This window comes from Trichosurus vulpecula, chromosome 7 (genome assembly GCF_011100635.1).
Source record: "Trichosurus vulpecula isolate mTriVul1 chromosome 7, mTriVul1.pri, whole genome shotgun sequence".
Taxonomy (NCBI): domain Eukaryota; kingdom Metazoa; phylum Chordata; class Mammalia; order Diprotodontia; family Phalangeridae; genus Trichosurus; species Trichosurus vulpecula.
The window spans coordinates 56,768,689-56,840,777 of NC_050579.1; positions in this window are offsets into that span (position 1 = coordinate 56,768,689).

Sequence of the window (72,089 nt, forward strand, 5' to 3'; positions counted from 1 at the left end):
TTTTATCCCCACTGTGTTTACCTAGCTGGAAAAAAAAAAGAATATTCACAGCAGATGAAGCCACCAGACCCCATGTCCCAAGGACACTCCTCAGAATGTCTTTCCTTGCATGCCACCATTTTCCACTACACACACACGAACACGCACACAGCAAAAGTTTTCTAGACTTTACAAGGAAGCTGCTTAGTAATTCCCCACTGGGGCAAAGGTGAGGTGTGTCCAGGAAGCTACCTAGCCTTGGTTTTGGGGCTGGGAGCAGGAGTAGACATGGGGAAGACCGGAGGAAGAGAGAAAGAGATTGAGGAAAGGGAGGGGAGAGAAGGATCAGTAGGAGGGAGGGAAGGAGAAGGGGAAGAGGAGGAAGGGTAGGTAGGAGGGAGTAGAGAAGAGAAAGTAGGTGACTGGAGGAAGAGGGGAGGAGGAGGAGGGATAGGCTGAAGGTAGGAGAGCAGTGAATGGAGGAGGAGAGGAAGGAGGAAGGGTAGGTAGGAGAGAGAGGAGGAAGAGAAGGGAAAGGAGGAGGCAGTAGAGAAGGAGGGATGAGGGGGTAGAGGAGGAGGACAGAAGAGAGGAGAAGGGTGTAGAAAAGGAGAGATAGGTAGGAGGGAGATGAGGAATGAGTGAAGGAGGAGGGGGAGAAGAGGAGAGAGACACAAGAAGGGCATAAAGAAAGAAGGATAAGTAGGAGGGAGGTGATGAAGAAGTTGAGGAGAAGGGAGAAGAGAGGGAGGAGGAGTAGGAGAGCATAAAGAAGGAGGGATAGGTAGGAAGGAGAAGGGAGAAGAGGAGAGAGAGGGGGAGGAGGGCATAAAGAGGGATAGGTAGGAGGGAGATGAGGGAGGAGAGGGAGGAGGGAGATGAGGAAAGAGTGAGGAGGAGGAGGGGTTGGGAAGGAGAGAGATTGGTAGGAAGGAGAGGAGGAGGGGTGGAGGGGGACAGAAATGGGTCACTGCTTGGGGCTGGCCAGGGCAACTGCTGCGCTTGAACTTTTATTCCAGCAACAAATCTTTCCTCTCGTCCCCAATGACCCAGATGAACTGACCTTCCTACAGTAATAAAGTGCCTGTGTGTATGGGGGGAGGGGGGTGGGTGGAAAATAAGGCTGACTCCACAGCCTTGGGGGGGAGAGTTCTATGGGGAAAGAAGAGAGATCCCCACGTGCCCTTGAGGAGGCAGAGAAGGGGGCGGGTGGGAAGAGGAGGAGAGATGAAAAGCAAGGCAGAGACTTGGCCAAAGCTCCTCGCTGTCCACCTGCCAACATTTCCCATCCTCCGCTAACTCTTCACATTGCTTCCGCGGTTTCACACATTCTTCCTTCAGATAGGGGGTTCTTAGTCTTTCTGGTATGGAGGACCCCCTTAGCAATCAGCAGACCCCTCAGAATCATGTTTTTAAGTGCATAAAGTAAAATACACAGGATTACAAAGGAAAACAATTACAGTGAAATAAAAGTTATCAAAAAATTTTAAAAACAATTTTTTGAAAGATGAAAAGTAAAAGGTTCCCTTTTACTTTTTAGGAGGGAGTTTACAGGGCAGTGGGAATCCGTCCCAGGCTGAGGGGGATTGTCTGGGTCTCTGAATTACCCCTGGCAGCCATTGCTTCCTCCTTCCCCCGAAAACAAAATCTAAAATCCTGCTGCTGAGAGGCAGTGACTTAGTGAATTCTGGGCCTCATCTCCCTTCAAATCCTCTACCCCACCCTGGCCCCTGAGACTTTTCTTCCGTTTTCTTTGGCCAGGTCAGGGGATCAGAATTCTTATTTTTAAGCTGTCAGCAGAGGGCGATCTGGAGCTAAAAAAAAATGACAGGGTCACTTCACCCCTGGGCTGCCTTACTAATGACTTTCAGCTCCAACAACAGAAGCCTGGGTGCTTCACAAAGGAACATTGTCATACAGATTTTCCCCTCCCCATTCCTCAAAGAAAGATCCACCGCTGGTGCCCTCCCTTTCCCCCCCCTCCTCACGTCTACATTCCCGTCATTATCCCCTTCCCTTCCCCCACCACCTCCAGGAAACACCAGGAAATGAATAAGACAAGTCTTCCCAGATGGAGAAAATTGCGTTCTCTGTGGGGTCACATTGCCGGAACTGGAGAGTTCTGATTGGAGACCGCGTGGCTCAGTGGATAGAGCGCTGGTCTGTCAAGTCAATATCTGGGTTGGATAATGCTTGCTTACTGTCTGTATGACCACGGGCAAGTAACTTAATGTTTTGAACCCTCAGCTTCTTCATTTGCAAAATGAGGATAATACCCATGTTCGTTACTTGAAGGTGTTGTTTTGAGGTGCTGTGATATAGTACAAAGTATCCCCAAAAAGTATTGGGACCATTTGAAGTTCTAATAGCTCGGAAGGGCACTGAGACTTTGGGGACAGGCTGTGTATTTAAGTGCTTGATACGTGTCAGTTCTTCATACTAAATGCTCATGTAAAGGTTAGTGCGAGATCGGGGTGGTGGGGAGGTGGGCAACCTCCTCAAAGCACACTCCAGCTTGGTGCAGTGAGGGAGCAGAATTCAAATCCTGTTTCAGACACTTACTCCCAGAGTGACCCTGGGCAAGTGACAATGAAGCTCTCCAGCTCTCACTTTCCTCATCTGGAGAACCCTGGGGTGGGGGTGGGGGTGGACCAGATGATTTCTCAAGCCACTTCTAGTTCCAAATCTGGAGTCCTATAATGCTGGCTTCTCCCTGGAGAAACAATAACCAATTAGCGATGCCAAAAGAGTGGGTTAAAAGACAAAATTGAATAGTAATTTTTTAAAAATACCAAAAGTGTGAGTTAAACTAAGTTGAGTTGTAACAAAAAAATACCCAAAAAGTGTGGGTTAAAAAATAAAATTGAATAATAAAGAAAAATACTAAGTGTGAGTTAAAAAAGTGAATTGAGTTGTTACAAAAATGCAAAAAAGTGGATTAAAAATAGAATTGAACAGTACATAAAATGACTAAAAGTGTGAGTTAAAAACTAAATTGAATTGTACAATTTCTTTTGTAAATTGTAAATCTTAAATTGAATTGTACAAATTCCTTTGTAATTTGCAAAAATACAAAAAAGTGTGGGTTAAAAAATAGAATAGTAAATCAAAGTCTGGGTTGATTTACAGGTGGGTGGGTCATAGGCAAAAGTGTGTAAGAGGGTAAAGGGGGTCATCCTTATGTCTTCATCCTGCACCGAAGTGGTTTTTAAACAGAGAAGGATGGAACTGGAAGAGCAGAGATGGGCTTCGAGAGGATAGGCAGCCCTGCAGGGGGCAATTGTGAGTACTTCAACCAGGGCTGAGAGTATAAACTAGACTTTTGTTGAGAGGACTCGTCTTGGATAATAAGGCTGGTTCCTGATTGACTGTTTCTTTCATCCCATCTGGCTGGGCAACCCATAGTAGGACCCCGTTCCTTAAGCTCTGGAGAGAAGGTGGAGACCATGCATGCATAAGAATGAGCTTTTTCTTCCTGGCCCCAGCTGGGAGCCCCAGACTGTCCCCAGGAACTTTAGATGTGATTATCTAGAGACACACATAATAGAAACTTCCCTGGGTTGCTAGCTTCTTCAATCTCCTCTCAGTACCACCCAGGCCACTGTTGGAGAGAGGAATGCTGGGCTGGCTGAGAGAGACTCCAGTTCCCCCTTGGCAGTTTCAGAAAAGCCATTCTCTCTCTGTTTGAGGGGGCTTTCTGATTGTTTCTATTTATGCTCCCTAGGAAAGTTTGGACTCGGTTTAACCTTAATCAAGGGAAGCCTGTGGTTCACTTCTTACCCTCCCTCTTTGCACGAGTTAAAATCAGTGCAGCCATTGCATTAGCTGTACGCTTTATTGTAAGGATATGCATGCAGAGCGCAAAAGAATAAATAAATGGAAACCAAATGACTTAGCGCTTTCTTTTTGCAGAGAATGATCTCTGAAAAGCAGACAGGAGGCCCTCGTCACTTCACACTTTTCTGCATTAGAGTTTTATCTTCCCAAAGAAACCATGAGCTCTTTGAGGGAAGCGAACTATCAAGTCTGGGGCTTTCTAGTGCTCCTCCACAGCACCAAGCCCCTTGCTTAGATCCAGGCAGGGATTCCACAAATACTTATGGACCTAAATGCCCATTTAATAGAAGGAAAAGTGGAACATAGAGGTTAAATCACTTTCCGAGGGTCACATTCAATTCAATTAACCACATTAATTCAATTAATCCCTACCACGTGCAAGACATTGTGCCAGGCCCCGGAATACAAAGATCAGAACAAAGTAATCTTCCCTGCCCAGAAGCTTGGATGGGTGGGTGGGTGAGCTGGGGCCTGGGGTGGTACAAGGTAACCAAGGAGTGAGCATTATCAAGTGTGGAGATTGGGAAAAGACAGGTGCCACCACTGAGGTGGTATGGAGGTGGAGTGGTCTGCTTGGAAGCAGAACTGAGTGTGAATCCTGCCTCAAATGCTCACTAGCTATATGACTTTGGGCAAGCTGTTTAAACTCCTTCAGCTTCAGTTTAGTTGTCTGTAAAATAGGAATAACAATCGCACCTGCCTCCCAGGAGTGTTGTGAGGATTAAGTGAGATTTTATAATTGCATGTGTGCATATATATACATGTAAACGTATGTGTGTATGTATTTGTGTGGGTATACATGTGTATACTTTACATTATGTCTGTATCCTCATTTGATTATCACAACAACCCTGGAAGGCAGATGCTATGAGTACATGTACACACATATAACACACACATATATAATGTTACATGTTTAATATATACACATATAATACAAACTCTAATAAGTAATAATAGCACCTGCCTCTTAGGGTGCCTTTCTCATTGCAATGCTCTTATTACATATATGCATGTAGACATATATGTAATGATCATACTGTATATATACACAATATATACATATGCATACCCACAAACATATGTAAATATACATAGTATATTTAAATATATTTGAAATACACATGTACATAGGTGTACATATGTTGCTTTGCAAACCTTAATGTGTTGTATACATGTTGGGCATTATTCACTTTATTATTAAGGCTCCCAGTAGGAGATTACACCCACACTGAGCCTTGAAAGAAAACAAGGATCACCAAAGGCCTGGGGATAGCCGTTACCAATGCACTGTGGCAGACGACGGAGCCTTCAGGTCCATGGTAGCTCATGGCACAGCTAAGGACAGAACTCAGATCTCGTGGCACCCAGACTGCCCCTCTCTGTCCTCTATTCCTGCATTCAGTGGTTAGAGAGGAGGGAAGAATGCTTTGCTACTTCTTTCCAAGAGGGCCTGAAATCATCTCAACTTCTTTATCTCTTCCATTTACGCACTATTGGGACTTGAACAGAGGCATTGACAAAAAAGTTAAAGTCCAAACTCAGTCTAGCTTTCAACCTACTTCTCCAGCCTTATCTCACTCCCCTTCATTTGCCCTAACCCTGTAACTGAGGTCTTGATTATAGCAAGAGAAGTAGCCTTGTGTAGTAGAAAGATTTGAATTAAGGAAAGACCTTGGTGCCAAATGAATCCATATTTCCATTCCTTGGCATCCATTTCTTTTTTTGAGGCCCAGCTTAAGTACTGCCTCCTCCATGGCCCTGTCACTTAACTGCCTGAACCATAGAACCTGAGACTTGGAAGAGACCTTGGTGGGGGCCAGCTAGACCACACAATCATAGGCAACAGAGTCCCCACCGTGACATATCCTACAAGTGTCCATCCAGCTCCACTGGAAGATTTCCAAGAAGGGGGATGGATCACCTTTCAAGGCGACCCATTCCATTTCTGGACAGCTTTATAGCAAGTTTTTCCTGACAACAGGCTTAAGTTTGCCTCTTTGTGACTTCTACCCATCATTCCTCAGTTTCCTCATCTACGAAAGGGGGAAGATAACATCCTTCGTGCCCACTTTGTAAGGTTGTTGTAAAGGTCAAGTGAGATCGTGTATTTAAAGAGTTCTATAAACCTTAAAGCAATGGCTTCCAACCTGGGGCAAGGGTTCTTAACCCAGATTGACTTCAGGGAGTCCCTGAACTTTTAATATCTTAACAACTATATTTCAATACAATTTCCTTTGTAATCCTAAGTTTTTATTTTATTCATTTAAGATATTATTCTAAGAAGGGATACAAAGGGGTTCCATGACCAAAAAAGGAGTTAAGAGCCCCTACCCTTGGAGGTATGAGAAGCTTCTCAAGAGATAGAGAAAAATTTTGGTAAATAATTATATTATCCTACTGAAATTTATTTTTCTCCTTATTTTTATGTGCATACATGTGGTAAACTCTAAAATTTATTTCTTTTCATATTCAATATTGGTTATAGAAAGGTATACTAAGGGTCAAAGGGAAATGGGGCCTTAAAAATGTTGGGAATGCCTGCTTTATGATACTACCTAAGTATCAGCTGTTATTTCCCTTTCCAAAACTTTCAGTGACTCCCTAAGATAAGACCAGATGAAAGAAGATAGGATAAAATTCAAATTCCCTAGCTTGGAATTCAAAAGGGAATTCTCATCAAGCAGCCTCAGGTTTTTTTTATTTTGCCACGAAATACAAGGGAAGCTTCTCAGCTAAAAAGATGAGGGAGAAGGAACAACAGACAGGAAGAGAAGGAATGAAATCATTTGCAGCAATGAATCAATTAGGGAGGTATAACAGGATTGCCTTGCCACAGCAGGGACCCAGTTGAGATTACACAACATATATCTCTGATCGATCCCGACATCACAACTTCATTTGGCAGTATGGGAGATGGAGCAAAGGCAGGAGATGGTGGGAGTGAGCCAAGGCTGAGGCTTGGCAAGCAGGATCAGTGACAGGATAAGGGTGCAAAGGATTCAAGAAAAGACAGTACAGAGGTCAAAGGGTCAAGATGGGGAAGGGAGGAGTGTGTAGAGGTCATAGCTTTGGAAAAAACTAAGGGGTTGTGAGGGATGGGAGTTCATTGTGAGAACCAAGAACAGAGTTTGGGATTACAAGGCAGAGGGAGAAGTGGAATGAACTCTTAAGTTCATGAGAGTTTATGAACTCTGAAATTCCATTATCTGATCACGTCAATAGATTGTGATCAGATAATGGAATTTCAGAGTTCATAAAAGAAGAAATAGTGCACTTGTGGGGGATGGCAAGATCAGGACATAACCATCTTTGTATATAGCTGAGGTAGGGTAGAAAAGTAGGTCATGGGAAATCCTTGTATTGCATTCTATTATGTGTATGGAAATGCTCCCTTTATCTGGTATTTGTGAAGTTCAGAATTTTTTAAAAATGTGTGTCCTATGGACTAAATCTTGGACTTTCCTGGAATATTATTGTTTAATTATAGAAAAGCAAATTAGGAGCCTTGTAAGATTCATTCAGGTTTGAAGTCTAAATCTTTCCCCATCATTCTAGGATAAGTAAAGTGCCAGGCCACTGTGCTAAGTGCTAGGAATACAAAGACAGACAAAAAAAAAGCAATCTGCTCTCATGGAGCTCACAGTCTAATTCGAGGAGAGATGGGAGGAGAAAACAGGGAAACAACTATGTATAAGCAAGATGTGTGTGTGTGTGTGTGTGTGTGTGTGTGTTTGTGTGAGTTTTTTAGGTGGTTGTTTGTTTTTAGTACTTTCTCTGTGCTGATTGATTTTCAACCTGTGGCCCTGCGTACCCACCTGCTACAGGATGATAAATGGAAAAAAAACAAACAGATAAAGGGAATTGATGGCTCTTCACACTTTATCTTCCATCAGTCCTGAAGGGGCTTCCACATTCCTGACATACCTATGTGGCTTCAGGGGAGTGTGGGTACCTTTTGTAGGTCATCAAAGGACTGGGGAGAAATTTGTGCCAAAAACATGTACAAGAATTGACCTTATGAAGGGTGGTTTGACCGAGTGGAAGGAACAGGAATGAGCCTACCCAAGAAGACACGTGGGGAAGAGAAAAGCAAGAGCCTCCAGTTTCACTGTTTACCATCTCTTCTAACTAGGAGTAAATTGGACTACTGGGTTGGAGAAGGACATGATCCGATCAAGGAAACAGATAAGGACAGGAAAGAAGGCCAAATATTCTCTTTTCTCAAAGTTTTCCTAGAAAATGGTTAGTTCCTTATAAACATCATATTAAAAAAATGCTCTGAATCACTAATAATAAGAAAAATGCAGATTAAAATTACTCTGAGGCTCCCACTCACACACTTTGGATTGGCCAGGATAACAAAAAAGGAAAATGACATGTGTTGGATGAATTTATGGGAAAACAAACATCTGCGAATTTGTACAGTCATTCTGTAGAGTAACTTGGAACTATCCCAAAAGGGCTATAAGATCATGCATACCTTTTGACCTGGCAATACCATTACCAGGTCTATATCACAAAAGATATAAAAAAACAAAAAGGAAAAGGACCTGTATGTATGAAAATATTTATAGTAGCTCTTTTCTGGTGGCAAAAAATTGGAAATTGAGGGGATGCCCATTGATTGGGGAATGGCTGAACAAATTGTGGTACGTGATTATGATGGAATACTATTGGGCTATAACAAATGACGACCAGAATTCTCTCTGAAAAACCTGGGAATATTTACATGAGCTGATACAAAGTGAAATGTATTGTGTACAAAGTAGCAGCAATATTGTAAGATGATCAGCTGTGAATGACTTAGCTACTCGAGCAATACACTGATCCAAAACAACTCTGAAGGAGTTAGGATGAAAGATGCTATCCATCCCCAGAAAAAGAATTGATAGTGTCTGAATCCTTTTTACCTTTTAGAAGTGTTCTTTCATTTTCCTCCTACCATTCTTAAAAATCATGATTTCTTAGGTGAGTTCATCTCTGATGACTTCTTTAAAATAAGATTTAAAGTAAGATAAGGTAAGTCCTTTTTTCTCTTGCTCTCTTCCTATTTATGACAGTCTTTTTGTGATTCTGTCTCACTGTCTCTCAGCCTCCTCAATAGCTACGTTCTAATCTTGAGAAGGTCTTTGGAAATTTTTTGTATCCTTATTTCCTACATCAAATAAGAGTCAGCCCAAGCTAAATTTGTCCATCTGCCTAAAGTTAAAGAATTTAGAAAATCTAAATTTTCTGTGCATAAGCATTTTTTCTCTTTCTGAAGATGAGTTCCTGAAATTTTTTTTACCATTCTCAGTACTTCTGAGGAAGAAGTACAGGTGATGATAAACAGTCCCTGACCTACGTATTTAAGCTTCGGTATTTGTCCTTCCGGTGAATAGCCTGAATTAATTTATTTAAGTATTGACTGATTTGACCTTCTTGCTGTCTGAGGGATTCTCAAAGGTCTTCTCCAGCACCACAATTCTGCAGCACTGAACTTTCCTAATAGTCCAACTCTCACAGCCATACATTGCTATTGCAAAAAGCATAGCTTTGTGGGCCTTTGTGGGCAAAGGTCCACTCTGCTTGTTAGTATCCTGTACAGATTTGCCATAGCTTTCCTTCCAAGAAGCAAGCATCTTTTAATTTCATGGCTGCAGTCACCATCTGCATTGATCTTTGAGCTCAAAAATACAAAATCTGACACTGCTTCCATTTCCTCACCCTCTCCTTGCCAGGCAGTGATGAGACCAGTTGCCATGATTTTAGGTGGGTTTTTTTGTGTGTGTGTTAAGCTTCAAGACAGCTTTTACACTGTCTTCTTTCACCCTCATCAAGAGGCTTCTTCATTCTTCACTTTCGATCATTTGAGGGTGGGGAGAATACTAACAAAGGGGATTGGGAAAGGCTTCCTGTAGGAGATGACACATTGAGCTTATAATAGCAAGTCAAGGGGCAGAGGTGAGGAGGAAGTACATTTCAGGAATAGAGGAATAACTGCTGGAAAGGCAAGTGGTCAAGGCAAATACTAGGGTGGGACAATTTGGTTGGACCATAGAGGATGTGTTGGTGAGAGGGGAGGGGAAAGCCTAGAAAGGTAGGCTGGAGCCAGATTTTGAACAGCTTTAAATGCCAAATGAAGGAGTCAGTAATCTGGGCTGAATTGTGATGACAAGCAAACCTGGTTCTTAAAATCATAGAAGTAAGAGACTGAAAATTGAAAGGAACCTCAGAGGTCATCTGGTTGAACCTTCCTAATTTTATAAATCAGGAAACTAAGACCTAGAGGAGTAAAGCGATTTGCCCAAGATCATACCTGCATGAGTAGGTGCTCACATAAGCAGGGAACTGTGGCATTGTTTTTCCTTTTACCTTCCTGGATGCGCCATTGCTTTATAGTTTCGTTCATATGTTTACCATTAATGAGAAAAGCTAACGAGCCACTCGGTTTTTAGCTAGATACTAGATGGTGCCTAATTTTCTTCTTGTTATCTTTGGAATATATTTAATGAAAGAAAATTGTCTCCTGCAGGCCTGCCTTATCTCTTGAATTGTTAGAAATATTTGTTGTTTTTTATTTTTTCTTTCTCAATGGGATAGAAGGAATGCAGAAAGGAGAGAAAATAAGCTTGTTAATTGAAAAAAATTAATTAAAAAAGAAAGCAATTTGAGGAAGTTGTACAAATGTATTTTATACATTCAAAATGGAGGGGTTATTGGACATAGAATGAGAATCTGTATTTATTAAATATGCACATTCATAGCATATTGGGATTATTTTTCTATCTTATCTAGCAGGCAGACTCTTTCATATTTGGTTTTCCACTTTAAGTGTCAGGAAACCCTCTTTTCTTCCTGCTCCCTTCCCCCAGCTCTTGTCCTCCAATCCCAGGATGGGGTAGGGCTATTCAGATAGACTGGCAGCTCTCAAATTGAGGAAGGAAAGACAAAACGTGCAACATCTGGCTTCTTTGGAGCAAAACAAAACAAAAAGCCTTCGAACCCAGGAAATCAGAAGGGAGCGTGAAAGCTACAACCCCCTCCCTGAAATATTCAATAGGACATCTTCGATTCTTGGATTGTACCTCTGCTTCTAGGCTTTAGATCTATCCCTGTGATGAAAAGAGTTCACTAAAACACTAGGAAGTAAGAAATTCAGTCAGTCAACTGGCCACCTTCCCTACAATATTTCTTTACTAAAACAAATTGGGAGGATTATTAGCAAATCCATGAACTGTTCTTGTTTATAGTATTTCTATGCTGGTTGTCTAAAGTGAGCTCTCATTTTGTCAGTGCCCTATTGCTCAGAAATAGAAACATAAAAGTTTAGAGCAAGAAAAAAAAATTTAGAGCAAAAAGGAGCTTGACCGATCTTTTAATCCAATCCTTTGTATCTTTACAAATGGAAAAATCAAGGCCCAGAGAAGTAAATGAGTTGCCCACACATAAATGTGTGAATAACTTAAGCCTTTTATTTCCTATCAGGCTACCATCTTTAATCAATTTTTTAGGGAGTGAGTCAGAACCATAAGAAAATTTGGACATAATCTAAACTCCTGAACTTTACAGTAATGAAAGCTTTTATTACGCACATACTTTGTGCCAAGCACTTCCCTAAACCCTAGGGATATAAATATAAGCAAACAAGACAGTCCCTGACCTCTTGAGAAACTCCCATTCTAGAAGGGGAAGACAATCTATTTAGAAGAGTGGTAGCCAAGGAGAAATGTTTTGGTCATGTTTATTAGATTGGTTTTTCCCAGCCTGTGTTGGAGGAACGAGTCTACTAAGTATGATTATAAGGCCATTTGCTTCCTTTCTCTGGGCTTTCAGTTTCTTCCTTGGCAAAACAGAAGGCATAGAGTAGTCCTCTAGTCCTGACAATTGGATCCCCTGTAGGCCTCTTGGAAAACAATGGTAGATGAGAGGGAAGCAGTAAGAGAACTAGAAAGGGTCCCAACTGCCCTACTCCAAGCCCCCTATTCTGGGCATCTCCTTAGCCTAATAGCCCCCATAGGGTCAGCCAATCATACATGCAGAGCTGGAAGGGCTCAGAGGGCATCTAGCCCAACTGCTAAGAGATTTTTATCTTCAATCTCTTTTAAGTCAAATGTCTTAGTCATAGAATCTTCAATTCTTTGGACTGGCCCACCTTTATGGTTTGGTTGTCAGTTCCTGCCTTTCTCTACCTTCTTTCCAACTCCTCAGATGACTTTCTGTCCTGGATCAGTATTCTTGCACCAGCAGCAAACTGGCTTCTCCTCCATATATGCCTCTAGGAATCTAAAGCACCAGCTTTGGGGATATTGAGACTTGAGGAAATGAAAAAGACCAGAGACCTCATACTTCTTAAGGGCAGTGACTGGTTTTTCATCTGTGTATCCCTACACTACTCAGCACTGGCAGGACTTTACCTAGAGATACATAATTGAATTGAATGACCTTAAAACTATACCCAGGATATTCCAGCCAAGAAATTTAATTGAATGAATTCAGGTCAAAGTCCTATTGATGCCTGAGAAAATGAGAATTGTTGCTCTATTTCAGATCTGCTTTAAAAGCAAAGCTTGAAGTCCCAGCTTTTGCTCTTTCATTTCACTTTAACGAAAAGAAAGTTCTTCCTAAGGATTTCCCCCCCTCACCCAACTCCAGTCATTTTTCTCCCCAGCTTTACAGCCTAATACAGTGGCCATGAGGGTGCCAGCTGACCATCTTGCATCACTCTTCTTAGGAAGAAAGTACTCAGCTATAGGAGTTGATCATTAATGAAATTAATCATGAGTACAGTGTTAAGGCAGCAACATAAAGGGGTGTGGTAGTCCCTTAAACTACCCCTGCCCAAACCCTTATAAATGCATATTCTTCTACGCTTTAAGGTCATCTCATTTTCCTGTATCTTTGACTTTTGAATTATAGATTTTCGAAGGTAAAAATCAGATCTGTTCAATTACTGGCACTGCCCCCCCAACACACACACACACACACACACACACACACACACACACACACACACCAGTGTAAAGGAAAGAAGAAAGGGACTCTAAGCATAGCAAAGATAGATTTACCCACATCCTCCAATGAATTGCCAGGCATTTATTAAGTGCATACCACCAGTATTACAAAGTGCAAGGTAAACTGGGAGAAAAATTCATAATAGAATAGTCTCTGCCCTCAAGAAGCTTACCTTCTATGGGGGAGACCACAAACACATAGACGCATATACAAAATATGTTCAACATACATATAAGGTAATTGAGGATGGGAGAAGAAGACAATGGGGGTGGGAGAGAGATCAGACTATATAAAACGTAATGCTTGAGACAACTACTGAACAAAACGAGAGAAAAAGACATGCGTTCTGGCCATGGGGGCCAGTCAACGGGAAGGCATGGAAAGGTGTTAAGGCCAATTTGGCTGGTCTAGTCTGTAGAGTTTGGGAAGGGGAACACATGGTATAATGAGGCTGGAAAGGTAACTTCAATACCTCATCAGGTTTTGAAGAGCTTGGAATGCCCAAGGAGTTTCTATCTGATCCTAGGGATTACAGGAAATCCTTGGAGTTTATTGAGGGGGTGGCATCCACTCACCTTGAGACCTACACTTAAGGAAAATCACCGTCACTTCAGGCCAGCAAAGGCAGTCTGGGAGAAGAGGGAGGAAGCAAAACCTCTCCCCACTCCAATCCATCCATACAGTTGGCCAAGTGATATTCCTAAAGCATAGATAGATCTGACCAGGTCACTCCCCTGCTTAAGAATTTTCAGTAACTCAGTCCTGTCTTTAAGATAAAATACAAGCTCATCTGTTTAGCATTTAAAGGCCTTCACAGTTTGGCTTCAACTTATCTTTCCTGGCTGATCTCACATGAATTCCTATCAGGGACTCTACACTCCATCAGACTAGAATGCTGAATATTCCTAGTACAAGATGTCCCATTCCCCACCTCCATATTTTTGCATAAGCAGTACCCTATATGTGAAACCTTCCTTATCACCTCCACCTCTTGGATTCCAGATCTTTTTAGGACTCAGCCCAAGCTTCATGTCCTACTCAAGGACTTTCTCAGTTCCTCAGGTTCTCAATCCCTCAGTTCCCCACCTCTGAATTGCTTTGTATTTACTTCAGATATATTTATGCATACATCATCGTCTGTGTACGTGCTCACTCCTCCCCTCTAAGAGAATGGAAGTTCTGTAAAGTCAGACTGCTTCAGTTTTTCTTTGTATCCATAGCATCTAGCATAGTAGTGCTTAATAAATGCTTATCTGAATGGAAGAAAAATCAGGACCATCACAATATAGCAATAAACATTAATTAATCACCTACTAGGGGCAGCTAGGTGGAGCAGTGGATAGAGCGCCAGGTCTGAAGTCAGGAAGATTTATCTTCCTGAGTTCAAATCTGGCCTCAGACGCTTTTACTAGCTGTGTGATCCTGGGCAAGTCACCTTACCCTGTTTCCCTCAGTTTCCTCATCTGTAAAATGAGCTGGAGAAGGAAATGGCAAACCACTCTGGTATCTTTGCCAAGAGAATCCCAAGTGGGGTCATGAAGAGTCAGACACAACTGAACAAAACCTATATGCTATGCATTATGCTAAATGCTGAAGGATACAAAAAGAGGCAAAAGACAGGTCTGGTGGGAATTGAGAGCCAAAGAACCTGAGTTTGAATCCTGGCTCTCCACCTGGTAGACTGTGACTTTGGGGTAGTACCTTAACCTCTGTAAGTCTCAGTTTCTACATCTGTAAAACAAGGACAGGCTGATTAGATGACCTCTAAAGCCCTTTCTAGTCCTAAGATAAAGAATGAGTCATCTCTCCCAAAAGAAACACAAAAAAGAGTCTTAATGAAATGATTACATACCTTGTCAGTTTTTCCACAAAAAAAATGATGTTCATGAAAACATTATTAGGGACAGTGAGAGGTGCAGGGGCAATTTAGAATTATCTCCGAAGAGCTGATTGTTAAAATTTTCGTTGTCATCATTTATACCACAGAAATCAGCAAAAGCTACAAATCGAGACTTGATTTCTTGGTTTGTTGATTGTCTAGGTTAAGAAAGTGATGGATAGAATCTCACAAATTAAATTGAAAAGTATGCCTGCGTACATTTTTCTTCCCTCAGAGAGCTGGTTGTTAAACATTTCATAGCACATCACTTTGTGACTGAACCTATTCTTGGCATGGAGATGAGAAGTTGAAGGGATCAAAGACATGAAGATGTCAAGAGTGCGATGAGAAATGAGGTTCAGAGAATAGTCTAGTTTGTCAGTAATTAGGAGCACTATGACAAAGAGAGTGATGTAAGCTGGCCAGGCTCTTCTCCCCACTTCCTTCCTGCTCCCTCCTCACAGTGGAGACATATCTGTAGAAATAGCCAAAGTGATTGGTCAACACTCAAGGTTTAAACAGAATAAATTATACCAATTCCAGAGCGCATCCTGATTTTCTTTCAACTCTTGCATTAATTTTGTGTATGTTAGAGGCAGTAGGTAGCCTAGTGAATAGAGTGCTAGGCCTGGAGTCATGCAAATTCATCTTCCTGAGTTTAAATCTGGCCTCAGACACTTAATGGCTGTGTGACCCTGGGCAAGTCACTTCACTCTGCTTCAGTTTCCTCATCTGTAAAAGGAGCTGGAGAAGGAAATGGCAAACCACTCCAGCGTCTCTGCCAAGAAAACTCCAAATGGGGTCACAAAGAGTCAGACAGAACTGAAACAACTGAACAACAACCAAAAAAGAGGCCATTTGGCATAATAGCCGGAGCTGGCTTCATAGTCAGTAAAATCTGGGTTCAAATTCTGTCTCTGGCACCAATGGACTGTGACCCTGGGCAGGTTACTTAGTCTCTTAGTGTCCTCCCTAGGTCTCTAAGTCAATTCCAGAAAAGGCGGGGATCTGAATTGTGAGGAGATGTTTCTCACCTAGATCTCTGTGCCCCTTCCCCCTAAGAACCCAGAGTTCTCAGCACTCTCACCAATGTCCCCATCTTCCCCTCCACCCCCCCCCCCAAAAAAAAAACCCTCTCCAGGAAAGTTTGGAAACACAGTGACATTAAAATCCCTTGGCAGTCCCAGTTCCAAAGAAATTTGCATTTTGGTAGGAATCAAAAGATAAAGCAAAAGGAGTGAAGCTCTAATTTAGACAGGATTTCTGGCATCAGACTCCAGGTCATAGCGATAATTTGGTGGGGGTAGGGAAACCTTCACATTTCTCTGAGATGGCACATGTCAAGGATTGGTCCCTATAGCTATTCCTTTTAATGGCTTCAAATTCCTCTTTTAGGATGTTATGCAGGAGCTCGGTTATCAGCCATGACATCTGTGCATTCCTTTTCCTTCATCTCACATCCCCACCCCCAAGGGATTTGATGTATCATCATCATCATCATCAAATTGACTGGATGTTTGGCATCATGTAGAAAACAGTCTGAGTGTGACAAAAACAGGATTTGGAGAAGTGGGAGGAGAAAGAGAGTGGAGAAAGAGAGGAAATGAGGGAATGACTTGTAAATATTTTTGCATTTGATCAGTGGGCTGTCATTGAATGTCACCTAGGGGGCATTCTGGGAAAGTTTATAATTTAATAAAATGAAAAGAAGGGTAATAAAAATGCACATCTATATAGCACTTTAAAGGTTTACAAAACAAATTTGCAAATTCCGGGACAATATTCAGGTAATACAAATGCGGAAGAGGGGAAACAGAGGCAAAGGCAACCAGTTGGGGCAGCTGGTAGATGTTATTTCTTCTCGGGAGCCCGTTGCTTGTTTATTTCATTTATCCTTCTAAAAACAGTCCTGAAAGAGGAGGAGTGTTTCTTCCCATTTTTTAAATAAGAAACTGAGGTTTAATAGAAGACCCCAGAGTTTCTGGTCCCCAAACTTCTTCATAGTTCACTGGTGTTGCCCATCTGTTTGTTCTCCTCTCTCTTTGATGGCTATGGAGACATGTTGGAATGGATTCTGAGGACCTCTCCTCTGAATAGCAGCGACACCAGGTCCCTAGGTTTGTGCTGGAGTCATCAATCTCTTTGAGCCTTCTCACAAAAGGGAACTAGAAGGTGACAAAGGGGCAGCCCGGGAAGCTTTGTTCCCAAAGAGGCTTACTGTAAAGTGAAATTACCCCAAAGGTTTTTGTCCTGTTCCTCCTCCTCTTCTTCCATTTTCTCAAGGACTAGGGATAGTTTGTCTCCTTTTTCTCTGCTGGTTCCCATCATGTCAGCTGTTTTGCATGAAAGGACTGCACTGAGGGGAGGGTAGGCCTATTTCTGATGTAACATCCTGACCTGGTCTGTATACCCAGGACATCATCCTTTAAATGAAAAGGGGGTGAAGGGAGTGTATATGTGTCTGTTGGAGGGAGGTGCTGACAGGGAAAGGCAGGGAGAGACAGAAAGAGAAAGGAAAACATACTCCCAACCAGTCATTTATTACTATAGCACTAGGGGAACCCTAAATGACAAAGAATTAAAAAAAAAAGTAAAGAATGCTGGTAACTTGCCAGGTTTTCTGTTCTTGGCTGTCTAAAGCAGGAAAACTGGAACAAGAATCAGTTAGTCAACAATATTTATGGAACATAAGCTAATCATCAGGCTTACATTAGACCAGGTAGAATCAAATTTCAAGTTGCTGTTCTGTTTGGTGATACCCACCCTCCCCTTCCCACCCCACCTCCCAAAGCTGCCTTGCATTTTAATAAAATTAACTTCACATTTGCAGAGGGCTTTAAAGTTACAAAAAGCTGAATAGATTTGCCCCCTTAATAGGATGTTTTCCTTAATGTTAGTACTTTCCATCTGTTGATGATCTCCAATTTGTCTCTCATATGTATGTATGTATGCACATATGTATGTATATATATGTGAGTGTATGTCTCTATCTCATTTGTTTATAGTTGTTTGTTGTTTCCCCCAATTTGTTGTTTATCGAGCAGGGACAGTCTTTTGTCTTTCTTTGTATCCCCAGAACTTAGCACCTTGCCTGACACACAGTAGGTGTTTAACGTTTATTAACTGACTGACAAAAGTTCTCACAAATACATCTCGTCTCATTTGTTTTAGGTACACCTGTCTATGTACCTATTGGCGCCCTCCTTAGAATGCCCTTCTTGAGGGCAAGAGATTGTTTGTGTACCTAGCCTGGGCCATAGTAGGTGTTTAATAAATACTTAGTTGCTTTATTGATCTAGTTCGGGGGTAGAGAACCTGAGGCCTCGAGGCCACATGTGACCTTCTAGATCCTTGGATTCAGTCTTTTGACTGAGTCCAAGTTTTATAGAACAAATCCTTTTATTAAGGGGATTTGTTCTGTGAAGTTTGGATTCAGTCAAAGGGCCACATTTGAGGACCTAGAGGACCTCGAGGCCGAAGGTTCCCCACCCCTGGTCTAGATTATTGTTACAACAACTCTGGGAAGTACTGCTAATGTTACTTTTTCCATTTAACAGAAGAAGGAATTGTGGCTCCCAAGGCCAAGATGTGATTTAACTCAAGATGGACATGGATGCTTCAAATCCCACATTCATCCCACTGAATCACAGATCTCTCCTACTATATATTTTTAACTAAGGGAGCTCTTCTGTTTATTCTTTAGGCTTTCCTTTCCGTATTCTCTTCCACATCTTTCTCTTCAGCTAGAAAAAAAAAGGGAGCCAGAATGAAGTACCAATGTCTAAATGGTCTGTGCCGCATAAACTAAGGGCCAGGGAGACCAAAGGCTCTACCAAAAGTTGCATAGTCATGTATTAGCCAAACTGGAACTGATATTCAAGTCTTTCTTGATTTTCCTTTGGCGTTCTTTCTGCTGCATGTATCTGTGTTTTTTGTTTTGTGTGCTAAGCTTATTTTTGTTTTTAAATTTTTTTTTGGAGGGGGAAAGGCAGGGCAATGGGGGTTAGGTGACTTGCCCAAAGTCACACAGCTAGTAAGTGTGTCAAGTGTCTGAGGTCGGATTTGAACTCAGGTCCTCCTGTCTCCAGGCTCAGTGCTCTATGCCACCTAGCTGCCCCCGTTAAGCTTTTTTTAAAAGTGATTTTAGCAAGTGGTTTTAAAGTGATTCGAAGTGATTTTAAAAAGACTTGCTGTTCTAAGGACTAAGGGTTTCTCTTTTCCTTTCTCTAAAACAATTTTTTTACTCTGAAATTAGATATCAAAAAAGGGGTTTTTCCATACATCAGAACACAGAAAAGGAGATTCTACTGAAATTGTAAATCTCCATTTCACACTGCTTGCTTGGGGAAAAAAAAACATAAATAAATTCTACACATTACTTTTAAAACTCTCTTGCTTGTCTGTTTCCTTTGGACCTTCCGTTCTCTTCAGTTCTGTTCTGTGCATCTAAAAAAATGTCAAAATGCCCCCTTTTTTTGCATCAATATTGTTAAATCCCTTCCCCACCCCACCCCGATTAACCTAAAATAAGAAAGGAAACTCTTATAACAAATAAACATAATCAAGCAAAATGAATGAATAAACACCATGTACCAAAATGCATGTCTCTAGACCTTGTGTCCATCACCTGTCAGGAAGTTTTTCCCCTTATTTTTAGGGAGGATAATTGAGAATTCTTTCTCAGACAACTATACGTGACTGGAGTGCAGAAAACCCCTGGTAAAAAAACTTCTCCTTTAAGGGATCTCTCTGCATTTAAGGAGGTTCGTAATAGCCAGCATTTTTTTCATAACAGAATTATCTGTGAGAAGGTCTCAAAGAATGTTTCAAAGCCTAGATAGAGCATCTCACAGCCTGAGGGAGTGCTTTTCCTCCAGTAGCTTTCAAAAACCCACAAGGGGGGTTGTTTCAAGGCCAGAGTCCTCACAGTCTGCCCAGCAGCACACCAGCTGGCTCCCTGCTGGTCCCAGTTGGCACCAGGAAAAGTTTGGTAATTCCCATCAAGAGGAGGCACAGTTCTTAGCAGGGAGTTGGATGCTGGTTGGGGCAGGGGAAGTCTCCATGTTATTTTATGTCTTTGGGATGTCAAACAGTAAGTGGCTTAAATTAGTCCAACCAATTATATGTCATCTTGTAAATCTTTAACTTATCAGGGGCTTCAGAGTCCACCTAGTCCAACCAATAACTAACCAAGCACCCCTCTTCTACAAAATCTCCAGCAAGGGGGCATCCTGCTTTCACTTGTAGGCTTCCCAAGGGGTAGCTAGGTGGTGCAGTGAGTGGAGCACTGGCCCTGGAGTCTTGAGGACCTGAGTTCAAATCCAGCCTCAGACACTTGGCATACTTTACTAGCTGTGTGACCTTGGGCAAGTCACCTAATCCCAATTGCCCTGCCCTCCTCAAATTAAAAAAAGACTTCCCATGAATTGGAGTGCTCAGCAAACCTTAAAGCAGAGCTACCACAAAACTTTATCATTATCATTTTTACTTTCCTCTGAGTCAGCCCACTCCAGACCTAGACAGAAGGGTTTTTTTGTTTGTTTGTTTTTTGTTGTGGTGGTTTTTCCCTACATCAGGTCAAAACCAACCTGTAGTGGCTTCTTCACAGGGATGTTGCAAGGTTCAGTTGAATCAATATATGTAAATCACTTGGTGAGCTTCAAAGCTATGGAGAGAGGAAGTCATATATTTTGGCATAAATTGCTTTCAATGGCCCTTGAGTTGCATCTCATGTGTCCTTCAGACTAATCCTGCCCGTAGGGCCTGCTCTGGGGCTAAAAGGGGCTTGGAGCAGTTGTTTAAGCCTTGCTTTCTCTGCTGTTCAGCTTCACTTGCTTCACTTCTTGGCATCTGAGGTTCATTTATTTTGAGGTTTCCAACTCTGAGATAGGTAGGTAGGTAGGTAGGTAGGTTGATAGATAGATAGATAGATACATCGATAGGTAGATGGATGGACGGGTGGATGGGTGGACAGATGGATGGATGGATGGATGGATGGATGGATGGATGAATGGATGACAGAAAGAGTTATCAAGATAGAGGGCTAGACAGACAGAGGGATAAATGGATAGACAGATGTATGGGTTTATGTATGTATATATATATATATTCATCATATATGTTGTTTGTTGTTCAGTTGTGTCTGACTCTTCATGACTTCATTTGGGGTTTTCTTGGCAGAGATGCTGGAGTGGTTTGTCATTTCCTTCTCCAGCTCATTTAACAGATGAGGAAACTGAGGCAGACAGGGTCAAGTGATTTGCCCAGGGTCACACAGCTAAGTGTCTGAGGCCAGATTTGAGCTCAGGTCTTTCCGACTCCAGGCCCAGAGAGCTATCAACTGCACCTCCTAGCTGCCCACATACATAATATTAATTAAGTTGGGACTTTTTTTTACTGTTTTCCCTTTTGGAGCACTGAAGTAATCAAGTATCTTTGTTTCTTTGATTAAATCGGGAGTCTTTGATGACTTGTTTAAGAAACAAGAAAGCCTAGTTCACATAGGTTTGAGTCAAATGCCTGTGATGCCTGAAGAAGCATGATTGTGACACTCTTTGACCCTGAACAGGGTATATAAACTCAAAGGTTAGCATTTTGTTTGGGGGCTCTCACCCACTGGAAGAGTGTTGTGTGATTTGACCAGACAAGACTCTGGGTGGCTGCTGGAGCCCCCTGGCTTTGGAAAAACCCAAATGTTGGTGCTTCTCTGGTAACTATGTATTGCTATAGATAGACTGGTTTGTGTTATTTGCTCTGTTTATATAATTTATGCTTGTAATTTCTGTTTGTATTTGCTCTGAAGTTCAGGGTGTTGGCTTTTCCTCCTGAACTAAGTGAATGATATATGTATGTTTGATTAAAGTAAGGTTGTAACCCCTTAAAGTTGCTTTCCTTAGAAAAGCAGATCAAAGAACCTGTTTTGGCAGCCCTTCTGTGTGCTGGTGTTGCGGGTCTTACACAGCCACAGTAGCAGCAAGCCACATTGTTGTTACAACATATCACATACAAACAACATATGTTTGTGTATATATAACATATAAGCACATATATTCACATATATACTGATTTTATATATACTAACATATATAGTGTGTACATACACACAGCATATAAATATATATATATATTTGTGTTTATATGCATATAATATATACAGAGTATATGTATACTTATGCCATACATCTATATAGGATAGGGACAGCTAGCTAGCTAGATAGCTGTAGTTATAGATAGGATAGGGTATATATATATATACTTACATTATACATCTATATAGGATAGGGATAGGAGCTGGGCTTCTTGTGATTTCATTGGTCCAGGAAACCCTGGATGAGTACCTAAAGGGCCACAGGTGTCCCCAAGGCTGCAGCTTCCATATCCCTGCACTAGGCTTAATGTCAGGAGATCTTGGTTCCAAACAGGTTCTGCCGCATCACAGATGGGCGAGCTTGGGTAAGAACAATTACTGACATTCATATAGTAAAAAGTTTCCAAAGTGCTTCATGTAAGTTATTTCTGGTAAAGACGCCAATCTAGATGTGACATCAGGAAAATACTTCTTAACAATAGAGCTGTCCAGGATCAGACGTGGCTGCCTCCACAGGCCTTGGGTTTCCCCTCGTTGGAGGTTTCCTAGCAGCGGCTGGATGCCTGTTTGCTGGTTATGCTATAGTTCGGGACCATTTAGTTCAACCCATACACGAAAGGTAAGTCACTGAAATCCCTTCCAATCCTCAACTCCTGCGATTGTGAAAGCCCTGAGAGATAAGGTCCTGGGCTCCTATTATTCTCATTTCATAAAATAATAATAGAAATAACAGCTAATACTTACATCACACCTACTGGGTGCCAGGCACTATGCTGAGGACTTCACAAACACAACAACACTGGGAGGTAGGTGCTATTGGGATCCCATTCTACAGCTGAGGAAACTGAGGCAAACAGGATTAAGTGACTCGCCCAGGGTCACACAGCTACTGAGTATCTGAGGCCAGATTTGTACTCAAGTCTTCAAGGCCTTCACTCTATCCCGTGCTGCTTCTATATATGAGGCAACAGGATTAGACTGATGACTTCTGAGGTGCAAACAACATTGAAAATTTAACAACCTGCCCTGCCAAGCCTGGAGCTGGCCACGGTCCAGCAAGATGTTTGCTTACCTGTGAAGAGGAGGAAAAAAAAACTGAGTAGAGTAAAACAAACTAACAAACAAATATGGGGAACCCCTGATGAGATCCAGAATAGGAAATTCCTAGGTGAAATGAATCCAAATGCTGGCAGTTGAAAGGAGCAAATCCAGGAAGCCAAGATGACCAGAGAAACAAAAAGCTAATTGCCCATTGTGGGTCCCCACAGTAACTAGCCCGGCAGGTCCTACCATCAGGAGAAGGTGACAGCTTGCACAAGACGTGCCCTGAGAGCTGTGGAAAATAGCTCGTCCCAAATTAGCTGCCTCTCGATCGATCTGCTTTAGTATGACCCCCACCCTTCCTACCTGACCCAAAGAAAGTTCCCACCAACAAACTCACATAGCTGGGGTCAATCCGGATGGAGCTATTATCTCCAGGTCACCCTTTGAAGTTACTGCAATCAAACTCTGCCATTTTGCAGGGGGCCAAGCCTACTGTAATCAGCATAATTGTTTTCAGTTTGTTATTTTCTCTTCTCCACTCCCCTCCCTCCCTTTTTAATCCTTCTTCCCTCCACCCTCCCCACCCCCATCCAATTCAAGGTTCTTACCTGGAAAACCCTAAGGGACACTATTTGGAGCTAATCTGATTTCAGGATTTAAATTTCTCACGTGTGAGATGTCTGAAAAGTAGTTGGAGAGGTGAGATTGGAGGTCAGCAGAAAGATTGGTATAGGAAAGGCAGATTTGAATATTATCATCATAAAGATGGTAACTAAATCCATGGGTGCTAATGAGATCACCAAGTGAAGTGTACAGAAGGAGAAGAATAGCCAGGACAGAACCTTGAGGGACACCTATGATGAGAGGGTGTGATCTAGAGGAGGATCCAGCAAAGGAGACAGAGGAGGAGCAGTCTGATAGGTGGGAGGACAACCAGGAGAGCAGTGTCCAGAAAACCCAGAGAGAAAAGAGTATTAAGGAGAAGTGAATGATCAGCAGTGGCAAAATGATGCAGAGAGGTCAAGGAGGAGGAATGAGAAAAGGCCATTTGGATTTGACAAGTAAGAGATCACTGGTAATTTTGGAGAGAGTATTTTCCACGGAATGATGAGGTAGGAAGCCAAATTACAAGCGATTAAGAAGAGAGTGAGAGGAAAGTGGTTTTGTACCTAGATACAGCAAATGTTTACTGAATTGAATTAAATCCATAAGATTAACAGGAATCAAATCTTTAAATGACATGGAGAAATAGGCACTTGAGTTTGCAGCATTAAGGAGGAGACACTGTCAATCCCTCAAGGGTACCTTAAAACCCAAAGGGAGATGCAGACAGCCTCACTCTGGAAGATAAATCCAGGATATATTTTATATTTTATACACATATGCATATGTATACAACATACATACATGCACACATTTATATATGTGTATACATACATATATGTATATGTACTTACATATATATATAATGCCATTGCTTTGTTGCCTTGGTCAGCAAGCAAATGATTTGTTTGCCAAGTAGAGAGATGGCCACCAAAGGCAAAACAGGTAGCATATAAAACTACGCTCATTTGTAAAATTTCAAGGAGGCTGATGGATGATTATGAGCCAAGAGACTCTCAGCTTCAGAGGCTGCACTGAGTGCACAATCATCTGCAAATAGAAAATCACACACCAACATTCCCTCCACTTTGTAGCCTTTTCAAGTTGAAGAATTTACTATCAGTGGGGTAGCTGACCTTGATGCCGTGTTCATCCTCATTGAAAGCATTTGACAACACGGCTGAAAACATCACGCTAAAAAGCATGGGGGCGAGCACGCAGCCCTGTTTCACTCCATTGGTGACTGGGAAGGCCATCATGAAACTGATGTACAATGCGGATGAATTTCTCTGGGCAACCAAATTTTGACATAATTTTCCATAAGGCTTCACAACTAACGGTATCAAAGGCCGTGGTCAGATCTACAAACGTTGTGTAGAGACCTCTGTTCTGCTCCTGGCATTTCTCCTGGAGTTGTCAGGCAAAAAGCCAAGAGAATCAAGAGAGGGTAAAGCCAGGTTAAAGGAAAATTGTCAAAACATTAAAGGAAAGGACTTTCAAGGGGGAAAATGGAAAGAGGACTAGAAATAGAAGAAAAATGAAAAGGAAACCATCTCAATTAACTGTTTCTCCATCATAGATAATAGAAACATCAGACTTGAACCTGAACATCTCATTCCCATTCACCAAGTATAGGACATATAGCAGCTGTATGTTGATTTGATTTGTGGAGTCTTAGGTGTTTTTTTGGGATTTCTTTATCGTTTCATCTTTAATCACTGAGGTTGGTGCATGAATTATTTTCATATTGGTCTTTTTGTAAATACTTATCACTAGTATTAGAATAAGTGATGACCAATGTAGCATGAAAGACTATTTTTGTAGCTTCTAACATAAGATCAGCTTCACTCCATCTCCTCACTTTGCCTTTCCCAGCGCCTTTGAGCCGTTCTTCAATTTTGCTTTAACTTCTCTTCTTCCTCATTTACAGCAAGAAATGTCAAGATTGAGATGATTCACTTCCTCTAGTGATGTGTCCACATTGGTCATTGGGCAGTGATCTCATATTTGGAGTAACAATGGCCAAGTTCAAGTTTGTGGGTGGTCTAAAACTGTGATTCTTAGCGCTTTCTCTACCCCCTTTCCCATCATTCCACTTCCAGCACTGAAGAAGCGTAAAGGGGTCTCATGGCACTTAGCACCATTTTTCATTTTTGTTTGTTTCATATCCAGAAATTTTTTAAAAATACCAGTTGGCAAGTGGATTGATGATGTGCCTCTTAGTAATTAGCCAGGTTTGTCATCAGAAAATGGACTTTACTGAGGCCATACTCAAAGCTCTTCCATGTGGTAGAACCTCCCTTAGCTTGCTTTTCTCTAGTATAGCCTTTGAGAATCCAGAGTCACTTCCACACCACGATGATGGATCCTAATGCTTCTTAGTGAAAATGAAACCTAAAAAGGGTGGGGGCAGGGAGGGGAAGGGGCAAGAAGGAGGGAAAAAATTTGGAACTCAAAATTTTTAAAAACAAATATTAAAAATTTTTAACAAAAATGTTACACATAATTGGGCAAAATAAATAAACAAATGTGTGTATGTATATGTATATGTGTATATATCTATTGAAAGAAAGAGGGGGAGAGAGACAGAGAGAGAGAGAAAGAGAGAGAGAGACAGAGAGAGAGAGAGAGAGAGAAATCTATTGCACTCAGGACTGATGCACAGATAGTCTTTCCATCCAAGTACTACCCAGATCTTACCCTGCTTAGCTTCTGAGGTCAGGCATGGTCAGTATGGTATCATTACAGACAATAAGTAAAGGGGGGGAAAATCCCACCTTATCATACAATTGGTGGAATGTTTGCTTAATCAGTACTGTTTAAGGAGACCTACTCCAAATGGCAGTGTTCTTAGGAAAACCTCAGCACAGGAGAAGGTTGAGTATCCCTTTCATCACTTTCCAATATACTTGGTTTTTTTCCTTGTCCATACACTAACTCATCTGATCTTCCACAACAATCCTGTAAGAGAGTTGCTATTATTATTCCCACTTAAGAGATGCAGAAACTGAGACTGAGAGCCGTTAAGTGACTCTGAGTCTAGCACTTTTTGTAGTGAGCCGCCTGGCTGCCTTTCACCACCCAGCTTTGGAGAATAAACCCCAAATAAGGAAAATCTGAAAAGACAGTGTATCACTTTTTCAGTTGTTATTTCTTAAGGTGTTATAGTCGATAGAACACTGGACCTTGAGTCAGGAAGACCTGAGTTCAAGTGCATCATCAGACACTTATTAACTGTGTGACCCTGGGCAAGTCATTTAACCTATCTGCCTCGGTTGTCTCATAGGTAAGACGGGGATAAAAACAGCACCGACCTATCGGGGTTTTTGTGAGTATCAAATGAGATCATATTTATAAAGCACTTTACAAGCCTTAAAGTCTTCTATAAATTCCAGCTATTCAGGAGCTCTTCCTGAGGGAAAATTCTGACCTGGTGAAAAATCAGTATGGTTACTTAGAAACCAAAAAAATAAATAAATAAATAATAAAGGAAAAATGTATACAATAATATTATTGAAAGAAAGATAAAAGTGTGCTGATGAGAAAGGGGATTGCAGGCCAGTACAAGCTACACCCAAGTTCTTTTGAGGTTTGAATGGTTATTCTCTTATTCTTCCTGCTGTAGATACATCTGGAGCTTAGATTGCAGGATGTTTAAAAAGATTAAAGAGGGAGAAGGAATAGGTTCTGAGAAGATAAGAGCACCCTAGAATGTATATTTATGGATGTTCAAAGTATCAGTTCCTGTACATTTTTACAATTATTTTTATTTAACTTTTTTTTTCCTTAAAAAGAAATAAACAAGATTTATATTTCAATATGGCTGGAGATGTGGGAAGACTATTAAGTTTGGAGTCAGGTGACTCTGGATTCCAATCAACACTGGGCTGCTTATTCCATTACCTGGATGATCGTGGGCAGTTCACTTTGCCCACTGGCCTCAGTTTCCTCACCTTTAAAAGAAGAAGGTTGGATATCCCTCCCTAACATCTCTAAACCCCAGGCTCATTATGATCCTTAAAAAAGGTGCCTTTGCTCAAATGCAACCTCCTTGAGGAAGCCCACCCTGATCTCCACTCCCAGTTCTTGCAATCAGTTTTCTCATCCTAATTCATCACTTTTTTGGGTACCTGTCTTACACTTACCATGCACACTTTTGTATTGTTGTTACTAGTGTATTTGTCATATCCCACTGAGAGTCTATATATTGCATGAAGACAATAATGGAGGTCATCTCTCCCCACACCTAGCACACTGCTCTACAAGTAGGAGGCTCTGAATGAATGAAAGTGTAATGATAACAACTGCTGATGGTCCAAGCTGCCGAAGTGTTGTACCATCTTCTTTAAGCTTCCCTTTTGCGTTGGACCCGCACTCGAGGTGATCAGATTCAAATATGGGGTAGCCTGGTCCTCTAAAGCAAGAGGCCAGCCTGCTTTGTCCCATTGTCTTTGGCTCTTTATCCCTCCCCATCTTGGAGCTCTGAAATAAATTATTTAAAGCTTAGGTTTTGGGTTATGTCCAGTGTATACTCAGTGTATACTCAGGATCACGTATTGGACAGCTATTTATTTAATCTCCACGAAAGAAATGCTTAACACACATAAAACCCACAAAGATACACTGACAAAGAAAACATAACAAGCAGCTGCAGTCATAAAACTGTTCTATCCCAAAAGGTCAATACTTAAAACATCAGGACATCATGCAGTTTGTGGGACTGCTGCATAGGCATTTTACCTTCTCCTCTAGGTCTACACTGTCCAGAGAATTGCCTCCAGGTCCTTGTCTTATGGCAAGCCAAGGCAGGGGTTTAGGCTGATCTCCCTGTCAGTGGCCATCATCTCTAATGCAGAAACTCCTCCTGCTACCAGTTAGCTCCCACAGAGAGACTTAAGAAATCTGGACCTTTCAAACTCCCAACGCTGCCCCTCCAAGCCTAGCTAGGTCCAGGATTGCTGTTCAGTCATCCATATTCAGAAAAGAGCTAAAACATGTGAAACAGACCCAGGGTCTGACTCAACTAAGCCTGTACGTGAAAATCAAATGCAATACTGTGCTGCTTCCTCCCTTACCTGAATAACCATGGGCAACTCACATAGCTGTAGCCGGTACCTGCTTGGAGTTCACCATTGCTGCCAGATGGGGAGAAAGGGCACTAGCCCTGCTCCAGGCCCTCCAGGAGGAGGCTCAAAGACTCCCACTACGTTTGGCACACAGAAGAGAATCAAGGCAGAAGGTTAAAACACTGAGTTAGCAGCTCTTTCCGTACAAGGGCTTATAAGGGGGACTGCTTTGTCATCCTAAAGCAAGATGTTTCCATGAGAGTGGCCAAGGAACACGATCAGCGTTCTGTGAGGTGTACCCCGATTCAAATCCTCTCCACCCCACCCCACCCCCCAAATAAATGAAAAAGCATGTATTAAGTGCTTGCTAGATGTAGCACATAGTAGGTGCTATATAAATGTTTATTCCCTTTCCTTTCCTACTGATAGTATATATTTTATTACTGTGTCCAAAACAGTAAGTGAAGGTAGGCATAAAGGATACCATCACATGAGCATAAAAATGGTAAGATAGCCTAGCTGGGTGGCTGGGTGGCTCAGTGGGATGTGAAAGTGAATCATGTCTGCAGTCTGAACCAGCTACTTTGCCTATAGCAGCCTAAATAGGCTCATTTGTAGTCAGTCAGTAATCAAGATGACTAGGCCTCAGGGTAAGTGCTGCCCTTTGTCCTTCATTTTGGAAAAGGACCAATGATATAACACAGGATGGTGACTTGGGCATGAACTGGATTTACATGAGGTGGAGTTACACGAAATCATCAGCCTCACTCTCTCTTCCAGAGTCATCAGAGTCTAGTGGCAAGGCAAAAGTCAGGATGAGTGGTCATGGCCCGGGATACAGCGGATGACCTTGGGGTAACTGACGTCTGACCAAGCTCTAAGCTGTCCATAGCGCTTGCTTCAGCCATTTTCATGGCCAGTGGAACAAATTGTTCTCATCCATCCATTCCACTGGGGGAAGTCTTCCCATGCTTGCCGTGGACACCTCCCTAATTCACCCACGGGGTTGAAGCCTGTCGGTTATCCTCAACCTGGTTTAGCCTGTCTGCTGAGATGGTTTCCCAGAGCGTGGCCCCTGTGAATGCTACAGCTTCCTGGAGTCCCAGGTGAGGGTTGGGTGACAGGTGGACACCAAGGGTGGATGAGCAGCCCTGAAAAGGGCTTTCATGGGAGGTGCTAGTCCTCCCTGAATACAAGCTGTAAGTAGTTTACAATTCTGAGAATGATTTAGTGATACTTTTTGACCATGTGTCAGTTGTGAAATAGCTCTTGATCTTCTGCATTTGTGTTAATTCCCTGATTATCTTGGCTATCGCACTCCCGTTTATCGGTGTTTAAACACGGTGCGTGACTTGCTCCTCTTCTTTTTGCCTGGAATGCCCTGATCCTTCTACCTCTGAAGTTATTCTTCAAGGTCAAGTTCAAATCCACCTCCTAATGGGGCCTTCCTTGATTCAAATATCCAAATGTCCAATATCCTCCAAACTCTCCTATCATTTATGAACCAGGTGTCATTTTATAGATGAGAAAACTGAGACCTGAAGAAATGAAATGGTCTGCTCCAGATTATCCAGCTAGTAAGTGGTGTGGCTGGGACTTGAACTCAGGCCTATTGACTCTTGACTCTAAGTACACAGCTCTCCATCTGCTACATGCCATCCCACACTAGTTCAGACTTGATCTGTACCTGGTGCTACAAACATTTCATCAAAATGAAGTCATTCTATTTCCTTTCATGTGACAGTGGATAGAGCACCAGGCCGGAGGTCAGGAAGACCTGAGTTCAAATCTGGCCTCAGACATGTATTAGCTGTGTGACCCTGGGCACATCACTTAACCTTTGTTTGCCTCAGTTTCCTCATATGTAAAAGAGAGATAAAAGCTTATAGGGTTGTTGTGATGATAAAAATGAGATAATATTTGTAAAGTACTTTACAAACCTTAGAATGCTACATAAATATTAGCTGTTATTATTATCACATATTTAACATAATAAAATGTTATTACAGCATAACATTCTAGTATAATCTCAGTATAACTATAAAATACTATACAAATACTGGCTATTATTATTATAAGGTTGCATAATAGCAACAAAAACCATGATCATTACTCACATTCATATGCTTCTTTAAAATTTCTCACTAACAACTCTGTGAGGTGCGTTTGTTTTGGGGGGAGATTGGAGCTCCTGATAAGTAATACCCTGTACCAATGCAAGCTTATATCTTCTCTACAGAGAACTTGCCAGGAGGTTACTTTCCGAAGGTCTCACAGCCAATATCTATCAGAAAGAGCATATGAACTCAGGTCTTCCCGAATCAGACGCCACTTCTTTATCCATGATGCCATGCTATCTCTCATGTAAAGCAGGCAGTGCAGCTTGAAACAAAAAATTAAGAAAACAAGGCACAATGGAATGAAGTGACTCTTCCAGGGCCACACAAGTATGAGTGATGGAGCCAGGATTCATTGTGCTCTCTCATTCAACATTTCACAGAACGTATTTTGTTGCCATTTTTGTGCTGATGTGATGGGATTCTCTTGGCCAGTTGTAAAGAGACGTGGCCAAAACAGCTACCGGGTATTTCAGGAGCCATGGGTAAGACTCAAGATGGGGCTGGAGGGTTAACCATGTGCTTCTGCACTCTCCCTTTGAGACTGGACAGAGGCCCTGTCGACTCTGTCTTCTGTGGCCTTGGGAACCATAGTAACTCCTAAAACTAGGGGAACAAATGAGAGACAGCTACAGCACACAAAAGCCTTATTGATTTAGGAGTTGCTAGCTGAAGGTTTCCAAGCTGGTGAACCTTAAGAAGTCCCCTGATTTTATTGTTGTGTTTCAGTCGCATCTGACTCTTTGTGACCCATTTGGGGTTTTCTTGGCAAAGACAGAGGAGTGGGTTGCCATTTCCTTCTCCAGCCTGTTTTACAGATGAGGAAACTGAGGAAAATGGGATTAAGTGATTTGTGCAGGGTCACACAGCTAGTAAGCATCTGAGGCCAGATTTGAATTTAGGAGGAGGACTCTTCCTGACTCCAGGCATGGCGCGCTATCCATTGTGCAGCCAAATTAATCTACTATTTACTTATGAAAGTAGAGGCAAGCCTCTGGTTATGAGCCTGGGCAAGTTAATAACTTCTCAGCCTTCTAAGTAACTCTCTAAAACTGATCAAGGTGCTGACCTGCATTGATAGAGAGAGTTTTCTAACCTGGGAGTTCTAGATCCCAAGGTAATCACAGGTAGAGTCCCTAGTCTTCATCCCCTTAAAGATGAAAACACAGCCTCACCCCCAACTCCGGCATTCAGACATAGCCCACCGAAGAAGGAAAAAAAGCCTCACCATTCCATGTAAGATCAACTCAAAGAAGTGATGAGGGGTTGTTTTTTGTTTTTTGTTTTTTTCAGGATTAGAGGGAGGAAGGTGGGAGAGGGAAAAGAAAAATGTCAGTGAAAAAAATTAAAAATTAAATTTAAATAAAAAATTTAAATAAAATAAAGTATAAATTTAAATAAATTTAAAATAAAATTTAAAATTTAAATTAATTTAAATATTTCTCCCTTTTTAAAAAAAAAACGCTCAGAAAAATAATAATGTTCTGTCCTTAGTACAGAAAAATGGCTAGGAAAACAAAACAAAACAAGACACTTCCAGACCCAACAAGCTATGGTTAGATTAAGATCCCTGGTCTGGTTGAGATGGGAGTAAGTGTAATTAGATTAGAAAGATCTTATGATTGGCTCCAAGAAGGAGTCAGGCAGGACAGTATGGATGATGGAGTGCCGGTCTTGAAGTTGGAAGACCTGGGTTCAAATACTGACCGTAAATCTGACCCCAAGTAAGTGGCTTCACCTCTCTGGGCCTCAGAGGGGGTTGGACTTGGTGCCCTTTAAGGACTCTTTCAGCTTAAAATCTATGATCCCAAGACGTGTCGGAAATAAGTGTGAAACATGAACCTACAGAAGTCCCAATGTGGTGTGGAAACAGCGGTGATGAAACTGCAGGCTTCTAGGGAAATTGTGGGCTCAGAAAAGAAGAAATTGCTCCTGTGAGGGATGACTGACAAGTCTTCATTTCAGACCAGCCCCCAGGGGCATCATTCAGAGGGGGATGAATCCAGAGGAGAAAAGGAACCAACACTTTGATGGTTCTGAAGAACATAGTTTTGACCTGGGAGTAAGAGGTGGTCTTAGACCCCAAACTAAAAGAATGCTGTTTTCCCGGACACCAATGGGATATGAAAGAAAGAGCTCTGGTCTTGAGCTGGAGGGTAGAAATAAGTGAAAAAGAAAGGAATCAGGGGTGTGCTAGAACCAGTTCCCTTTATTCTGGAAAGCCAATTGTGAAATTTTCAGAATGAGCACTTATCCTCTAGACATCAGCAAACACCACAAATCAGGGCTTGATTTATTGTTTTGGTGATTGTATGGACTTAAGAAAGTGATGAGGTAGATTGTATTTGAAAGTGTGTCCTGCCTATTTTTTAGAGAGCTGGTTGTTAAACATTTACCAGCACACTCCTGACTATCTGGTTCTCTCTAACCCTTACACCCAAGATGCCTTCGGACTGTGTAAGGGGGTAGTTGATGAGGGACTCCCTTGATCAGTTTTCTGCAATTTGATCAGATAGATTATCTAATCACAGAATCAGAGTGAGAAAGGACCTGAAGGCTGCCTTGTCCCACCTCTCCTCCCATTTTATAGATGATAAAACTGTGGCCAAAGAGAGATATGTGTTTTATCCAAGGGCACACAGAGTATAAGTGTCAGAACAAAGATCTCAACCTAGACCCTACTTCAAATCCTTCTCTTTCCACCGTACCATTCTGTCTTTAATTAACAAGGCCCCCCCACCACCACCACTTTATAATCTTATCAGGCTGAAATGAGACAATATATGTAAAGAACTCCACAAACTTTAAAGCACTAGATAGATGTTAGCTAGTATTTGACCTGGGACTCCTCTTATCCATTTCCATATTACAATTGTAATAAAACAGTCTGTGATCAGTAGAATGATAAGGTAGAGAATGTTTCATGTTTATTTCTATCCCCAGCTGCTACTGAAAACCTAGATAATATGCTATCCCATCATGCCCGCTGTTTATTGATTATTGGGGGGAAAGCTTCTTATTTTTATTTTTTTTTACATCAAGATCATTCTATATTCTTTGAAAGATGCAACAACAGAAATAACCCTCTGTTCAATGATCCTCTAATAATAAGCATCAAGGGGGTCAGAAAGCAATGAGGTTCATTGTGATTGGATAAGAAGCTGGGCCAGTTCCAGGTCAATGAGGGATAAAAAATGAAGTTGTCCCTAAAACAATTCCAAAAGACTCATGATGGAAAAAAGCGATCTACATCCAGAGAAAGAACTATGGAGTCTGAATGCAGAGGGAAACAGACTACTTTCTTTTCTTTTCTTTTCTTTTCTTTTTCTTTCTCATGGTTTCTCCCATTTATTATAAGTCTCCTATACAACATGACTAACATGAAAATATGTTTAATAGGAATGTATATGTAGAGCCTATATCAGATTGTAGGCTGTCTTGGGAAGGGAGGGGGGAAGGAGGTGGAGAAAATTTAAAACTTATGGAAGTAAATTTTGAAAACTAAAAAGAAATAAATTAACTAATTTTTTAAAAAGTGAGGTCCTCCTGTTTGTGGATGATATTGTGCTCACTGCAACAAGCCCGAAGACCTTGTAGAACCTCATGGAAAATATCTGTAATTCCTTAAATGAGTCTGGCATTTCCATCCAAAAGGAAAAACCAAATGTGCAAAGGATCTCTATTGTCCAGATTTCAAAATGCATATGAATGGATACCATAAAGAGCTTATCTAACAATCTATGTGATGGGGACAGAAAGTACAGAAGAACAATGATCTGGGTCCAAAGTCAAAAAGGGAGGAGGAAAGTGGGTTGTTTTTAGGAAACTTCAAAGTCCTTTTACTCACCCTGACCTTCCCATGACAGGAAAGGACAATTTTAAAAAATGCAAACATCGTCTTACTAGCTTTGCTACATAACATCACGATGTGGGGTCACTGCCTTCAGAGAACTAAAGATGAGTATCATACAGAAGGCAGTGGAGAGGGACATGGTATATGTGAACAGGCTGCAACATATATCAGTGGAGAGGGACATGATATGTGTGAACAGGCTGCAATGTAGAACTGAGAAAGAGCAGGATTGTAAAGGAATTGCATGACAGAAAGAGAAGATGGGCCAGCACATGACAATCATAAGGGCCAGCAGGTGGGCAGCCAGCCAGGATGCTCCATTGGTACCCTCACACTATTGGGAGAAAGTGAAGAAGGGCTTTAGCATGTTTGGGAGACCTCCTAAGGTAAACTTCTGGAAGAACTTTTGCATAGGATGACTAGTCATAGGTAGCTTATGATCTGCATTGTAGGAAGGAACTCTGAGGTCGGAGATCTGTTGGAATATTGAGTTTTAAGTATTCCCAGCTGTCAACAGAATGCCTTATATAGAGAAGGCCCTTAACAAATGTTTGGATTAACTTGAAATATGTTTGTGAATTTAGCTGAACTGAATTATGGCTGATTAAGTGAATTGTCCTGGTGAAGGGAGAGGGAAGAAGGGAATATCACACAAGAAGGAAAAGAATGGTGGTACAGTAGAAAGAGTATTGACTTGTAAATTAGAGATCTGGGTTCAAGTCAATCAACCGACAATCATGTACTAGATGCCTACTGTATGCCGTGTACCATTCTAGACACTGGGGATGGAATGACATAGGAGAAACAATCCCTACCCTCATTTTGTCAGGGATCTTTAGCTTTGCTACTTACTACTTGTGTGAGTTAAACAAATCACTTCTTTTTTCTGAGCCGTAATTTCCTCATCTGCATAATGAGGAGGTTGAAATAGCTAATAATTGCTGGCATTTACATGTAATATTGTAAGCTTTACAATGTACTTTATGTAACTCATCTCCTCCATTTGCTAAGCTCTTTAGAGTTCCAGATTCTACCACCATCCTATTCCAAGGTACAATTGAAGGAAGGGAACTCCCTGATGACCAGTGGAATGGAGGTAGCAGGTGTTCCTCAAATGTGATTCAAATTGACTGGAGAGCCTCTGTTCAAAAGTGGCTCTGAGCCTAATTTTGTCCCAAGGACTGTAGCCTATCATCACTTAGCGTGGACTGTAAGTTATTTACATAAATTGTTCACCTTCTGCAACAATAATAGATCCGTATGGCTCCATCCATGTCCTTATCTGGTGTCCCTTGTAATATGTGGCAAATATTTGAAGGACCCCTGGGATAGTGGAAAGAGCACTGGCTCTAGAGTTAGAGGAACTGGATGCAAATCCTTCCTCTGATGCTTACCACCAGTGGGACCCTGGGTGAGTCACTTAATCTCACTAAACCTCAGACTTCTCAACTCTGAAATGAGGAACATGGTTTCAATGGCCTCTAATGTCCCTTCCAGTTCTGGATCTATGTTCCTATGTGAGGTTGGGAGTGGGGTCTATGGCCGTAGAAGAGATGGAAACTTGTATTTACAGGAACCAAATCTCCTTGACCTTTGTCTCATTATCACCATACTCTAACCAATTTCACTAGTCTCAGACAAACCTAATCTGGTTTTATTTAGCAAACAATGAATGAAAAAGCATTGATTATGTACCATGTACCAAACACTTTGCTAAAGTTGGAGATACAAGCAAAAAAGATAGTGCCTGTCCACAAGGAGCTTACATTTTAACAGGGAGAAACAGAAAATAGGGGAATGGTGGTGAAGGAAAAGCATTTTGGTTTGGAAAGTTACAGGGACGGTGAGCAGAGCCATAAAAGGAGTAGATTTATATGTTCTTTCCAAGAGTAATGACAGTATGTTCCAGAAATGGACATGGAATGTGTGTGGGGTGGTGATGGACAGAGGTATGCGGAGGGGAGCGGTATCTACATTTGGCAGCAGCAAGGTAGCTGGCAAGAGCAAGGAAGGGAGGCAAAATGAAACACGGTTGGAATTGGCCTAGATATATTAGACCACATTAGTAACTGACCAATCAGCAGGGTGTGATAGGAGATAATATATAATTCTACTACATAACATGTGACATGACACAACAGGACATAATACGATACAATATGATGAAATGACATAATATTATGTAATTTAATTAATGTATAACAGGACATAATATTTGGCCATATTAAAATGATATAGGATATGGTATGTGTGATATAGGATAAAAATCTCCTGATTGAATATCACCCATCCATGTAAAATGATACCAGCAAATGATGAATTCTCAAGCTTCCAATTACCAATGAAGCAATCAACAAATGTTAAGAACCTATTACGCGGCAAGGCTCTACTCTAGGCACTGGGGATACAAGTACAAAGAATGAGTCAAAGCCTAATCACCCAGAGTTTATATTCTAATGCGGGAGACAAGTATATTAACAAACATATACAACATAAATATAAAGTGAACAGCTAAAGGGTCACTAGCAGTGGGGGGATTGGGAAAAGTTTAACGCAGAAGATGGTACTTGAACTTAAAGGAAGAGATAGACTATGCTCAACTAATATACATATAACCCTCCCATTGTTGTTCATAATATAAACAATAACACTGTTCTGTTTTCTATGGCAAGTCATAAAATCGTAGATTTAGAGCCAGAAGGAACCTTAGAAGATCAGTTAGATCAACCCCCACATTTCACAGAATTTAAAACTGAGGCCCAGGGAGGTAAAAGTGATTTACTGAATGTGACATGGGTAAGAGACAGGGGAGGGCTAGGATTCAAATCCACAAGGCACTCTGATTCAAGTTCTCTGTAGTCAAGTGTTTGGGGGAATACGTGAATAAACCCTTCGGTGTATATATTACCCATTTCCCTGCAGATAGTTATTCATCTTGGCCTTAGCAGCACAAAAATATCAGATTTGTTCAATGGAAAGAGTTCTGGATTTGGAGTCGGAGGAACAAGGCTTAAATCTTGGGTCTGCCACTTACTCTTATTCTTATCTCTAAGACAGCATATTTAGAGGCAAGGTTTAAATCAGGGAAAATATTTTCAGACCTAGTACTTTTTCTTTTCAGACGGTAGGGTGAGGGTGGAGGACAGAAGGTGTGCTTCTCCTGGACTTTGCCACCATGACTCGGCTGCCTTCTTTCTTATCCAGAAATTCCCCTCATCATCCTTTGCCACATTGACCCCCTTCTCCCATTGGCGAGTTTCTTCTGGGGCCCTCCATTTTGGGGATAGGTCCTGGTAGGCCATGCTTAATTCTCCTCCTAGCTGTGCTTCTGACTCCAGAACTTTGCCACCGTGCCCCCCAGGCAAATATCTCCCCCCCACCCCATCCTCCTTTTACATATTGTCTTCCCCCATTCACACATAAGCTCCTTAAGAGCAGAACTTTTCTTTCTTTTTTATATTATTTGTACCCCTAGCACTTAGCCCGGTGCCCAACACATACTAACAACTTAATCAATGCTTACTGCCCTGCCTGCTTGGTGTACAGCTGGGAGGGTAAAGCATCAGCTATCTTTTTCTCTTTTCTAAAAAAACCCTAAAACATTCCAACCCAATTGAAGAGGTTTGTTTGCCAGGCAAAGACCAACCACCCTGAAGTTTGTATAATACTGCTTCTAGGGCCTAGATAAATGACCAACTGCTCAACTGATTACCTTTTGATAGACTTCTACTGATATCAAAGATCAAATTATGAAACGCCGGGCAAGGTTATTGGCAAAGCTGTGTGAGTGTTCCTCTTGAAGGAGGCTAGCACGGGATGATCAACCAAGACCCGAGTGACTTCAAGAATGAAGTCCATGTTATACTCCAAAGTCTGTTCGGTCATAATTGTTTTCAGTCTAGTGAACTTTCAACCATAAAAGACTTTCTTTGAAGGGACTAATTAAAAAAAAGAGCTTTACTCTCTTTTCCCCTCCTAGATTATCTACTTAGAGCTAAACCATTGGACAAGAGGCCAACTCTCAGATGGCAGGTTTCAAATAGGTTAACTTCATATTTAAAGATTGAAAAAATGAAAACATATACACACAAACCCAGTCCTAAACACACATTTGAAAGCTGAAGTATGCCTGTGTTTGGCTTTATCTGTTCTGCTAAAGTATTTCCTGATTTTTGTTCTGTACTACATTTCCTTTCTGCCAGGGAGTTTCTCCAGGGGGTAGATTAGTTTTAGGGGAATGACTTTGAACACAAGTCTTGATCCTGTCCTAGAATGTGATGGGATGGTAACAGATGGAGTTACAACTATACAAGCAACATTAAAGTTGGTGGAGAGGTGTGGAAAAGTAAACAAAGCTCTTCCACAATAACCTTGTCACTCTTATGGAAAGCACTTGGGAATTAGAGTTAGAAGACCTGGATTTGAATTCTGCCTCTGTGACCATCTGTGTGACCTTGGACGAGTCACCCACTCTCCTTAAACCCCATTTCTTCAGCTATAAAATGAGGCTTGCTTTCTTCCCACTTAGTTCCCTCTCAGGGCCTCAGATGCTTCATTTGTAGTTGGAGGAAATTGGACCTGATGATCTCTATGTTTTCCTCAAACTCAAAACAATCCTGTGATTTTGCTCATATCTATGATACATGTGTATTCATTCCCTCTTGCAGCAGAATCAAAGGGGTGAAGAATTCATTTTGGCTCAAGTCAGTTCATAGAATCATAGACTAGCAGCTTCAGAAGCCATCTGGAGAGAATCTGTATTCAGGTCCTGTGACTCCAAGTTCAGCACTTTCTACTGCATCATCATACTGCTTCCCAATTTAATGTAATAAGCATTTATTAAGCTACTACTGTGTGCACAACACTCAGAGCTAGGCACTAGGGATACAAAGATAAAATGAAAAAATATCCTTGCACTCTGGTGAGAAACAAGTCTAGGCACAGCTACTGCCTGGGTGATACCTGAAATATCTGGGAGCCCTTGAAAGGTAAAGAGGTAATAAGGGATTCTCTGGAGGAAGGAGAACTCTCTAAAATTTGGCTTAGGAGTTAAGGTCTCTGAAATGGCTTATGTGAGTCATAAACATCTATATGGATGCCATTTAAACATATGTAAACTCTCTTCCAAGAAAGTTTCTCCCATACAGCAAAGATTGTCTGAAAGATATAATCACAGAAATAAGTCTTCTGGTCATAAGAATAAGGCAAGGCATAAAACAAGGAGCCATCTCATGGACAAAGGAGTTCTCCACTGTGATGCTGGAGACGCCCTGCAGAATGCAAAACAAAGATAGATTCTTTTTAGATAGTGAAGTCCTCCAGATGCCCCTGTCTGTGTATGGTGCTGTCATTACATCAAGGTAAGCTCCTCCTGAAAGAGAACCCTCATCACCCTAAAGAGCCTGGCATGAGCAGCTACACGGGAAAGACCAAGTAGATGAATGATGTCTATTGCCCAGATTAGGATATGCATTTAGAAAGATAACCTAGAGAGTTTGTCCATCAACGTGTATATCTGGGATCAACAGTACAGACTGAAACTGAATTAAGCCTAGAGTTGAAAAGAAAGAGAGCCATCTAGATTACCTTCAGGAAACTGCAGTGCTCTATAACGACCCCAAGCTTCCCTTGGAGACAAAGACCCATCTTTTTAATACAAATGTTCTACCGTGGTTGTTATATGGCATGGAATAAATGAGTTTTTGGAGAATTAAAATTTATTTCATACACAGGGCTATGGAGAAAAACATGGCGGGTTGGAAGGGGATACAACATGAAACTAATGAGAAACTTTGAAGATGACTAGGAATAAAAAAATTTCATCCAGTAAATGTATGAGAAGATGAGAAAACAGGCTGCTCATGTGGTAAAGACAAAGTGGATATTCAGAGTTCTCCATGATTGTCCTCATAAGTTTAGGAGAAATCAAAGCAGGCCTCCAGCCTTGCTCCCCTGCATTGATCTTCTGGGAAAATATGGACAAGTCACACAGGATGGTTAAGCATGGATCATTACGATCTGCATTATTAGAGGAGACTTCCAAATTGATGAAATCATAGATCTATTCAAGAATTTTTGTGTTATCCTTAGCTTTCCTTGACGGCTGCTGCTTATTCTGAATATTATCACTTCTGACACTACTCGTACAAGACTAATCAAGCATCTGAATTCATGCTCTTTCCCCCTTACCAGTCCTTGCTTTCATCTTTTGTATACTTCTTAAAAATCTGAATTGAATGCTGAGTTCCCTGTGCTGCATTCCCTTTCCCATCTTCATTGGAATTGTTTCTCTTAATATCTTCAGAATTTAATTCTTTTTTTTTTTTAGCTTTTAAAAAATTTGTTTTTGTTTTTTTCAATAAATAGTATTTTATTTTTTCCAACTACTTGTAAAGACAGTTTTCAACTAGAATTTAATTCTTGAGAGTTTCCCATCCCTCCTGGGCAAGCTGCCCCCCAAAAAATTTGGTCCAAGGGATCCTACCCACTTTCTCTCTGAACCCTTTGAAATCTTCCCTTCCAAAATTTGTTTCTATATTAGATTCCTTCTCTATTACAAATTCTAAAGGGGAATGATTCACTTTCCCCTGAAGTTCTCAATATTTTCACCCCAACAATCAGTTCTTCCTTGTTGGTAAGAATCAGATCTAGAAAATAATTTGCTGTTATTGGTTCATCTACCTTTTGAAAGAGGAAATTCTCACTGATGAAAGTCAAGAAATCGTTAACTGTTCTGCTTTTGGCTGACAGAGAGATGAAGCAGATGGCTAGATAACTAACGTCTTCTCTCATCGCTGCATCATTCCATTGTACCAAGCTTGTAATCGCTTTCCTAAAATCCATGTATTTCCTATTTCTGTTCAGTGGCTTGTAATATGCCTCAGTGACAATATTCTTCTGCTGGCCTTCATACAAATGCTCTCCACTGCACCTCTGATTCCTGAATTTTCTCACATGAATGTATTTTTACATATACCCATGTATACTTATGTATATTACATATCTTATACTCTCCCCTTCCCCCTACAATCCATTCTTTCTGAGTAAGTTATAGCCTTCTAATCTAGAATAGTAATAGTAATCTATATCCTTCTAATCTATCCATATTCTAGTCATGGGTATCATTCTACCAAATCTCAGTGATGTAAGTAAAGTTAAATTTGCCTCCTTGAATTGAGATCTCTAGTTAATCTTTCTTGTTTCACATTCTTTGTGTATTTGTTTATAAACATCTGAGGCCAGGGTTTTATGATCGCTTCTCTTATTAGATTTTATCTCCTTTGAGTGTCTCCATTACCATTTTTCTTATACTGCAGCTACTCTCTATGGTTTCTACTTTAGTATTTATATATAGGAAGTTTTCTCCTCCCCTTTTCCTTTTAGTTTAAAGTCCTCTTGATTAGGTTTACAAGACTCTAGGCAAGTACATTCTTATAACAGGTACACTATATCCCTGGCCAGAAGCCAGTCATTCCTGTATTTTAAGTCAAGGTCTAAAAATCCACATTACCTTCTCAAATAACATCCTTCAAATCAGCTTTTTTTCTTCCTATATTTGTATTTTTTTTCTTCTGAATGCCTTGCCTTTGACAGGCATCAGTGAAGAAAATATTACCTTTCTTGCCCAAGACTTGGTAATCTTTAATAATGCATTTTAGGTTCCTTCTAGCAGCATGATTTGTGCCCTCATGAATCACCAGAAGTAGGTAATAATCATTTGGTTTCACCATTTTTTTAGAAAGCAATTTGTGATCACATAAAGTGATTAAAAATGTCCATAACTTTTGACCCAGAGATTACACTACTGGGATTATACCCCAAGAAAGTCATTAACAAGAAGAAAGCCCCTCTATACATGAAAATATTTATAGCAGCATTTTATGGTAGCAAAGAACTGGAAATAAAATAGATGCCCATCAAATGCGGGAATGGCTAAGCAAATTGTGGTACATGAATGCTATGGAATATTATTGTGTTATAAGAGATGATGAATGTAATCAATGCAGAGAAACATGGTAGGATTTATATGATATGATGGAGAGTAAAATAAGCAGAGGCAAGGAAAGAACCATTGTATATGTTATACACAATAACTACAAAAGCATGAATGGGGAATGTTTCAAAATTACAAAGAATAAGCGTAGCCCCAAAGAAGATCTATGAGAAGACTTCTCCCACCCTAATCCTTTGTACAGGTAGGAGGTCCATGGCATGGAATATTGCATATATTTTCAGACATTTTTAATGTTTCATGATCAGTTTTGTTGATTTTTTTCCTCTTTTCTTTTTTCTCTTTTTTTCTCAACAAATTTTGTTATATATGGGATGGTTCTCTGAGAGGGGAGGAGGATAGTGGGAAAAATTCTGGTGATGTAAAAAACAGATGATATCAAAAATTATTTTAAAAAAATAACCATCTGGTTTCACAAATCTTGGGAGGTTCTGTCTTCTCTTGCATGATGCTGTTTTGTCATTAACACGCGTAATTTTAATGGGATATGAAGATCTTCCCCGCCCATTAATGGGCCTATGTGCCCAGCTGTGATACATCTCAAGTCACATAGAGGCCACTGGGGGAGGGACTTACCTAAGGAAGAACTTGCTTAGGAAGAGGCTTAATTGTAGGAAGGCTTTCATACCTTTGGCTAATTTCTAATTAGGCACTGAGTCATGAGGGTTGTGATGCCTTCTGGCTCTGAGAAGTGTATATATATATATATATATATATATATATATATATATATATATATATATATATATATATATACTCTGAGTTGGTATTTGGTATTTTGCTTTGGGGGTTTGATTATGAGAAGGATCTTTTGATTTCCTGGTTGAAAGATTGCTTGTCCCATTCTCATAGTGCCATCAAATATACCCTCAATATTTATGTAGATCATTCTTACAAGGATTTGAATGTACCCTTATGGGTACATATTCATTGATAACTGCTCAATTCCTTTTTTTATAGTATAGTAGTAATCTCATCCATGATTTTCTCATTCTTTTAGCATCTTTCTCTCCCTTTGATATCTTGTAAAATAGTCCTTTAATATTTTCAAGATTATGTTGCTGCCAGCACAGATTCCTCAGTGTGTATTTAGTCAGGTCCAGACATTCTTCTATACTTTGTCTTCATAAGTGCCATTTCTGGTAAGGACCAAATGTGGGAAAGGTTAAGGATGAATATATATGGGGGCGGGGGGAAGCTGTGATGAAGGCATCATTTCCAAACGAATAATTGCTATCTTGGGAGTAGATGAGATGTCCCAAAGAGATAGCATGGAAAGAAAAAGCGGCTAAGTAAAGAGCCATAGGAAACAAGCCCATTTAGGGAGTGAGAGGAGAAACTAGTAAAGGGGACCAAGAAGACTAGTCAGAAGGGTAGGAAGAAAACTAGGTGAGAGCAGTGTCACTGAAAGCAAAAATGGAAGTATCATGAAGAAATTTTCAACATTTTCAAATGTTGCACTGAGGTCAAGAAAGATTAAGACTGAAGAAAGATCATAGAATGTGGCAATCAGGAGGTAATGAATGACCTTGGAGAGAATGATTTCAGCGGAGTGATAGGGTCAGTGGCTAGATTGGAGAGGGTTGAAAAATGAATGAGTGGCCATGAAGTGGAGGCAGAAAGTATAAATTCTTTCTAGAAGTTTGACAATGAAAGGAAGTGGTGATATAAGACAGCCATTTAGGCAAGGGGGTCCCAATGCATTTTGTTCCATGATCCCCTTTCAACAACAACAAAAAATTGTGAACTTTCAGGACAAACTTAATATACTACTCACAATATTCTTTTGGATTTATTAAGTAAATTTTTACAATTAACTAAAATGATAAATTTTGCCCCAAAAGTTCCAAATTAAAATTTATATATTTATAATTATAAAATGCAAAATATAGAGATTCTATCTATAATTATGAAAATGCTAAATACAAGGTTATAAAAACTCTATAAAATAATTAAAAATATTTTTATGTGGGATATTCTGTAAGAATTAAAAGGAATAATTGAGCAAGATATCATATGCTTACCATTACCTACAAGACTTTTAATTTAATTTTTATTTTATAATATTGTTGAATATAAATAACATTTTAATGAAGCGAGTTGCAATTTGGACAATGTTTAACATGATAATTATCATATTTAAACAACTTAAGTGCTGGACTTTTTTATCTGAATAAAATTTTGTAATATTTGGCTCTGGTTTTTCATCGAATTCATTTCTGTATTTTGATTTAAAGCAAAAATAAAGAATGCTCACTCACAGAATATATATACATATATATATATATATATATATATATATATATATATATATATATACATACATACATATATATATGGTAGAAAAAAAGGAGAATTTTCCAAGGTCTCTTGCTGAGAGATGGGAACTCATCTTTTATTTTTAGCCATGACAACCATGAATAGCTAGTTATGATTTAAAATACTTTCTACTAGCGAATAACAACAAGTGTTGTCATTGAATGATAAATATACTTCAATGATAAATATATTCAAAGTTCAATTGCACATATAGCTTCATTTTGAAAAAAAATGTTTATATATGAATGTAACTTTTGTAAGGAAAGAATCTCTTCAGATGTGACTTTCATTTCTTTTCCCACTGGCTACATTCTCACAGGAACTCTACCGCATGAATGACCCATGTTGTCAATCAGTTCATTTGAAAATCTCCAAGACAGAAGAAAAGTAACATAAGCAGAGGACAGATTTAAATCAGAAAATAATATTAATACTACCATGAGAGGTAATGTAAGATTTGTTTCTGCAGAAAGTTTGTGATGGTCTGTGTTGGTTTCAAAGATGCACATGCCCAGGAATCACAGTCTTCAGATGTTTGATGTCTGAACCTGATATTTAAACTGCAAGAATGGTAAAGCAGGGACTGGCCTAAAGTCCTCCCCCAGGACCCTCCAAACACCTATAAAGATGGCTCTGAACAAATTTTAGAACTGCAGAACCCACAAAATAGCAGAAGGAAGCAGGGCTCCAGTCCAGGACAGCCTGGATGGTCGCTGGGTAAGGTCTATTGCATGGAGCTGGGAGCGGAGCAGAGCAGAGCCCAGAGTGGGCAGTACTCAGACCAACCAGACCCAGAGCCAGGCAGAACAGGCCCTAGAGCCCTGAATCAGTGAGCTGTGGCAGTTACCAGACTTCTCAACCCACAAACACCAAAGACAACAGAGAAAGTTAGTGGGAAAAGCTGTGGGGGACAGAGTGGAAGAAGGAGTTCATGGTTCAGCCACCGCCCCAGGGGCAGTGGAGGTGGTGCATTTACAGAACTACAGGTGCAGTTGCTTCTGGCCCTAGGCCCACCTGGTGGGAGGAATTAAGTGGTGGATCCAAGCGGGAGTGCAGAGCTTGCTCAGATCTGAGTCGCAGTCCAGGTTGGCAGTTCTTGGGGGAGGAGGAGCACTGGTGTGGCAGAGCTTGCTCTGTAGAAATAGCTCTGAAAACAACAGCACAGGGACAAAGTAATCTATACTCTACAAGCAGTCGTACCCCAATGAAAACTCAAGGGTCAAATAGTGGGCTGGGAACATGGCCAGGCAGTGAAAATGGATTCAGATTCAGACTCAGACTTTGGAATCTTTCTTTGGTGACAAAGAAGACCAAAACATACAGCCAGAAGAAGTCAACAAAGTCAAAGAGTCTACATCAAAAGCCTCCAAGAAAAACATGAACCGGTCTCAGGCCATGGAAGAGCTCAAGAATGATTTGGAAAAGCAAGTTAGAGAAGTAGAGGAAAAATTGGGAAGAGAAATGAGAAGGATGTGAGAAAACCATGAAAAACAAGTCAATGACTTGCTAAAGGAGACCCCCAAAAATACTGAAGAAAACAACACCTTAAAAAATAGACTAACTCAAATGGCAAAAGAGCTCCAAAAAGCCAATGAGGAGAAGAATGCCTTGAAAGGCAGAATTAGCCAAATTGAAAAGGAGGTCCAAAAAACCACTGAAGAAAATACCACCTTAAAAATTAGATTGGAACAAGTGAAAGCTAGTGACTTTATGAGAAATCAAGATACTATAAAACAGAACCAAAGAAATGAAAAAATGGAAGACAATGTGAAATATCTCATTGGAAAAACCACTGACCTGGAAAATAGATCCAGGAAAGATAATTTTAAAATTATTGGACTACCTGAAAACCGTGATCAAAAAAGAGCCTAGATATCATCTTTCAAGAAATTATCAAGGAGAATTGCCCTGATATTCTAGAGCCAGAGGGTAAAATAGAAATTGTAAACTACAAGAATGCAGATGTTGATTAACATCTTGAATACCTGATTATACAGCCAATGAGGCATGGTTACAGGGTAATAGATGGAAACCAAGGATCTGTGCTGGTATGGTGTATAAAACCCAAATGAGAGCATGAGCAAGTATCTGACCAGGTTTTGTCTTTAAATGTCAAACCTTTGTGGCAGTTTGGAAACAATATGATGACAGGTTGAAAAGCTCCAATAATACTGTACTTAGTGGTGGTCAGAGTTTGACATAATCACGGTATGAATACCAACAATCATTTTGCACATTAATGACCATGATGATTTTAATCTTTGCAGATACAATATAAGGCTTCAAACTTGTTGTCATAGAGGAATAACACATTTGTAATATAATTAGGCAATTATTTACTACTTAAAATGCTGTTAAAGAATTTTTAGCACAAACTTCTTGGACCATGTCAGAAACCCCCAAGAAGTTGTTTATGAATATTGGAAACTGAATGAAAATGGAAATGGAATGGAAAATGGAAACATCTGCTTTAGGATGAAAAGAAGGAATTAAACTAATGAAGACTGGAGTCAGAGGAGGAGTCAGTAGGGCAGATGTTGAGATAAGATAAGCAGGAGTGAAACAGACGGAGCTGGGAGGATCTGGGAAGAAATGAAAGGAGAGAAGGAACACTGATTACAAGACAGTCAATAAAACATTTATTAAACACCTACTATGTACCTAAGCACATAGAACTGGGCTAAGCACTGGGAATACAAAGAAAACTAAAAGACAGTCCTTGCCCTCAAGAAGCTCATTATTTAATGGGAGAGACAACATGCAAACAACTTCATACAAATAAGATATATGCAGGATAAATTGCAGATAATAAACAGAGAGGAGGCACTAGAATTAAGGGAGATTGGGAGAGGCTTTCTATAGAAAATGAGATTTTAACTGGAACTTGAAGGAAACCTGGAAAGCCAGGAGGTAGAGATGGGGAAGGAGAGCATTCCAAGCATAGGGAACAGCCACATTGCTCGATGACTAACTTTCATAGACTCGGCTCTTCTCAGCAGTGCCAAGATCTAAGACAACTCCAAAAGACTCATGATGGAAAATGCTGTCCATATCCAGAGATAGATCTATGAAGTCTGCAAGCAGATCGAAGCATACTCTTTGCTCTCTTTTTTGTTGTTTTTTTGTTTTGTTTCTTCTTTCTCACGGTTCCTCTCATTGGTTCTAATTCTTCTTTATAACATGACTAACGTGAAAATATGTTTAATGTGAATGTATATGTAAAGCCTATATCAGATTGCATGCCATTTTGAAGAGGGAGGAGGGAAGGGAAGGGAAGGGAAGAAAATTTAAAACTCAAAATCTTACTTAAACTCAAAAGCTCAAAAGGGAATGTTGAAAACTAAAAACAAGGCATTTGACTCCAAACAACTTGGAGGTATTTCCCCAATCTAAACCTACCTTCAAAGGATGAAAATTTATCTCCATATGAAATGCAGGCTCTGAAAGAGTTTCCTGAAGAGGATTTCCGGGACGTTTTTGAATAATGGCTGCATTCTGGGTATGACCTTCCATCTTGATAGCTATTGAAAGAAATGACACTTACATGTTAAGTTCTGTTGCATCTGGGGAGAATCTCCGACCAGACTCAGGAAGGCGTGGGCTCAAAATGTGGTTAATGATACTAGCAGTGTGACCCTGAGCAAGTCGCTTGGCTGCTTTATCTATAAAATGGAGATCATAATATATATAATAGGGACTTGGCTTGACTATCATGAGGCTTAAATGAAATAATGTATGTAAAATACTTTACATACTGTAAAACATTATATAAAATGGCGATCATCATCATAGGGAACTAAGATAGATGTAAATAAATAAGACACATATTGGGATATGATTAAGGGAGAAAGCTCCCCTTTCAGAGGAGAGCAGTGTTGGGAGGGAGGGCCATCAGAGCAGGTTTCATGGAGAAGGGGGCACCTAAAGAGGCAGGGAGGTAGAATGCTTCCAAGAACCTTGACTTTGCTTCAAAATGTGGCTCTATGATTTTGAGTAACTTCACCTGCCTCCAGGCCTTATTTTCCTTATCTGGAGAATAAGGGAGTCAGATGAAATGATCTTTAAAATCTCTTCTAGTTTTAAAAACCTCTGATCAAAAAGGCAAGGTGGTATAGTGGACAGAGATGCAGGCTCCCAGTCAGGAAGATCTTGGACATACAAATGACTTTATGATGCTGGGTAAGTCACTTAACCTCTCGCTGCCTCCAGGCAACTCAAGACTACAAATGACAGAACTCACAGACGAGTTTCTTCATTTGGAGTTCCCCATAGCAATGAAATCACAGGTCTGGGCCAAAAATAAAATAGAACAAAATCAAAATAGTAGAACCTAAGATGTGCAACCGAGGTCGTCTGACTTGAAATTCAGGACTAATTTCCACTCCTCTTAATTGTCTCATCCTAGATTTGACTGCGGAGGTCAGAAGTAGCATCAGTGAGTAGGAGATGAAGAAAGTAAGGAAACAAGCATTTATTTAGCACCTACTATGTTGGTGGCACTGTGCTAAGCACTTTATAAATATTATCTCATTTTATCCTCATAACAAACCTGAGAGGTATTATCCCCATTGACCTTTGAGGAAACTGAGGTTAAACGATTTGCTGCATTTGAACGCAGGTCTTTCTAACTCCAGGCCCAACACTCTATCCATTGTGCCACTTAGCTGCCTCCAGAGAGGCAGATTTAGGCTCAACATATAGGAAAACTTTCTTATGCTTCTCACAATTTCTTATTTATCCTGTAGATAGGCTGTACATAAGTCATTTGGTTATTTCCCTCATTAAATTGTGAGTTCCTTAAGGGCAGAGATTGTCTTTTGCCTTTTTTTTTTATAACCCCGTACTTAGCACAGTGCCTGGCACTCAATAAATGTTTAGTAGTAGCTTATTTAGGGCAGCTAGGTGGTGCAGTGGATCGAGTGCCCGGCCTGAAGTCACAAAGATTCACCTTCCCAAGTTCAAATCTGGCCTCAGACACTTAAATATTCGACCCTGGGTGAGTCTCTTTACCCCATTCGCCTCAGTTTCCTCATCTGTAAAATGAATTGGAGAAAGAAATAGCAAACCACTCCAGTATCTTTGCCAAGAAAGCCCCAAATAGGGTCCTGAAGAGTCAGATAGGACTGAAACAACTGAACGACAACAAAGTGGCTTATTCATTGACTGACAATTTCAAAACCAGAATGAGCTGCGTAAAAAGGTAGTGAGGTCCTTAATCAGAAATCGGTTTTTGTCAGGGCTGTTATGGTTTAGGCATAGGTTGTAATAGATAACCTCTGGGATTGCTTTCTACTCTAATAGTCTGTCTGTGACCTTGAAGGATTGGGAAGGATATCACCGGATGGACAAGAGGGGAGGGGTGAGGTGGAGCACATTTCAGGAACCGAAGATGTTGTCAGAAAAGGTACAGAGAGTTCGAAAGAGGAACGTGTTTGGAGAATGGTGAGCAGGGCAACCTGGCAGGCACCCAGACTAGGTGGAGGGGAGGAGTGTTTGAGATAAGGCTGCAGAGGTGGGTGGAAGCCAGATTGCTGCAGGTCTTCAACCTCACAAGTGAGTGTCGAAATGGGTAACACCTAAGTCCAGGCTGTACTATCAAGAGGACTCTGCGTAAAAGTCAACCAAGAGAAGGAGCTCCTTTGGTTCCACCTGCTTCCTCCTATCTGAAGGCTTTGCTCTCAAGCCCTCTAAGTCCTGAAGCTTTGTCAACCTGGGGACCAGAAAGATTGAAAAAACCAGTCTATTTCCACCTCACCAACTGCACATGGAAAGATAACAAATGCTGTTTCTGTAGCTACTGAAAAGCCCAGCATGCCTGGGGATGATTTACACAGCTCTGAAGATACTGCACATGTGCCAGCTAGGAGGGAGTTCAAATACACAGTAGGAAGGTCTTTTTTTTTTTTTTTGGCTCTTTGCCGATGAAGTCAGGCAGCAGCTGCTACAAGAAATCTTCCCACTCCTGTAAGGTTTCCAGATTGCTGGGGACAGTTTCTTACATATCACAGGATTTTTGAGCTGGAAGGCACCTAAGAGACCACCTTACTGAACCCCTTCATTTTACAGACTGGGAAACTGAGATCTTAAGAAATTCAGTGACTTGCTCAAGGTCACTCAGTAAGTTACAAGGCCAGAATTTTAACCTAGGAATTAGGATCATATGATTACAGAATTAGAGCTGGTAAGGACCTTTCAGGCCATAGTCCAACCCCAGCATTTTACAGACAGGAAATTTAGGCCTAATGGGCCTTGCCCAGAGTGGCACATCCAGGCAGTGTTAGAGGCAGAACACATACAAATATGCTTCTTCCTGACTGTAAGTCCTGAGTTCTAATCACTACACATTATAGATCCTTTGTGGCACCATGGCTTCCACAGTGTTGTCATTGGGATTCAAACTGAGGAAGCCGCACACAAAGGGCAGATGTATGACCCATATGATCATGGAGAATTAACCAAGATCCACTTTAGAGACATGGGATCTTGAGATGCAGTCAAGTGACTCGCTCAGGCTCATGCAGCTTGTAAGTGGCAGGGGGGACTTTGAACCCCTATCCTCTGGCTTCCCATCATCCTTCTGACTCCGCTGCACTACTGAGCTAAAACAGGAGCCAGAAGCCACACTCCAGGAATGTACTGCCCATGTCTTCAATCTGGCTGCCCCAAGGCCTGGCTTGCTGAAAAGTGAGGTGCTGTAATCTGCATTTGGAGTCAGAAGACCTCAGTCCAAATCCTGGTTTAGCTCCTTACTAGCTGACCCAGGGATGGAGGGCAAGTCACTTACCTTCTCTGGGCCTGAGTTTCCTCATTTTCAAAATGAGGGGGTTGGAGCCAATGGTCTCTAAGGTCCCTCCCATTTTTAGAGCTGTGATTGTGTCATCTTCTAATCCTATTGGGATAGGGCACAGCCCAATGAAATGGAACAGGATGTCCTACTGAATATGGGACATCTGTACTCCTATACCAAAGACCCCAACTATTCTCCCTTATGAAATAGGTCATGTAAGGAGGCTGTATAGCTACAGCTGACATGGAGCATCAAGCTCTCCCCATTCTCTCGTTTGTGGATGATCTGCCTTCAGTCCATGGTGGTACAAGGGGAAGGAAAGAAGAAATGGAGAGCAGTTCTTTTCCAGACAGTGCCCGTGCTACCATGATGGGAAGGTCATATCATAAAGGCCTTTCTTTTCTTGATTCTCCACTCCTTTTACCAGGCATGAAGAGACAGGCACTGTTCCAAAGGTACAGGTGCACTAACATAGGTTGTTGGACAGTTTCACCTACATACAGTAATTTTCTCCTTTTGACTAGATTTAGAAAAAGCCAGGTGAAGCTGCAGGTGAGGTAGGAGTGGTAGAGACACTAAAAGCAGCTACCCATGCCTATTGTCTTGCCTAGGATCAGCATTAGAGTTTGTCTATCAGTCCATACATGCTTGTCAGGAACTTCAGATGGACAATGACTTGGGTCCAAAAATGAAGAGTAGGCTGAATATCATTTGAGAAATTAGGCAGTTTTTAAAATGGCCTCAATTCAATTTAACAAATATTTGCCAAGCACCTACTATATGGCAGAGATACAAAGATAAAATGAAAAATCCCTTGTCCTCAAGTGACTCATATTCTACTCAAGCTTCACCTTGAAACAAAGGCCCATCCTTCTGACAACAGTGTTCCTCCAGTGATGCCACTCATGAGATTCCCCAGTCTCTAAGAAATGAAATTGTGGGTTACTAGGTCAATAGAGAAGGGTGCAGTGGGTACAAACAGGCTGCAGCACCTTCTTGACAAAGACTTCAAAGATCTTATCAAAGTGATAAAGGACTAAAAAATAAAGGGAGCTGGGAGCTAGGGGTAACAATGGGTGTACTCCATTGGAATCCACATTGGTAGCCATAAAACATCGAGTGGGCCTCCTATGGAGGGTGGACAAGAGACCAGATGAGAAGCAGTGCCCTGGGGCTGTAGCCTGTATCCTTAGAAGAGATCACAGATCTGTCAAATCTCTTGAATCCAACTGATACTTACTCTCTCAACAAGGCTGCTGAATGAAATTGGGGCTGGGAGGTGCCCTGCCCATGTGCCTCTGGTTCGTGAATTCCTCCAAGCTCTTCCCTCCCATAAGAATTCAGTGGCTGATACAAAGGGTGGACTTTGATTTCCAGCTCCTGGCTTTTTCAAGGGATTTGTTTGTCCAGATGTTCCCCTTCAATGTATATTATTTTGTCTTTGCCCCACTTGGCCTTGCACAGTGAGACAGCACGCAGCTCTTCCCCTGTCACGTAGACCCTCCTAGAGCTTCCTGGAGTCCATTTACAGCTAAGATGGGACAACAGGAAGACGGCCAGAAGAGGCAGCCAGAGAAATACAAGTGTATTTCAAGCGGATCAGCAATCCTCCTAGCTGAGAGAGTCCCTGCAGAGGCATGAGGCTAAGGCCAGGAATTAGAGGGAAGGCAGGAGTCCTTTCCTTCTTCACCCTGTTTGTGTGAGGGAGGGCTGATGTACAAAGCTAGGGCACAACCTTTGTAGGCTTCCCAGCAACCAAAATCCCAGACTGGCGTACTGGATGTGGAGGTTCTTGTAGCAGCTTGGCTGACTCTGCCCTTGCTCATGGAGGCCTGGCCCCAAGCTTTCTTAAGCCTTTTCTCAACTTCAGGTCTGGAGTTTCATATCCCCAGCTTTCTCTCATAGCCCACAACACTGGTGTTCAGGGTGAGGAGTCCAGTTACCTCCCTATGATCCTGAGTCACCAGTTCTCAGGAAGGACAAGGATGGCCTGCTGTCCAATCCCCTCACATCTAGAAAAGAGCAAAAAAGTCAATTACCTCAAAGGCCGGTAGGCAAACCCCCAATTGACCCTTGTGGAACTCTGATTCTGTTGGTACCACTGATATCATTTTTTCAGTGTTCCAAACACACTGACTGTGTGACCCTGGACAAATTACCTAAATTCTCAAAAACTCACATGACTCTCTAGCATTAAAAGTTGCAGACCAGTTGGCTTTCCTCATTAAATGGGGGGAGTTTCTTATGTGGATGAAATCACAGTTCCAGACAAATGATACGTATGAAATTGTGTCCTGGGTTCACAAACTGAAGCTCAGAGTATCCTGGGATTTCCCTTGAGTTCCAGCCGAGGGACTCTACCTCAGAAGCCATCTGGTCCATTACGCCTGAAGAAGAATCCCCTCCTAGCACATATCTAAGAAGTACCTGGCCTTTCCTTAAGACCTCTTGGACAAGCAGACCCAGCACCTTTCAGGGCAGCCTGCTAAACTTTTGTATCGCTCTCATTATTAGCAAGTTTTTCCTTACCCCAAGCTGAAATCTACTTCTGTCTCCAACTACCTAGTGGACAACTCAAACTGGATTTCCCCATAGAAATCTTAAATTCAACATGGCCAAAACTGAACTCATTATCTTTTCCCCCAAACCCTCCCCACTTCCTAACTTCCCTATTACTGTTGAGGGGCACCACCATCTCCCCAGCCCCCGGACTCAAAACCTAGGTGTCAGCCTTGACTCTTCCCTCTTCCCCTCCTCCCCACATCAAGTCTATTCCTGTGATCTCTCCTTTGTTAACATCCTGGCTGGGCTATTATAATAGCTTGCTAATTGGTTTATCTACCTTTGCTTTCTCTGGATTCCAGTCCATCCTCCACTCTGCTGTCAAATTGGCCTTCTTAAAGTTCAGGTCTGACCATCCCACCTCCCCCCAACCCCCCAATTAGTGGCTCCCTATTTCCTTCAGGATCAAATATAAGATCTTCTGTTTGGCTTTTAAAGCTCTCCATAACCTGGCCTCTTCCAATCTTTACAGTCTTCCTCCATATTACAAATACATCACATACCCAAACATACTCTGTCATCTAGTGACATTGGCCTTTTTGCTTTCCTCATCTATGACACACTCTGTCGTCTGATTAAGGCCATGTTTATTGGCTGGCTTTCATGCCTGAAACTCTCCCTTCTCCTCTTTTCCTCCTGGCTTCCCTAACTTCTGTCTAGTCTCAGCCAAAGTCCCACCATCTGCAAGAAGTATTTTTTAAATTTTTTTTATTAACTCCCCATTTCTACCGTCCCCCACCCCAAAACAGAATATATTCTGATTGCCCTTTTTCCCCAGACTGCCCTCCCTTCTGTCACCCCACTCCCTCCATCCCCTTTCCCCTTACTTTTTTGTAGGGCAAGACAGATTTCTATGCCCCATTGCTTGTATATCTTATTTCCCAGTTGCATGTAAAAAAACAACTTTTTTCTTAAGCATTTGTTTTTAGAACTTTGAGTCCCAAATTTTTTCCCTTCTTCCCTCCCCACCCACCCTCCTTGAGAAGGCAAGTAATTCAGCATAAGTCACACATGTACCATTATGCAAAACACTTCCATAACAGTCATGTTGTGCAAGACTAACTATATTTCCCTCCATCTTATCTTGTCCCCCTTTGTACAATTTTATCACCTTGACCCTGGCCCTCTTCAAAAGTGTTGCAAGAAGTATTTTCTAGGCCCCCTTAATGCGAATGATAATCCCCAATTTATCCTGTATTTATCTTTTTTTGTATGTAGTTGTTTGTATGTTGTCTCCCACATGAGACTGTGAGCTTCTTGAGAGAAGGGATTGGGTTGGACTTTTGGTTTGGGGTTTTTGGGGTTTTTTTTGCCTTTCTTTGTATCCCTAACACTTAGCAAAATGCCTGACACATAGTAGGTGCTTAATAAATGTTTGTTGAATGATTAAGAAAAAAAGTCTTTTATTTGAAATGAATCTCTCCTAAACTAATGAAGGCAGCTTAGAAGCAAATACTACTTCCTGTTAATAGAGAGACTAGAATATGTCTACTTTCGGTCCCATGTCTCAGAGTTATAAGCAAGAGAGAACAGGATTGTAATGGGAGGCAGTTTCACAATCCCTACTTGCACTGGCAGGTCAGATCCCCAGAACGAAGCTAGCTCTAGCTCCTTTCAAGATTCTAGGACTAACCTTGAGGGGCTAGAGAGTTTTCTCGCTCAGTGGTGCTTATAAACCCCATCCAGTGTGCTCGTATTAATCACCAGTTAATGTCTTCCCAATATCACCTAACCAATTAATATCAATTAGCTTTTAAAAAGGGACATTTACTGAAAAGGTATAGCAAGAAGCAGAAAGCCACTCTCAAATTGGGAACATACTCTCTTCTACCACCTTATTCCCTGGGGAGAATGGGCTCAAATTTAAGGTGCTTGCTACAAAATATTTCCCTCATCAAGTTAAGGCAAACAGGGTTAAGTGACACAGCTACTAAGGGTCCCAGGCCAGATTTGGACTCAGGAAGATGAGTCCTCCTGACTCCAGGACCAGTGCTCTATCCACTATGGTGCTTCCTAGCAGCCCAACAAAATATTTCCCTCAACAAGCTTATTTCTGGGCGCCCATACCTGATAAATGAGTCACTCTCTTGTATGTAAGACTTGGTGTTCTAGCTTCCAGGTTGATTTACTGCTGGCCGGGTCAATCAGATCACTTCTCAGGGCTGGCTCCTCACCCGACTTGGCTCTTGCTACTAGTCCCAGTTGCTGAAGGGAATCTTTGGTGGTTCTTTAGATCTCTTGAAAAGCATATGGTTGTTCTGAGATACTGCCTCACAAACATCAGACTGATGCGGCAAAAAAGGAAAACGACAAATGGTGAATGAGATGTGGGAAAATACACTTTTGGGGGAGTTGTGAACCAGTCTAACCTTTCTGGAAAGCAATTTGGGACTAGTGACCCAGGAATACTGCCGGTGAGTCTATACCTCCAAAGAGATCAAAGGAAAAAGACCCACACGTACAAAAATATTTACTGCAGTTCTTTTTGTGATGGCGAAGAATTGGAAATTGAGGGGATGCCCATCAATTGCGGAACGACCAAATAAGTTGTGGTATATGAATGTGATGGAATATTATTGCGGGTAAGAAATGATGAAGGGGACAGTTTCAGAGAAACCTACGACGATTTGTATAAACTGATGCAAAGTGAAGTGAGCAGAACTAGGAGAACAATTTTTATAGCAACAACAAGATTGTAAAGATGATCAACTATAAAAGACTTGGGAATTCTAATCAACACAATGGCCAACCACAATTACAAAGGACTCATGATAAAACATGTTGTCTACCTCCAGACAGATGATGGATGCAAAGTGCAGACTGAAGCTTATTTTCTTTTCTTTATTTTCTCTTCCTTTTTTTCTGAACACGGATAAGGCAGAAATTTGCTTTGCATGGCTATAGATATTTGTAATGGGCTTTATTTTTCTGGCTTTCTTAATGAGTGGAGGGAGGAGTGAATTTGGAACTGAAAAGAAAAGAAAAAAAAAAGACCATAAGGTTATAACCTGTTCTCCTGATCTCCTGATTCTCATTCACCTGAGATTAAGAAAGAATGAATCAATCAATGGAGAGAGAAAAAAAGATGTGCCGTGCATTCAAGGCTACATGGTGGCCAGGTGAGGCTATAAGGCAGTCAGAGTTTCCATCACTGCTACGACTGATTCTCCCTTTCCTCCCTCCCCTCCAATGCCTGACTTGCCACTAGGTAAAAGAGAGTTATCAGTTCAAGTCTTTCGTATGCACACTCAGTTCTGGGTCAGCAGCCAATGAAAAGGTTTCTTCTTATTAAGAGCAAGTCACCAGGTAACTGTCAGAAGATGCCTGTGCATTCTATGAAGTGGGGAGGGAATGGGCCCCTCCATTATACCTGATGCAGGATCACCAAATCTCTATACAAATACTGCAGCAGACAGGCCAACTGTGCAGGAGTAGGCCCTAACCGGCTAATCCTCTCATTTAGGAATGATGCAACTGGGTCAAGAGCTCTCTCTTTTAAGAACATAATACTAAAAACTTGGGATGAGATATCACTGAATGTGTTTTTGACACTAATTGTGTATTTATGACATATAACGGTTTGTGGATGGTGGAAATAGTACTTGGATATCACTGAACCTAGAGAGCGCTTCGTCTATATTTAGTTGACATTAGCCGAGTGTTGGCTGGATTCAAAGAATTGTGCTAAGTGCCCAAGGTTGAAGGGAGGGGATAGGTTAGAAACGGCACCCTGACTAAAGCTAACTACTTATATCAAGATAGCCCTTTAAAATGTGCAAAGTGCTTTCCTCACAACAATTCCATGGGATAGGTAGTATAAGGATTATTATTACCCCCATTTTTCAGATGGGCAAACTGAAGCTCTGGTCACAGGGTAAATGTCTGCATTGGAAGTTGAATGCAGATCTCTTAATTCTAAGTGTAGTGCACTAATTGCTATTATACATGGTCTTGACAAAAAACAGAAGACATAGTCCCTAATCTTGAATTTATAGTCTAATGAGGAAGCTAGACACTATTTAAGTATACTTAAAAAGCATAATGCAAATTAGGCTAATGAAAATCACATACAGAAATGATGAGGAGTTGGGGAAGTAAAGCAGCTGGGTAGTTAGCCAGGAAGAGCTTATTTGGAAGAAGATTTTCAAGGAAGAGGGAGTCATAGATTTGTAAAGAAGAGAAAGAAATTCCAGGAAGGCACTTCACTTTTCCTGCCCTCTCAACATCCAAAGTACCATTGTCTTGAAGTTGAAAGAAAAGCTTATTCTATACATAAGATCTATTCCAGCCACAAGCAATAGCTAAGTCCCTAGCAAAGAAGAACTTTTATGTACTTTTGCCCAACACTATGGGCAAAGTTCAGTATGGTATGGTAAGTGACGTAGGTGACACTGTGACTTGGTGCCAGCTCATGATCACTGTGTCTAGAAAACCAAGAGAAAAAAATGATTGAAGGGTAGAGATTTTAAGATAGACTAGACTAAAAGCAGTAGCAGACCTGTCTTATCAATACTCACTAATAGAAACTGAGTGACTAAAGGCCGGAGGAGAGATGCCTTGACACTCCAGGCTGTGATCCATGATACAAAAAGGACTTGATCAGGGACATGATTTCTTTATTGATGGCAGTTCTGAACTTGGAGTGTGGAGGACCTTCATTTCAAATCTGCCTGAAATTTATTAGCTGTGGGATTCTGGCCAAGTCTCTCAGTTTTCTTATCTATAAAACGGGGATAATTACATTCCTAGCATTCATCTCACAAAGTTGTTATGATGTTAAAATGAGATAGTGTACATAAAATACTTTGCAAACCTTAACATACTAAATATCAGTTATTATTATCACATTACTGGAAAATGATGGAAGGAAAGTAGCAGGAAGAAAAATGGGGGCCCAAAGAGCTACCATACCAGGAGATGGTGGTAGAAGTGATTCTTCCCTCTTCTGAACTCTTACGGCAATTACTGTCCTTAAAACTCATTTGGAAATTAATCACGTGTACCACTTTCTGATGTCTCTCATGGTTTCCAATTGCCATTTCAATCTTCCATTGTTACTCAATCTTTCAAATATTGGTTTTTTACTCTACAAAACTGTAAGACCTTCAAAGTCAGGAATCATGTCTTATACTTTAGATTTCCCTACCCTGCCCCCACCTCCCAACCCCACTGCATCTATTACAGGACTCTGAACAAAGTAGATGCTAAATTAATATATTTTTATTTGATTTGATATCATACAACAGCTGGTCTTTAAGAACCAACATCTGCAAATGCTGGGTACCCACAGATCTGGCAAACAATTTAGACAAGGCAAAGCAACATTTGACAATTACTGAAACATTTTTGTGATGTAAAATGGAGCTAAAGATTTTGCAACAGTACTATTAAATGAAACAAATTTGCCTGAGGGATTATACATTCTAAAAGAAGACAATCAGGGTGTGCTACAGGGAAAAATAAGAAGAAATGCTGTTTTATCATTCTTTGGAGAAGAAGGAAGGTGAGAAAGTCTCGCAGACCTGACACTATGCTCTTAATTCAAGAAGAAATAACAAGTATTTTCTGAGCCCCTATCATCCCACCTCAGATACTTATAAGTTGTGTGACCCTGGGTGAATCACTTAACCTTTCTGTGCCTCAGTTTCTTCATCGGTTAAATGAAGGGGCTGGATGTGATGCCTTTTCAGGTCCTTACCAGCTCTTTGTCTATTTGAGAGCCCAGTGCTCGGTTTCATAATGGGGGAGTAGGGGAGTATAAAAAATCCCTAAATGATGTGGCCCTTGCTCTCGAGGTTTACAGTCTTGGAGAGATGAGCCTTACAGACAGAAAACAATTAGAGAGCAATACAGGATGGCGACAACAAAGGGTTAAATTGAACATTCCTGTGTGCCCAAAGTCCACTGCACAGAAAGGAAGTGCTATGAGCAGATGAGTGATCAGTGGGGTCTGTAGTTATTAGTAGGGCTTCATAGAGGAAGAGAGACTTAAGGTGGACCCAAAAAGAAGGAGAGTAAAAGGGAGGCAAAGGAAAAGGGTAGGAGGAAGTGCATTCCAGGCACAGGGGAGGGGATGAGCAAAGTCTTAGGAAGGGGAATGAGCATGGTATGTTCAAGGAACAAGAGATCAAGAGTCTTCCTGGAGAAGATACACATCCTTGTATTCCCAGGACTAGTGCCTAGTAGCTGCTTAATAAAGTGCCTATTGAATTTAATAGAATATTAAGGAGCAGTGGAAAGTGACTGTGAGGTCGTCTAGAAGGATTTGAATGCTCAGATGAGGAATACGGACTGGATCCAATACGCAGGGAGCCTGGGTCAGTAGCAATGTGGTTACAGCCCAGCCCAGAGGGAATACGGTTAGTGTTCTGCTTTCATCCCAGAATGAAGTCCCTATAAAGTCCTATGATTTAAAGATTTATCTCAGCTACACCTAGTGCTCCTCCAGCATTGCCTGTTCTCCCTGACTCTCTCTCTCTCTCTCTCTCTCTCTCTCTCTCTCTCTCTCTCTCTCTCTCTCTCTGGTGCTGTTAATTGCTCCCTAATTGCCACCTTGGCCCCATTCCTTCCTGAGGGAACAGGGAGTCCACAAAGGGGTCCTCAACATTTTTGTACCAAGTAGATCCTGTGCTTCTTACCCCATGCTATTCAGGCTACAAGAAGGGTTCCCTCTCCTACTAGCAACAGACACTTGAAATTCAGGCAGGATAAGGCTTCCTCTCTCCCCACCATTCCCCATTCTCTGCAGCTTTCAGGTATTTCAAGCTGTAATAGCAAATGTCCAGTTTAATTATCTGCTTGGATTTCTGCCCCCTGGAGCCTTCTCTAATCCTCACAACAGGGGTCGTTTAAGCTCTGTCTTACAGTCAGTTCTATCTCCAGCTCTGGGCACAGTCCTCTCTCTAGGCAGAGGGGCAAAGCATTGGATTAGGTGCAGGGGTGGGGAACTTGAGGCCTTGAGGCCACATGTGGCCCTCTGGATCCTTGAGTTCGGCCCTTTGACTGGACTTCACAGAACCCCCTTAATAAAAGGATGTGTTCTGTAAAACTTGGACTCAGTCAAAAGGCTGCACCTGAGGACCTAGAAGGCCACATGTGGTCTCAAGGCTGCAGGTTCCCCACCCCTGGTAGGCTTTCCAGTGAAAATACACCAGGATAACCCAGCTCCTTAGGAATTGGTCCAGTCTTGAACACTAGTAATTGCGTTTCCTGTTCTGTTCTCCAATTTCTCAGTAATTTGTTTTCTTACCATTCCCTACTCCTTCCCAGGTACTGAATTTACTGGATAGTACAGTAGTTCCTTCAATAACTGGTGAAATAGGGACTGCAAAAGGTGCTTCCTGCTAGGTACAGACCTCCTTCTGAGATGGAGAGCGTGCAGGGCTCCTCCCCTGGTCCCTTGGGTAAGGTGGAGGGTGTAGGGAGGGGAGAATTCCTTGAGGTGTGGCTAAGGGTAAAAAGAGGACCAGGCCTAGTGGCTCTCGGAAAAAAAGATGGTAATCGAGGCACTGGAAAAAGTAAAGAAGCCAGGTCCTTGACAGAACTAACTAACAATAAGGTTCTGAGCTGGAGTGTGGGAGAGAGAGCAATGAGGTGGCAGGGCATCAATGTAGATGACTGAACCCTGGGTCCTGATCCCACCTCTCCCTGGCTAGAGCCCCACCCAGGGTAGTACTGTGTAAGTCATGGAGAAGGAATAGGTCCAAGGGGAGGATAGGAAGCTACCAGTGGAATGAAGGGGTTCTCCTAACTTTCCATGATCTTGGATGGAAATTCTTTGTGTTCTTTGGAAAATGAAAACACTCCAGTGTATCCCTATTAGAGCTAGGAACAAATATAAACTCATCTGTTTGGCATTTAAAGCTCCTCATAACCTTCCTTTTCTGTTCCTCTTGGCCTTTATCTGACCCTGTTTGTCAAGCTAAACTTCTGGTCTCGTCTTCCTTTTTCTGCCTTATTCTGTCACTACTTGAGTGTTCGTTGACACTCATAGGCTACAGGAAAAGAGGCATGCTAACAATATCCAGCCACTCCCTGCTCCCAGTAGCTTTCGCAGACTTCTAAATGTCTGTGGGTTTCAGGGATGGGAGCATAGCCAGAGCTTACCATCCTGTTGTTAAACAGGCCGAGGTCTCTAATTAGTTGGTAGCAATCAATCCGTTAGGATGGATGGTGGTTTGCCTGAGGCAGTAAAGGCAATATCTATTACTGATCTGCTGGGGACTCATGGCAGAAGGGTCCCAGTATGCTTCTAGAAATTCACCATGCGTGACCTGAGAATACTGGAAGGTACCTGCCACACAGGATAGTTGTTTTTTGTTGGTTTTTTTTTTTCTCCTAAAAAGGTTATAATAGAACCATCTTGGACTTGACTGGTCCAGGGGACCCTGACTGCCGACTGTCGCCATAGCTTCCCAGTTGCCTAACACATAAAAGCTGGATGGACTTTCCACTACCTTGTTAGTCTATACACCCTTCTGACCAGGTGGGCCATCATGGCAAATGCAGATGACAGGGCCATGGAGCCTAACTGAAGCAACACTGTTTCTTTGCTGAATACCCATCACGTGCTACCATTGAGTAAAATTCCTTCCTATAAGTATTTCATTTTGTTCCAATCCCAAATCTGAAACAGTGGATTGGACTGAATCAGGCCTGGCCCAGAACATCTGAATTAGTACCCTTCTCAAAATGTTGTACTTAATATTGGGGAAACAGTACAGAGTTTGCGTGGTAGGGACTTGAGTGATGATGTTCAGGGAGTACAACGGCGTCCGTGGTGCTATGGTTTTCTTCCCGAGGGCAAACAAATACTTTTCCCTAATCGCTGTGACTCTGTTTTCATTTCTCAGTGAATCAGGGAATTGCAGTGTCATCGATAAATATGAGAGGTTGATATAAAAGGGAGGGAGATCTTAAGTTTCAGTTGGGATATTATATCAAATGATGGCTAGAGACTTACATGGAAATATCCTGAAGACAGTTGAAAATATGGGACTGGAGTATGAGGAGTGAACAAGGCTTTAAATATAGAACTTGATGTCATCATTATAGAGGTTGAACAACTGAAAGTGGATTTGTTCATGGGGGAGACATTTTAGGGATTGAAGAACAGAGGCCCGAGCATCATTTATGTTAATGAGCAGGAGAAGGAAGAGTAACCAGCAACAGGGAGACTGATGGAGTGGATCGTCACAGAAGTTCAGAGTCGGCAGGAACTCAGTCATCTAGTCCACCTCCTTCCAGAGTAGAGATCCCCTCTCCAACAGCCCAGACAATGTCATCTCCAGCCTCTACTTGGGGATCTTCAGTGATGAGGATCTCTAGCTGTCAGAAAGTGTTTCTTTACATCAGGCTGAAATTGGTCAAAGGGAAAGAGCGTGGAAAACCTAGATTTGTTTCCTGGTTTAGTCGTTTGCTATCAGTGAGACCTCAGGCAAGTCACTCAGGATTCTAGAACTCTAGGATTTTCAAGTTAGAAGGGAACTCCGATTTTATCCAGGTCAACTTCCTCATTTTATACTCTACACTTCCTTAGCTTCCTTGTCTAAGGAATGAGTTGTGCCCTTTGTATGAGCAGAAGGCTGGGTGTGGGACAGAAACAGATGATCTCTGAGGTCATAGCCAACTCTAAAAATCAAAATTGTATAATTCTGAGAGAGGTTTCAATGGAAGAATCAAAAGGACTTGATGACAAGGGATTCAGGCAATTAAAATAAAAGGAATATAACATAATTACCAGAATTTAAACTCGAATGACAGTACCACAAAAAAAATGAGCAATTAGCTTCCTTGAGAAATCAGATCTGGATGATAATACTTAGGTGAAGCATCCATCACATAGAGATGTTAGGTGGATCGCGCATTCCACTGTATGTAAATGTACGCCAACATCAGATGTATGTGAAATGTAACCGTGATATCTTGTCATTATCACAGTTGTGTGAATGCTCAGCCAGCTAGGAAGAGAATTTCATAGTGCTAAGTCACGGAGGCTAAGGGAGTTTACCAAGGAAGGAAGTGGTTAATAGTGACAAAGTCAAGGATGACAAACAGTCTGAAATGAAAGGGAACAAGATCTTAGAACCAGAGAGCTTGGAGAGACCTTAAAGATGATCTAATCTAACCCTGACATTTCACAGATGAGAAAACTGAGGCTCACAAGGACTTGCCCCAGAAGAGCCAGGTCTAGAATGCTCTGATTTTCAGCCTGGTGCTTTCCCCACTACACACACACACACACACACACACACATACAGATACACATACATACACACATACACATACATACACACACATACACATACACACACACACACACACACACACCATGTTGGATCATGAGTAAAGTATTTTTTATAGGCTCAGAAGAAGTGAGCATTATGGCAAGTGGAGGAATGGCTAAATTGCTGTTATTAGGCAGGGAGGGTGTTGCAGTGGATAGAGCAGGGTAGTTGAAGTAAAAAAAAAAGGCCTCAGGTGAAACCTGGCCTCAGACACTCCCTAGCTATGCAGTCTCAGTTTCCTCACCTGTAAAAAGGGCATAATGATAGCGCCTGCCTCCCAAGACTGTTGTGAGGAGCAAATGAGCTATCACACGAAGCCTTCAAATGCCATAAGAATGCCGGCTATACTATCAGGTTGTCTAGGTAATAACAATTCCATCTTAAACAGCAAACTTGAACAGCCTTCCTGTTCTATAAACTATTAGACGTAGGTCAATAATATCCCACAGCATAGACTAATAGAACTGAAAGGGACCTTAAAGATCATCCCATTATACAGATGGAGAAACTGAGGCCCAGAGAAGGGAAATGGCTTGTCATGGTCACACAGTCAAATGGTTGGGCAGGCCTTCCTGTGCGTTTTTCACGTATACTGCATAATTTGGAAAATTCTGAATACCAAGAGTTATCATAGAGTTTGCAAAAAAAGAGCTGGATTTAGGATTATATATACACTCTTTTTTTGTTGTGGAGTCACTTCAGTCATGTCTGATTCTCCCTAATCTATCCGGGGTTTTCTCGGCAAAGATACTGGAGGGGTTTGCCATTTCCTTTTCCAGCTCATTTGACCGATGAGGAAACTGAGGCAAACAGGGTTAAGTGATAAATAGGATCATAGGGTTAGAGCTAGAAGGGGCCTCAGAGGTCACCTGGTCCAGTCCCTTCATTTTATACATGGGAACCTATTATAATGATTTTCTTTTAGATGTTCACAAGAATAGAAATCCTAGGCCATCTAAAAAATCAACAAGAAAACTTCAGTTTGATTTCAGGCAAATAACACAGGGGAATGTGGGAAGAAAGTGAGTTGGCCTACATTAACTGATTTTTTAAGTAGGTACACAAGAACATTACATGATTCCACTTCAAGATGAATTCCAGGTTACAGACCCCTCTCTGATGACTGCCTTAGCAAGTCAAGGAATGTTGCCTATTGGCCAGAGAGAAAAATTTAACTCGTGGTCATGTGAAATGCAAGCTGTAACAGTCTGCAGGACTAAAATTAACAGCGGCATTAAATTCTAGTTTAATGCCTAAATTTCTGTTCCTGCCCAGAGAGGCCCTAAAAGGAAATACCAGAAGCTCCACTGGTCTTCCACCCAGGTATCTCCTGGTGTTCAAATGTTATCCAGACATCCTCATTTGTGAAGTCAGGGATTCTACTCACCATTTAACAGTTGGAGAAATTAAGTCACGGAGGAAGGAAGTGGATTGTTTAGGTGACACCAGAGAACAACAGGTTAACCAGAAGCAATCTTGGATGTCCTGGCTACTAGGCCATCCTAGTAGAGAATTTTGAGGGGCTTTTCTCTCGGGTGCTAAAATTTAGAGGCTGCTAGTAACACTTTTGCCAGTTCCACAGATAGAAACAACTGATATTAGCACCTTGTAAGCAAGAATATTTAAATAATGGCCTAAATCACCCCCAGGTTGGTTGTGCTCTACTCCAGGTGGTCTCCTCCCTGGCTCAGGCCCCTGCCAAGCCTGGGTATCTGTAGTAGCAACCTCAAAGGCTCCCACATTTTCCATCTTCCCTTCATAAGGTGGTGTCCTGGGGTCTTTTCCCTGTTGTGTCCTAAGGACCAAGACGTTCTCTGTGGGCCTCAGGCCAGGGCACACTTCACAAAATAGACAGCTTCTCCTGGCCCCCACATCATTAAGGTAGCAGCAGATCAATGAATGGCTGTGCCTGCCTGTAAAGATGATAAGCAGTCTAGTAGGACACTAACAGATGTCTATTTCACGGGGTGAGGGGGAGGACAATTTCATTTATTCCAGCCAAGGCCTAAAGCAGCAGCTGCATGTGACATTTCTGTCTGAGGTCTTCACCCCATTCATGGTGTACGATACATATGAGATGTTCTAGTTTGTGATTTCAGAGCCAGGGTATGTGTACACAGAAGTTCAAGCTCACATATCTCTTTCAGATGGCTTGGTGCCCAGTCATTAACTGTGCTGGAAAGTAATTCAAATTGGGTGCCAGGTAACTGACAAAATCCTGTAAATACTGGGGATCCTCTTTCCTATAAGAGATCTGGAATCCATTGGACTGACAGAAAGGTTGTTTGGGTTTTTTTTTAATCTTAGACTCCAAACTTTTTGTCAAATAGGGTGGGTACAGCCTAGACTAAAAGAAAAAATGGCACTGCTGTTGCCAGAATCTTGTCAGAACATAAGGTTCTTCATAGCTGCATTCTTTCCGAGGTTTTATCTACATAGTTGGGCAAGTATTTTCTCTTTTCCTTGGAGTACGCAGAGGAGAATGGCTTTTAGGATTCCAGGTGAACAACAATTTTATCTCCTGCAAGGAAGTCCTCAGTGAGTAATAGCCTTCCTTGTCTTCTCTTACCATGTTTGTCTTCCCAGGGAAGGGAAGGTAGAAAAACCTGTTGTTTAGGGAAAGGACATTGCCTCAGGCTTCTGGCTAATTTTACTGAAATCTGATGGATAGTAATTGACCAAAAATCAAAATGGAATCTTCAATCAATCAAACATTTATTCAGTGACTACTATGTGCTAGGTACTATGCTAAGTGCTAAGGATACAAAAAGAGGGAAAAGACAGTCCCCTTGCCCTCAAGAGGCCCATGATCTAATGTAATCTTTAATGCTAATGAGTATTTCTCCAAACTTTCCAAGAACATAAATTCCCCATCATATGGCAGTTAGGTAATACAATGGATAGAGTACTGGACTAGAAGATCCCAGTTCAACTCTGGACTCAACATACTTCTAGCTGTGTGACCCTGGGCGAGTTGCTTAACCTCTGTCCTGAACCCCAAGGTTGTTGTGAAAATAAGAAATGTACAGGGCTTTGTAAATGCTGGCTATTATTATCTTCTCATTGTTTTAAAAGTCACTCCTGAAAGGTCTCTGGTTTGAAACTTGTTACTGCTTCAAAATTCTAGGTCTGATACAGCTTTAAAACCAGTAAACATCAAACACGTCCAAAATTTTTTTAAAAAAGAATTTGCATTGGATTTATCACCAGACGGCTCATTACTAATTGGTGAATTTTTTTGTCCTCAGCCAAAAAAGAAGGGGTTGACATGAGGTTGTCATTTGTGTGAGTGGAGGAAGTACCCAGAGTTTTCCTTGAAGCAATGAATTACATCAGAAATACCAAAAGTCCATAGCTGTTTACCTTCAACGAACTCTGAGCACTCAGGCTACTCTTTTTGCAATCAGTCGATTGAAACTCAAATAATTTTTCTATTAGCAGTTTTTAAATAAGGATCCTTTGATTCCTCAAAAATTATGGAATAGGTATATTTCTCAGGATCTCCATGGGGCTGGTTTGGAAGACCATATAAAGCTGGTAGAGGGCAATGTAGGGATCCCCAATTCTTAGCTTTCCTGTGCCCCTCTGTATAAATTCCCAGGGCAATCACTTCCATTTGTCTAGTGATGTGTGCTTTAAAGGGAGAAATACACATTATTGATGCCTAGGTCACATGCTTAATATAGCTCTGTGTGTGTGTGTGTGTGTGTGTGTCCCATTCTTACGAACCAATGTCCTGTTTCTTTCCTAGTCAAAAATTCCTTAAAAGCTTAATATTAAATTTTGTTTTGGGTGAGATACATGAGGAAAAGGCAATATCTAAAGTGAATTTCATTTGTTTGTAGACTACTATGACATGACATATAGATATGTATATATGTGCAAGTATATATTATACATGATACATACATATACGTGTATATACACACACACATATGAAATGACCTGAATGGGGATAGCCCAGAGCTCTTCATCTAAGAGCCCAAGAATAGCACCAGCCCAGGGCCTACAGCCATCAATTGGGGAATTGAGCTTCATGGCTATATGACCTGGCAACTACTTTTTCAGTAGCTGCAGTGCCCACCTTTCCAACTGCCACAGCTACTGAAGACCTGAAAGAGGAAGTTCTCACCAATCAATCAATAAACATTTACCACGTGCCTCCTATGTTCCAGTCCCTGTGCTAAGACTTGGGCATACAGAAAGAGCATAAGATATCCTTGCCCTCAAAGAGTTTACAGTCTAACAGGAGAGATGACATGCAAACAAATACATACACAACAAGCCATATACAGGATAAATAGGAAATAATTAACAATCCAGGGCAGCTGGGTGGGGCAGTGGATAGAGCGCTGCCTCTGGAGCCAAGAAAACCTGAGTTCAAATTCAGCCTCAGACACTTACTAGCTGTGTGACAGTGCGAAAGCTGTAGCAGGCACACTCAGAGCTGGTTAGATCCCATCGAAGGCACCAGGGTCATACACTGCATCCTGGGTCATCGCCAACCATCCTGACTTTTGTCTTGCCGCTGGACTTCAATGACTCTGGAAGAAAGAGTAAGGCTGACAGCTTTGTGCAACTCTGACCCTCTTAAATCCAACTTATGAGCAAGTCAAGACATCATCCCATGTTGCCACTGGTCTTGTAGATAGCTTACTCAGTATGTTTTTGTTTGCATGCTGTCTCCCCCATTAAATTCTAGACTCCTTGAAGGTAGGGACTTTTGCCTCTTTTTGTATTCTTTGTGTTTAGCCCGGGTGCCTAGCTCCTGGCAGGTACTTAATGAGAGAAGGCACCAGAATTAAGTAAGCATCACCATGCTACTAACTCAGGCACCACCTCTCTTAGCTTCTCCTTCCCTGACTAGACGTCTGGAGGGTAGAGTACCAAACTCCTCCCAATGTCCTCCTTCCTTTCTAGAGGGCAGAAACTGGACTTTTGGGCTCATTCTACTCTGAATCTGCCACCCTGACTAGTTTTTTAACTCCAGGGAACAAGACAGCCTTCCCCATACCCTTCCCATGAGTAGCCCTCGTGTTCAGTTCCCCACACTTTACTGTTTCCTTTTGTGTGTTGTCTCCACCTCTGCCCCTTTCCCCCACCCACCAATAAAACTCTAAGTTCCTTGAAGGCAGGGATTGTCTTTTCAGCACAGATCCTGATACATGGTAGTTGCTTTATGTGTTAGAATGTGAGGTCCTTAAAAATAGGCACTCTTTTTCTGTTTGAATTCCCAGCACCTAGCCCAGTATTTTGCACGTAAGTGCTTGACAAATGACTTTTCATTTATGCCTGCCCTTAGTAATAAGTGCAAGTATGTACTGTTTGTGGTTTCTAGTTGGCAACCTTTTTGTCTATGTCTGAAATAAAGTATTTGGAAGATACATATTTAAGTTTGCCTTAGCCACTGAACCCACTCACAAAACCACAAGCTTGTCCTCATGATCTCTAGCTCTGGACCAGGTGTCCCTCTCTCAACGCCATCTTGAACTCAGGAGTTCTTAGCTGTGGCAGAGAATTTCAACTGCTGTTTTCTCCCCCCAATCAGCCTACAAGTTGCAGAGAAGGTGCCAGCTTGCACTGATAAAGGGATTTTCCTCGCAGGGAGCTCCCTACAGCAGGGGCCCTGCTCCATTCCCTATCTCTAGCCCCTGAGGACAAGATCCCTCTATTGATTCAGCACCTCGGTCACCACTTGCAGGATTACAGGCTGTTCAGTTTGTAAGGCACCTTGGAAATCATGGGGTCAACCCCTTCGTTTTATAGTTGAAGAAACTGAGACCCAGAAACTGAGATGGAGAGTAGTTTGCACCAAGTCGCAGCCAATTGGTAGCAGAAACCAGTACGTAGACCCGGGGCTCCTGACTCCCGGGCTAGTGTTTGTTTCCCTACATTAGCCGGTTATTCTTTTGTATTTGTAGGCTATAAAGTGTGCTTCCTCTGCCATGAAATCGCCTAGACAGTCCTACATAAGTGACTTTACCTCTCAGCCTCAGTTTCATTATCTGCAAAACAGAGCAGTTGGAAGAAATAACCTCTTAAGTCTCTTCCAGATCTAAAATTGATTCTAAGCACCTTAAGGGCTTTTAATATAGTGGACTCTAAAGACACAGCAAGGTTCAGAGAGGTTTTTAAGGCTCAAAATCATCATGTTTATGCTACAGGAATGAAGCTTACAACATTGCCCTCTCTTCTGCTCTTGAAACGAACTGTGATATGGTTTTGCTTTTTCTATTTAAAATCTCTTTGTGCATATTAAAGGTTTTTTTTCTTTTTTATCAGGAAAACAAAGACGTTTTCCTGTTAGCAAATGGTTCATCAGTCACACTGGGTGGTCCAGCTAGGTAGTAAGGTGCAAAGAGATTAGAACAGTCAGTAATAAGAGGATCATTCCAGGCACTGGAAAAATACATTGCCATTTAGAATTCATTACAGAAGAGCAACAATGCATGCACCAACTGTACTGGAAACCCACAGGTCCCTGTACTAGGCTCAGGCTTGTTGATGATCGGGTTAGAGTTCAGTCAAAAGAACGACCTTTTCAAGTAGCTGAGTATGGCAGCAAAACAATCCTCCTATAACTCACTGTCCCTTCCACCCCTTTCTGCTTTTCTTGGCTCCATCAGTCATTCTTCTTCTAGACTTTTTTTTCCTGTTGATTTTTTAAAAACTCTCGGTAAATGGATGCTTTTCTCTCTGCATTTCTTCTGAGGAAATGTAAAAGGCAACGTGTAGTGAAAAAAGCATAGGCTATGGAGTCAAAGACCTCAATTTAAGTCCTGGCTCAGATGGATATTAGTCAAAGGAGCTGGAGGCAGCACAGTACAAGAAAAAATAAACTTGGGAGTCAGAGGACCCGGGCTGAAATTCTGGCACTGTTATATATGTATGCATGATAGTGGGCAAATCTCTTTAGGCTCTCTTGCTCCAGTCTCCTTTTCTGTAGAATGGGAATGATAATGTCTGCACTATTTATCTTATAGACTTGTAGAGGGGAAAATACTTTGTAAACCCTATATATGTGGTATAATCATATATACACATACATACACAAATGGCTGCATACAAAATACTTAAGTATCTTAATATTATTCAAAAGAATTCTTGGGTTCCGTGGATGACGCCAATTCGTGTAACTTTCATTGGATTCTCTGTAAAGAATATAGGGCTGTTTTGTTTTTGTCTTTATACTTTTAGTGCCTAGCCCTAGACCATAACAGGAACCTAAAAATACTTGAATTGAACTGAATTGAATTTTGGGCAAATCATTTCATTACTCGATGCTATAGCATGAATTTCACAAACATTTCACTGTTATATTTTGGATGTGATGCTAAAATCTCATTAACTATATGCATTGAGGAAGCAGTGAATATCAATCGATGGTAAAATGCTGCACGAGGCACTTGCAAAAAAGAGTCTTCAATTTATTCCCTAATTGAGTAATAAAAACTGATGATACTTCATTCACCAAGTGGTATAAATAGCATTGTTAAAAATAGATGAGAATGTGACTGTTCAGAAATTTATAAATGTTCCCGCTAAATTCACAATGTTATAGCTAAGCAAAGGGCCTTGTATCAGGGAAGGATATCAATTCTATATTACTCTCTAGGCTAGAGTCTTTTTTTTTTAATCAAAAGGAAACAGAATAAGACTATA